This window comes from Pleurodeles waltl, chromosome 12 (assembly GCF_031143425.1).
Source record: "Pleurodeles waltl isolate 20211129_DDA chromosome 12, aPleWal1.hap1.20221129, whole genome shotgun sequence".
NCBI lineage: Eukaryota > Metazoa > Chordata > Amphibia > Caudata > Salamandridae > Pleurodeles > Pleurodeles waltl.
Window position 1 is genome coordinate 127,151,972 of NC_090451.1, and position 72,089 is coordinate 127,224,060.

Here is a 72,089-nt window from a genome sequence, read left to right on the forward strand (position 1 = left end):
ACAAAGTCCTGTTCTACAAATACTGAACTCTGAAGTATATTAATTAAATAAAAGTCATAACCTGCGCAAAAACCTAAATATAAAAATGCATTGTAAATATGTGGCAGTTACTTACCTGTAGTATCTGCTGTTCTCCCCCTACGTTCTGGGCTACGTCCTTCTGGGCCATGTTACGTGTCTTGGGGTAGGGTTCTGGAATAACTCTGCACTGGGTGCAACTCCAAATTTGTGGGGACTTAAAATTTTCCAAGGTGGGTCTGTATCCAGAGTTACTGGGGGGTTTGCTATACCTGTAACAACTGTTAATTATTCACATATAATGCTTTAGAGAGTGTCCGGTTAACCATACTATGGTAATAATGATGCCTGTCAGAGTGTCATATCAAAGGGTGTCTTGTGACACAAACCTCACAATCTCTGGTCATAAATTCCAACCTTCCTTGATATTTTGAAAGCTCTGGGACACTCCAGATTCATTTGTGTAGGTTTGATGCTTTGACAAATACTCTGATTTAAATCATTCTCAGGCATTGTGTTTGTTGCAACTGTTTACGTAAGACTTTCAAGGATCCATTCAATGTTTTCAGTTCGACAGCCGCAGAGTGTCTCCGACATGTTGGGACTGATTTACTGCTACCTTCCAACAGTCTGTTTGTTGTAGCTGTTTGCACTAGGCCTTTAAGGGACCAATCAAAGTTTTCAGCTGGACAACCAGTAGAATGTCTTTGACATGTTGGGACTGATATACAGCTGCCTACGACAGTCTGTTTGTTGTAGCTGTTTGCATGTTTATTTGACACTATTGTTTGACTCTGCCTTTTCCTAACTCTGTGTTACTCATTCTGTGACACTTGATGGGAAGTTTTGACAGGTTTGTGCATTTTGTTTATGGGTTCCTTTTTAAACCAACCCACTTCTTCTTTTTTATTTTTTTTAACTCTCGCTGCCAGTCCCCACCTCCGTGTTAGTCAGTCCTGAGGCACCCTGCCCATTCACACATTTCCTTTGCTCTGCTAAGACAGTCAGTACAGCTCCTAACATGTTCCAACAACCCCCTGTTAGGGTCACACACTGCGCAAAATGCTAGAGTTTTAATTTTGCACCTACCTTACCACAGCCAAGCTTACCTTGATAGATCCACACACTACGCAAACTGTTAGGGCTTCAATTCTTCACAACCCTTTACAGCGTGAACTTGTACGGGCACACAACCATACGAAGGCTCTTAGGGCTGTCAATCACACAGACATATGACAGGCACAGTGATTTATTGACAACCTAGGGGCAGGTCATACACGCCACCTCTTACATCACTGCTTACGTCATCACGGGGCGTGGCACCTGTCAAAAATTGTTTCATGAAAGGTATCCCATTATTCTACTATCCCAAAACAAATTAAAACATAGAGCAAAACAAAATGACAAAAATCCAATAAGAGAAACAGAGATATGAATTTATTAAATGTTAATTTAACTATAGCACCAATATACACAACATGCCAATAATAGTCAAAACGTGTGGTAGAACAAGACCTAGGTGCACTTTGACATTGGCAATGATGGAGCACGGATTATGTACACTAACCAGGTTCATCCTGGTCACACATTTTGGCCCTCATTACAACCCTGGCAGTCGGTGTTAAAGCAGCGGTAATACCGCCTACAGGCCGGCGGGAAAATAAATGGAATCACGACCATGGCGGAAACCGCCAACATAGACAGCCACTACAACACTCCGACCGCCATTTCGGTAGAAACAAACTCTGCGGCAGTAACCGCCAATAGACAGGCGGAAAACAAGGTTCCGCCCACTGTATTACAACATGTCCCTCCGCCACCTTTTCCGGGGAAGTACCAACGCCATCAAAAGCACGGCGGAAACAGGACTTGGAACGGAAACCACTCACCTTTTGACACTTTACGAACAACCAGGACACCATTGAGCCCGAACTACAAGTCCTGCCCATGCTGGTCTACCTCCTCTTGTATCAGGAGCAGCAAAGACACTGGTGACGACCAAGGTGAGTACTGCACCTAGCACACAGGGGAGGGAGGAGGGAAAAGAGAGTGACACACACACACATGCAACACGCAACACACAACACACCCACCCCCACCCTCACCCACAACACCAGACACACAAATACATGCAGCAACATTACATATACAGCCCGTCACTCCCTGGAAGAACGCAAGGACAAAAGGAAATTATTGTAATGAGTGTAATCAATTAAATATCAGATAGGCCAAATTCAAAATTCAGTATATACAAATATGTAGACCAACTACACAAGTCCGGATATTAATGAAATCATTGTCCGTGGATCAGTGTCCCAAAATGCATGGGGGCGAAGCCCACACAAGATACCTGACTCGAAACAGAGAGAACACTGCAGGTGCATCAGATGGAAAACAAACAGGCACCTCAGGGGGCACCTCAGCCGGATGAATGGACGACGCAACTACTCCACGAGGGGGCTCCATGCCCACTGATTGGTCCTGGGGAGTGCAAAGCCACAGTCTCACAAGTCTCTCCAGTGGGTGGTTTGCCCACTGCTTTATCATGGGGAGTGCAAAGCCACAGTCTCTCAAGTCTCTCCAGTGGGCGGGTTGCCCACTGCTTTACCCTGGGGAGTGCGAAACCACAGTTTCTCAAGTATCTCCAGTGGATGGGCTGCCCACTGCTTTATCCTGGGGAGTGCGAAGCCACAGTCTCTCAAGTATCTCCAGTGGATGGGTTGCCCACTGCTTTATCCTGGGGAGTGCAAAGCCATAGTCTCTCAAGTGGATAACAGTCTCCACTGGTTCTGAAGGGGCCATTGTGCCCAGAGTGCTTCATCCTGCCAAGGACTGAGATAGTGGATGGGAATCTCCACTGGTTCTGGAGGGGGCTTTGTGCCCAGAGTGCTTCATTCTGCCAAGGACTGAGGTACTGGATGTGAATCTCCACTGGTTCTGGAGGGGGCTTTGTGCCCAGAGTGCTTCACATGCAGTGTGGCAGGTCCCATTCCCTCACCTGGGTGTGTGTGCCACGGGATTGCCTGGGAACAGGTAGCATGATACTCCATGGAGGCAGAGACACACTCCACCCTGCTGCGACTTCGCCTGGCACCTGCTGGTACAAACAGTGCTGGGAATCATGCCTCATGTACGCTGGGCAGGGTCCAGGATGTCTCCTGCAGCCTAGGACGGCTTCCCACTGGGGATGATTGCCATGTCAGCCTTGGTGGCACTGTCTGAGCATGTCGGGGGGCTGTTGGCGGTGGTTGTGGCGGTGTCTGTGGTGGAGGTGCTGGCGGTGGTGCATGTGTCTGCACCTGTTGAGGGACACAGCAGGACGTCTCCTGCAGCCTCGGATGGCTGCCCACTGGGGATGATGCTGGGACTGTTGGTGAGGCAGCAGATGTGCAGGTGGTGGTGCAGGTGGCGGTGTCCACCGCTGTACAGGTTGGTGTTGTAGTTGACAGCAGGGGTGACTCTGGTCCCTCAGCCGGACCATCCGTGCCCTGTCCTGCCCTGCTCTTCAGCTTGTGTCCCTTCCCCAACTTTGATGTTGCTGCTGGTGCCTTGCCACTGTCCCCTATTGGCTTGGAGGAGCCCTTGCTTGCTGGTAGGTGCAGCTTCTCCCTACGGCATGTGGGCACCTTCTTCACCTTGGCAGATGCCGGAATGGCCTGCTCCTTGGCCTCGCTAGGTGGCAAACTGGCAACCCTGATGGGTGGCGCCCGCGATGTGACCGGACTTGCTGAGACCACTGTGCTGGAGGATTTGGTGGCTGAGGTGCTGGGCTGGGACCTGGACAGCCTGGCCCTAGGAGAAGGACGGGGGGAGGTGTAGGGAAGAGGTCAATGTTAGCCAGGAAAAGTTTCTTAGACACACTGGGATGGGAAGTTGGAGGGGGTTTGGGAGCGGAGGAAGAGGTAGTGGTTGTAGGAGGTGTACGTTTGCTGAATTTGTGTGAAGGTGCATGGGCCGGAGGCTGTTGTGAGGTGGATGGCTGTTGGGTCGGTGTGTGCCTGAGTTTGTGTAGTTTGGGAGGAGGGCTCACAGACACATTGGGAGAGGACACAGGGGATGTGTGAATGGTAGTGGGGGTGGTGAGTCCACGTGAGTGGTGTGTGGTGATTGGTGTGCTGGTGATGGAGGTAGTGGATGAAGATGTAGTGCATGCAGGTGTGAGTGGAGACGAGACATGGAGGGAGGAGGAGGACGTGGAAGAGGGGGACACCGTGGAGGCAGTAGATGTTGGTGTGTCTGCATGGGGATGGTGCTTGTGTGAGTGCCTGTGGGATGTGTGGTGATTATGTTTGCCATATGCACTCTTGTGTGTTGATGAGTGTGCATGCTGGTCAGATGGTGTGCTTGGGATAGGTAGGCGTAGGTACAGGGGATTTGGTCTGGGTGGAGGAAATTGGAGGGGGGAGGCTGGACACAGGGACAATTGCTGCTATCAGTCCTGCGGTCAGATCCTGAAATGCTCTCTTTTGGGCCACCTGGCAAGAATGACTGCCCTCCAGTTATGCATTTGTTTGCTGCAAATGCCTCTCAACACCCTGGATGGCATTCAAAATGGTAGATTGCCCAACAGTGAGGGATCCCAGGAGGTCAGTAGCCTCCTCACTGAGGGGCAGCAGGGCTGACTGGGGCAGGGGCTGAGGTGCCTGGGGCAAAGGAGATGCCCACCCTCCTCGGTGAGCGGGCACAGGAAACTCAATGAGGGGCTGCTGGGAGGGTGGTGCTGGAGGGGGGGTGGCGGCTGTACCTGTTGATGCGGTGGGCACAGAGGTGCCCGCCACCGCATGGGAGCTCCCATCAGAGGAGGAGTCGCTGTTGCTGGTGTCTGCTCCTGTCCCCGTCGTGGAGCTCCCCTCACCCTCCGTCACACTGGTGCCTTCTGACTCTGTGACTGCAACCTCCAGGGCCATGTGGGATGCAGTTCCCTCCTGCTCTGGTGCCACTGCTCCTCCGCCAGATGATGCTAATGCACGCAAGGACAGGGTGACAAAACAAAAGGGGGGACAGAGGAGACACATGGTCAGTGCATGCAACAACACTACCGTTGGCGGACACAGCACACAGGGAGCAGCCCTATGCACTAAGCCATGCACTGACAGGGCAGGGGAAAAGCACATGCCCATAGGGGACTCTGTTGAGAACCATATTATGCACAGCTGGGAGCCATAGGAGCCTGACTAGGTGTAGAGGGCACATTCTACCTTTGGGAAAGAGGCTGCAAATCAATGGATCTACCTTTGCGCGTCTGCCGTGGCCTAGGGGAACCCACAGCCATCCTCCCCCACCCAGACACCTCATAATGCGCGCAGAGTCAGCTGAATGAGAGTGTACTCATCCTTGTGGCTGCTGTGATACCCTCAATCGCCTATCCAACTCCGGATATGCCACCGCCAGGATCCGGTACATCAGGGGGTCATGGTGCAACGGGCACCCCTTACGCGTTGGGAGGCCATCCCCAGCTGGGCCTCCGCGTCTTCTTGCTCCAGCAGCGCAGGTCCTCCCATCTTTTCCAGCAGTGGATGCTTCGTCTATGAAAGACCCCCAGGTCCGCACTTCCTTGGCGATGGCACGCCAAATCCCCTTCTTCTGGTGGGCGCTGACCTAGAGGAAAAGTGAAATTATAATGGATGTTTCTCTCCCGTACAGTTCTTCTCACACATTGCCCACAAACCTCTTACCCTGGCCCAGACATACATACACACACCATCCTCACATGCTGGCCTGTCCCCCCACCTGTCTCTTCCATCCACGACACTCCTTACAATCATGTGCCATCCACCATGCACACAGTTGACTCACCTGTTTGTCTGGAGGACCGTACAGTTGCGTTACTGGGGGAGGACCCCATCCACCAGTTTTTCCAACTCCTCCACAGTGAAGGCAGGGGCCCTTTCCCCAGACACTGTAGCTATTGTCGCTTCCAGACATAGGTCACAGCAGCACTTGCAGTGTAGGTCCTCTTGTGTTGAAGGTCAGGTATCAAGTGAGGGAACTGATAGAAAATGGTGGTCACGTCTGCGGCAGTGTGTACCGTCACCGCCGGCATACATCGTCATTGGCTCCTGGAACCTATAGGGCCCAATGATAACCATGCTGAATTGTGCTGCGGTCTTCGACTTCCTACTGCAACGGCGTACAATGCCAGCGCAGTTACCTCATTTCCCCTTGTCCCACCTTACAGGTCAGGCAGCCACCATTTCAGGGGGCCAGATGGCAGGCCAAATAACTGCGTCACACCTATTTAGGGCAGGAATACGGACAAACAAAGGCACATAGAGAAATTTTAATGTTTGTGCTTAACGTCCTTGTGACACCTAAGTGTTGTATGACCCTCTGCTCACCGTTCTCCTCCATAGGGCACGTCCGCTGGGGCAGGTGATGAGATGGTGGCATCCTCCGGTGTACAGACTCCTGGTGGATCTGTCGACAATGGAGGACAGACACATAATTATCACTTACAGACTTGATCGTGCAACAATCCAGGAACTGTGTGCCCAGTTGGAGCCTGACCTGATGTCAGCCATCCGCCATCCCACAGGAATACCCCCTCTAGTGCAGGTCCTGTCTGTACTACATTTCCTGGCCAGTGGGTCTTTTAAAACAACAGTAGCCATGGCATCAGGGATGTCCCAGCCAATGTTTTCTAATGTGTTGTCCAGAGTGTTATCTGTCCTGCTGAAATACAGGTGCAGCTACATCGTTTTTCCTCAGGTGGAGGATTTGCCCATAGTGAAAGGTGACTTCTATGCCCTGGGACATATCCCCAAGATCATTGGTGCCATTGATGGTATACATGTGGCATTTGTCTCCCTCCCCCCCCTTTGCAGGAATGAACAAGTGTACAGAAACCGGAAAAACTACAATTCTATGAATGTGCAGGTGGTGTGTTTGGCAGACCAGTACATCTCCCATGTGAATGCCAAGCATCCTGGCTCAGTGCATTACATTTGAGGAATAGCAGCATCCCTTATGTGATGGGGCAACTCCAGAGGCACCGTGTGTGGCTAATAGGTGAGCCTAAAGTCCCCACACAGTTTCATTTGCTGTCTGGTTAAAGGAGATTCACTAATGTTTGGAGGATGTCTAACTGTTGTCCCTTGATATTTGCAGGTGACTCTGGTTACCTCAACCTGTCATGGCTACTGACCCCAGTGAGGAATCCCAGGACAAGGGCAGAGGAACGCTACAATGAGGCACATGGGCGAACGAGGAGGATAATAGAGCGCATCTTTGGCCTCCTGATGGCCAGATTCCGGTGCCTACATCTGACAGGTGGCTCCCTATACTACTCACCAAAGAAGGTGTGCCAGATCATCGTGGCCTGCTGTATGTTGCACAACCTGGCTTTGCGATGCCAGGTGCCTTTTCTGCAGGAGGATTGGCCTGATGGTGGTCTTCTGGCAGCTGTGGAGCCTCTGGACAGTGAAGAAGAGGAGGCAGAAGAAGAAGATGAAGACAACCGAAACAACATCATCATGCAATACTTCCACTGAGACACAGTTTAGAGGTTGGAACTGCTTCCCACATCTCATACTATTGTAGGACCTAGCATAAGTCTGCCTTTTTAACTCCTGTCCTCTGCTATGTTTACTCCTGGCCTACACCTGTGTAACATTGATATGTGAACAAGTACATTGACATTGCTATATTTCAGAGATGTTGCAATTACACATTTGTGAAAGCACAGACTGACTCCAGATTGTTTGGTGATTCAAGGGTGTTTATTTCTGTGTTAATAAGTGGTGGGGATGTGAAATGGGCTGGGTGATGGTGGAGGAATGTCCATGGCAGAGTACAGTCTCTTGGTCTCACAGGTGCATTGTCCAATGGGGCATAGGAAGGGGAGCAATGGCAGTTTAAGGTGGACAGGGTAACAAAGAGGGACAGAAGGGTGACATTCAGGAGAGTCTTATTTCCTGGCGGGGTCTTGGCAATGTTCTCTGTCTTGTTCCTGGATATCAGGGACCGTTTGTGGGGTGGTTCTCCTTCTGCAGGGGGTGGGGAGTTGGTGGCCTGTTGGTCCTGTGGCGGTGCCTCCTGTCCACTAGTGCCGGCGGAGGTGGAGGGCTGTTCATCACCCAGGCTAGTGTCAGGGGCCCGGTTCTGTCCCACTGATTCCCTCATGGTGTTGACAAGGTCTGCCAGCACCCCTGCAATGGTGACCAGGGTGGTGTTAATGGACTTCAAGTCCCCCCTGATCCCCAGGTACTGTTCCTCCTGCAGCCGCTGGGTCTCCTGAAACTTGGCCAGTACCGTGCCTATGGTCTCCTCGGAATGGTGGTTTTCTCCCATGATGTTGGAGAGTGCCTACTGGAGTGTCGATTCCATGGGCCTGTCCTATCCCTGTCACACAGCAGTCCTCCCAGCTTCCCTGTTATCCGGTGCCTCTGTCCCCTAAACCGTGTGCCCACTGCCACTGTCCCCAGGTCCCTGATTTTCTAGGGCTGGTGTGTTTGCCTGGGTTCCCTGTAGTGGTGGACTCACTTCTGATTGACGTGCCCTGGGGACAGAGGGATGGGCCTGCTGGGTGAGTGCTGTGCTGGTGTTTCCTGAAGGGATAGGGCCTGTGGTGGCTAGTGACAGTGGCAGGGGAACCAACTGTCCAGAGGTCCCTGATGGGCCGGGCTGGTAATCTTGATCCAGGCGTGCAGAGCTGCTGTCATCTCTGTGGGCCTCTTCTGTGGGGGGACTGAATATGTCTGGCACCTCCTATATGGTAACGTTGGGTTTGGGTCCTGTTGGGATGTAAATGCATAGTTTTAGTATCTCTGTGTGCCATCTTGTGCATTGGGTGAGGTACTCTCTACACCTGTGCTTTCATCATTGTGTTTGCCCTTTTGTGGTAGTTGGTTTGGGGTCTGTGTGGGTGTTTGTACTGGACATGTTTTGGTGACTGTGGTCCATGCACAGGTGTTGCATGCAGGGCATTGGTATTGAGATGTGTGGGTTGTGATAGTGGGGCATATATGAGTTGATGGAGTGATGGGAGTGAGGGTAAGGGTGGGGGTATGTGATGGCATGCAGGTGGGGTGTGGGGGATATGGTAATAAAGATATGACTTACCAGAGTCCAGTCCTCCTGCTACTCCTGTGAGGCCCTCAGGATGCAGTATTGCCAAAACTTGCTCCTCCCATGTTGTTAGTTGTGGGGGAGGAGGTGGGGGTTCACCGCTAGTTCTCTGTACAGCAATCTGGTGTCTTGAAACCACAGAACACACCTTCCCCAATAGGTCGTTCCATCTCATCCTGATGTCATCACGTGTTCTTGGATGCTGTCCCACTGCGTTGACCCTGTCGACGATTCTCTGCCATAGCTGCATCTTCCTAGCAATGGAGGTGTGCTGCACCTGTGATCCGAAAAGCTGTGGCTCTACCGGATGATTTCCTCCACCATGACCCTGAGCTCCTCCTCTGAAAACCTGGGGTGTCTTTGAGGTACCATGATGTGGTGTGGGTGATGTGTGAGGTGCTGTCTGTTGTGGTGTGTGGGGGGATGTGTTGGTGTGTATTGTTTGAGGTGCGTGGATGTTATATGGGTAATGGTGTTGTGTGTCTGTGGATGCTGGTGTTGTGTTTGCTGATCTCTCTGTGCTTCTTTCAAAACATTTGTGGTAAGGGTTTGTGGGTAGTGTGGGTGTGTGTTTTATAGTGTTGTGGGAGTGTCGGAGTGGTGTGTGTATGTGTATCAGGTGTGTGTATTTTGAATTGTCCAATGTAGTTGTGTTTTGTAAGTGTGTGTGTATTTTGAGCGTGGTGGTGTGTACCGCCAGTGGAATACCGCGGTTGAAAGACTGCTGCATTGATTTGTGGGTCGTGATAGTGTAGGCATATTCTTGTTGGCATGACAATGTGGGTTTTGGTATCGGCAGTTTATCACTGACCTTTGGTGTGGTGGACTTGTGTGGTTGTCTGTCTTGTTGCGGATTCCGAGATGTGGGTCGTAATACCTGTAGCGGATTTCCGCCGTGGCCACAGTATGTTGGCAGCCTTCAGCGCGGCGGTAAGCAGGATTTAATGTGGGCCTAAGTCTCTCAAGGGCTGTATCTCTGCGTTATTATGATGAAATAATTTCTCTTGGTAAAAGCTGTCATTTGCCAAAGCATTTTGCCAAGCTAAATTGAGATTCACAGTGTGGGGAGGGAGTGTTAGGGGTGTGTATTGTAACCCTGGTGTCCTCCCACTGCTAATATTAAAATCAGGTTTTAATCAGTCCCTGTACTTCCAACAAACTCAGAAGCAGATGTCTGGTAAACCCAAAGATGAGCTTCCAGCAACCAGACAATAGGTACCTACCTTCTTTGCTCACACTGCAGCCGGGGCATCCCCGACGACGACGCTCCTGCTGACACCGATGCCGCTGCCTGCTTCGTGGCCTGTGGACCCTGCGCGTGAGGTACACAAAGCAGTTTTCCATCCCGCACCACAGCCCCGGTCCACCGATGCCAGCATCATCAACTCTACTGTCATCATCAGGCATCCTGCCTGCACCATGGCTTGTGGACACCGCTTGTGATGGTCATGAAACACCGTCCCATCCCTCACCGCTGGCTTGGGCCTGCCAACGACAGTGCTTAAGCAATAGCGACGCCGCTGCCAGTACCGTGACCTGGTGACACCGCACTTTGCACCGCCCCACTTCGCACCACAGCTCCAATGCCATCCACGCCAGCACTCCTGACTTATTCAGCCCGGAGTTTGAGCCGCAACAAGTGTGATTTCAAGGGCCCGACAACTCCAGTACCGACTCCGAAACCGGCACTGTGACCCCAGTGACACTGCCCTCCAGACCTCATTGCGAGGATCACGACGCCCTGCAATTCCAAAGGTACTGTTTGCGGGTCTTCCCGACACCGTAGTTGGCCCAGCGATGCTGTGGCTGGCCTGAACTGTTGGTTGTGTTGATCACAACACCGTGATAGCCCCTGGTGTAGCTATCGACTTAAAGGAACTGTATTTTTGAGTAAATCTTGCAGAATTCATATATTTATTACTGTATGGTAGGATCTTATCGTATTTGGTCTTGGTTTATATAGATAAATATTGTCTTTTTTTCTAAAACTGGTCTGGTGTCCTTTTGTAATGTTTTCATTTATTACTGTGTGTTATGTACAAGTACTCTACACATTGCTTCTGAGATAAGCCTGACTGCTCATGCCAAACTACCAAGGGCGTGACCAGGGGTTATCTGAATGGGTTTTTTCCCTTATCCTGACTAGAGTGAGGGTCCCTACTTGGACAGGGTGCGAACGGTCTGCCAATTAGAGACTCCATTCCAAAATATATATATATATATATATATATATATACATATATATATATATATATACATATACATATACATATACATATATATATATATATATATATATATATATACTCAGCAGACCTGACAAGCACATTGTAACATTAAAGTAGGACATGACACTTTAACGTCAAAGAGGATGCTCACAGCCCCACCTTGTGGTCACTCTAAACCAGTTCTGGGGAAGCTGTCCCTCCAACTGGTATTGGTGCCTGCCCTGCTTGACCGGAAAGACAAAAGCGTAGGCTGGTTCAGGTGTGAGCTACATCTGCCTGTGACAGGGGAGATCCTTTGAAGTGAACCACGAGGCTGGACACAGCCCCCAGACCGTCCTGCTAAGGCGAGGACAAATCCAACCTAGGACAACTCCTCCCCACACCCAAAGCCAGTTGTCACAGTCTTGGGAGCTGTCCACACCTCAAAACAGGGGAACTATCAATCTGCCAGGTGACAGCTGAATACTTGAACAAAGGCTTCCATATGCTTTAAGTAGGAAAAGGGTAACTTTTCTAACGTGCCTTTGCTGTAATAGACAACATTTGACTTTTCCATTAAATTGGATTATGTTTATCTATTAAAACCAGCCCTTGAAATATTTCTCTATTTATTCCCTAGGTGGAGATAACATTTATTAAAGTTAATACTGTATCAGAAAAGATTTTCTATGGAACAGCCAACTCTGCTACAGTGAAAATAGCTTTGAGGTGCTAGTCAATGCAGGGACATGCTAAACATTAACCTTTGCACATCCTTCTTTTGAATACCACACACTTTATCTAGAGCAGTAGGGATTACTTGGGGGTGACTCATAAATATTTAAAAGGAGGGTATTACTTTAAGACCTGTGACAATTGGTTATTTTGACACTTGGAATTTGCAGTATTGAACCCTCACAGCCAGATGTCTGGTGGCAAGACTGCAGCCATGATTGTATTGTCACTGTAGGGGGTGGCACAATATGCACTGTAGCCCAATGGTGATATTTCACTTACAGACCCTCGGTACCATGCGAGTGCCATATATTAGGGACGTACAGGTCAGTTAAATAAGCCAACCAGGGGTATGCCAATTTTAGCATGTTGAAAGGAGGAGGACAAGTGCTTCCTCGCTGATTAGCAAGAATAAATTGCACATAGTTCTATAGCCAGCAAATATCGTGTTCGGCAACAAGGCAAACAAACTCTGGTGGACTCCCTGTTCAAACCACAACATTTCCAATAGGATACCAATATTGAATCAAAAATAATGTGATGTCACTAGTATTGTAGAACAGAACATAGAATATTTCAGTTAAGAATATCTTTTTAAAGTGTTTAGATATTATTTAAGAATAAAGTTGCATATGATATAGTTGTTGAAAATCTTTTGTTATGGTTGATTACCTTTTGTGATAAAGGTTAGTATTATTTTATGTTAGTTATGTATAATTATTTTAAGTATAGTATGTATGCTTTTTGCTCTTGGAAATACCGTTTAAATATGTTTCCTAATTTTATTTGAATTTTGTTTTTATAGCTATATTTTGCATGTTTTTACATATTATTTATTTTATCTATTTTATTTTTTTATTTTAATGTTTGCATTTGTAATTTTTTAACAGGTAGTTTGAAACATAGTAATTAACTGTCTAAAATGTTGATTGAGTAATTAGATTACTGATTATGCAGGTTAATTTATTGGTTTGAATTATTTTATATTCATTAAATGTGTTATGTGTGTACCCAAAGTAGTAAATAATTAAAAGGTCTTCATTAGGACAACAAAGTGATGGTAGCATATGTCTAATATTCCATGCAGTCAATACTGCATATATGTTCTTTGCCAGTGCTTGTTATGCATACTCACATGGTGAAGGAATCTCTCTATATATGTTAGACAAATGTATTTAAGCCTGGTGTTGACTCCAACAAATACTCTTCTATGTGCTCAGCCCTCTGTGCAGAGTGGTCATGTCTACTTCCCAAAAGTAAATTAAGGTTTCCTCCTATTATAATATCTCTGTTTTAGGATTATATGATGTTGATCTCTGATTTCAAGATGTTTTCCTCCCTTTCATTGGGCCCATACATGCAGGCCACTGTGAGTGGATAATTTCCCCTTCCGATTCTAATGGCGGGAAATCTGTTTATTTCAGCAACACTCTCTTTGACATTGCCTTTAAATGCATTTGTCCGCAGGATGGCTACACCTCCCTTTTTCAGATGGTCAGATGATATGTATGGTAAGGGAACCATTTTGAATGCATATGAGGTCAGACTTTCTTCAGGAGAAGGATCGAATGCTGCAGAGAGATGTCACTTCTACAGCCATTTAGGGAGGAAGGCATTGCGAGTTATTTAATTTGGGCACTGGGGCCCTATATGGTTGTGGTGATTATGCATCATTCATTATTTTAAATGTGCCCCTCTGCTCAAGACCTAGGAGTCGGGCACCCCGGTAAAGTGTCCTGTGTGCTTAGTGCTGTTCATTGCCTATGTTTTTTTTGTCAAGGAAAACCAAGATGTTCTTCTGTTCACAAGTGTGTCTAGTGGACTACTCTCCACTTCCCCTACCCTATTACTCCTAAAACAATAAAAACAATATCAACAGCCAAAATTCTCACTCGCCATGGCCCTAGTAGAACTAATTAGATAATGGAGACAATCCATGCCCACAGATACAAGTCTATCATAGCCTATCATACCTTCAGTTGTCACCATAGCTCCCTCTGCTCTTGGGCCTTTGTGCGTAATTCCAGCCTTATCCCCTGCTCTGAACCTGGCAGTGGTCAAAAACCCACTTGTCTGAGGTTGTTTACAATACTCAAGTCAATCAACCATCCTCAGTCTGTTTGGGATATTTGCCGGGAGCCTGCCTCTTGGAGCTGAGACAGGACTGCTCTCCTTTCCAATTCCAACATCTCCGTTGTTGGTTTCTCTCTACTCTTTTAATGCTCAACTGTCCTCCATGTATACCATGGGTAGTCACAAACATTTTACCAGGGGCCAAAAGGTTGTCTGTGATGTGACTGAGGGCCACACTGATGCCAGCACGGTGGCGGTCGGGGAGGGAGGGTGTTTAGGTGCCCGAAGATGGGTGTATTTAGGAGAAGCAAAACTTATACATCCTGTGAAATTATTCACCATGTTGCTCTGATGTCTAGAGCCCTTCCCAGGCCTCCTCACCTCTAGCTGAAGGTTGCTCTGCACCCCTGCTGTCACTAAAGGCAGGCTTCCCACAGGGCCAAATGTCATTCCATATGGTTCTACTGGGTGTCAAACAATATCACCTCTGCTCACATGGGCCCATATTTATACTTTTTTAGCGCTGCATTTGCATCATTTGTTTATGTAAAAGAGGCGCAAACTTACAAAATACAATTGTATTTTGTAAGTTTGCACCAAATTTGCATCAAAAACCGGCACAAATGTGGTGCTAAAAAAGTATAAATATGGGCCATGGATTCCCAGAGATGAGCTGATATCAAATGATGGAAGTTAAAATGAGCTGCAAACCCCCTTTGGGTTTGGAGGCTCTGCACAACTGATGCCCATGGGGGCAGGGTTCAACCTACTTAGGACATTAGCGGCATCCTTTGAATAATTTGTATTTTGGGTGGAAAGGGCAGGGCTAACAATCGGCAAAATGCCCCAAGCCTCTTCATGGACCTGGTTCCTCATGTCTCATGAGCAAAAATAATGGCCCAAACCCACTCCCCAGACCCCCACATTAGGCTCCACCTCTTCTCACATAGTGAGTTTGATCTCTGAATTGGCAAGTCTGCCTTTGCCTTTGCTGTCTGTCCTCCAAGTAGGTCATCTGTATGCCTTTGAACTCACGAGCAAGCTCCTCCACTACACTGACTGTGGTTTTTGGTGCATGCTGCAATCCAGACTTTTCAGTATCCGTGGCAGCTGTGCAAATGACCTGTTGGCACCTTCTGACCTGGCAGAAAGAGTTTAGGAAGGGTCTACCATGGGCGTCCGAGAGGGGTAAGTGGGGCGCTTGCCCACCCTGAATTTAGGTACAACCTGGTGTGCATGCTCACAGTAACACTTTGGCTGCCATTGTGTAATGCTGCCTGCATTGAAACCCGCAGAAATGCAGCTTCTAAGTTTTCGATATGTTTATGCGTGACACTTCCATTTATTAAGTGTGCCAGTGTGTGACATTTGGCTCCTTTGTGTGTGACACTACGAGTGACACTGTATCATGAATAGTTATGATGATATAATCAAGCAGAGTTCACAGAGTACCCACTTTTTGTAGTTTAATTGTTTGGAGCTGCTTTAAAACTGCTGTGGAGTTCATGATTGAAGTGCTCTCTGATCTATTTTAATTTATAAAGTGTGCAATTCTAGAATATTTTGTTATGAAAAGAAATTTAACTCGAAAGTAGATTGTGTTAGACAATGTTATGGTACAGTTATCTTGTAGAGGGAAAAGCCTCTCTTTTTCTGCAATTAAATACCGCCTGATATAGCGATAGAAGCTGATAATTGAAGATAAGCATTTTTTATAAAAACTAACCGTAGTCGGCAGGATTTGAACCTGCGCGGGGAAACCCCAATTGATTTCTAGTCCATCGCCTTAATCGCTCGGCCACGACTACTGTGCTAGTCGTATTCTATACGAAAGAGTGTGCAGTGGGATCTCTGTCATGGATATGAAGAGTTAGAAAATTTAGGGAGGGAAGACGCACAGAATTATAGTTAGGGGCAGGCCATCCAGTTTGGACAGTATGAACTGTGTACTAGATGTTCTGATTAAAAAAAGGTGCTGAAAGTATTTAAAGTATATGAAAGTGTATTGGGCGGGAAAAGAGTTGTTAAAGGAGTGCCGAGAAAAGGGTACAAGAAGTGAAGAAAAGCACAATTATAATAGCGCGTGCTACAAATTGAGCTCAACGAGGAACACTACCTGCAGAACAGAAAACCAATTAGCATAAGATTGCGCATGCGCAGTACTGCGATGCCTGAGCAGGCCCTATAGGGCAATTCTAGTTTTCAGTCCTTTTTCCCTGGAACTGGGCGCCTTGTGGTTCTTGATAGCCAGGCGTCTACAGTGCAATTACTGAGATAATGTTGGTGTTATTTAGTCATATCTTCCTTCTGTGTACAAGTTGTGGGTTTACTTAGCACTGGCCAAGCGCCTCAATGTCTTGGCTACAAACTATGATGGCAGAAGCATGACTCATCTCCACGCCTGTTGAAAGAATCCCTTATACGCGAAGAGCTGCCTCAGCTTTCTCAGTAGACAGTTTTCTACCAACGAACTATAATTTTTATATAAGAGGCAGGTTAGCTCAGTTGGTTAGAGCGTGGTGCTAATAACGCCAAGGTCGTTTCACGAACTAGAAAACACGCCCACCCTGCAGGACCTATTAAGTAGCAGTTACAGAGTGGAATTTTCTTTATTCTGATAAATAAAAGTGGGAGGTGTCGAACAATCTTTATGAGCGGTTGCAGGGCGCATGCTGTAAAGTTATAGCTGAAACACGCTGATGCGCCATCCTCAGTGTTTTCATGGTACACTCGACCCGCACTTCACACTCTTTATTTCTGGGGCTGCAGGACAAAAAAACACACCTTCTTTCCGACAGTGGTAGGTCCCACAGCTGTACCGGGAAAGTCAACTTAACACGTATCTAATAAAAAATGACGAGCAACACCCTGTCCTTTTCACCTTTGGAGACGGAGAGAATGTAGCGAATAGAACATCTAAACCACTTTCCTATCTCTGGGAGCTCTCTGGGGCTTTGCTTTACCCAGTGCGTGTCAGGGACCTCTGTGAAGCACTGGACAGGGCTGCTAGGGGTCACGTGAGGAGTAGGGCGGGCACGTGGGCTACGCACACATTCATTTACGTGTCTTGTACACATTGGTGATCTTTGTATCATTGCTCTTTCGGTTGCATTTTGAGCTTGCACGTATGTTAAACACTTCGTCTACTAGTGTATGGCGGTCATACTTTAAAACATTATAAAATAAATAAAAACATGTATGTGTGCCGATCTAATCTTTTCATGACCCATTTTGTACAACTCCATTCCTAGGTATAGTTTTACTCTCCATATTCTTGTTGGGATCAGATGAAAAAAAAGCGAGGACTTTAAAACATTGGAAAATGCACATTACCGGAAGTTTCTAATACTAAATAAGAAATAGCGAAGATTATGTTTCGCAGTTGGTGCTCTTGCTTAATTGGTAAAAGCGTTTGTCTAGTTATCAGAAGGTCCTGAGTTCAAATCTCAGCAATACTTTCTTTTTTTCAAGCATTTTCTAGACAGATTGAAGAAAACAAACTGTCAAAAAATATATAGTCTGCAAGTCCACGCTCTTGCTCTTATAATTATGCAGTATACCATGAGTCTTCTTCCGAGCTAATTAAATAACTCTTTGATGTTAAATTCTACTTGCAAGTATCCCCTATTGCCTATGGCAACAATTGCGTTTCAGTGGGCAACAGTGTAGTCTGGGTTCTGTGTACTGATAAACAGTGGTAGTATTGATTGGCTCTGATTGTCATTAATTGCATTTTATTTGTGCTGCTATCTAGATTCACTGTCAAGTCTTAAATAATGGGCCCTTGTACTGACGAATAAGTCCTAAGTTCGCAACATCATATGCACTTGAAGTGTTGGACGGCTATACATCATTTAAAAGACGGAGGTGGACTGAGAAGCGATTTTGACCTTTGGCCGAATTAACACTAATTGCGCCTTATCCGCGCTGCTACCTACACTAAAAGCGACCATTCTAGATGCATTGCTGAATTAATAAATATGTTGCAAGTATGAACTTTAACTGCTCGATGATTGCACATGATCTAATCGAAACACAAGCGAGTTTGGGTAGGGACAGCTGGGCAATTGGCTTATGGGAAATACTTGTGCTATATTTTGTTACTCTAGAGATGTAAGAATTATACATGTGACGGATGCATTTTATGTTGTATTTTATTGCCAGCAGAGTTCTTTTAGAGTGCTGTTTCAGTCACCAAATGATTTTAATTTTATTACAAGACCGGAGGTTCATATTATGCAGTCTTTTCTTGCTTTTAATTGTAATAGCAGCCAAGAAATAAACTACATTTCCCAAGAAAAAGTGAACTACAACATGACATCACAATAAGAACAGCAAATAGCGCATCGAGTATAGATACTAATACATTGACTGCAAGCAACAAGACCTCTTTTCAGGCGGCTCGCATTCAAGATAAGTACTCTAGTTTTTCATTCAAATATATTTCCTTCTATGTGCATTACTTCTGTTATTTATATATGTACATGCTTTATATTTCTATAGCTATCGCGCTCGCTTTCGCGTTTGTGCTCGCGCTCCGTTTTCTTTTTTCTCCCTTAGGACGTCTCACGCGTCTACCAACGGTTATTTTTAGCCGTTGTAGACGCGTGCAGGCACCGCTTCATCTGCTTCTTCTTCTTACCGATAGCCGGTTCGTTTTCCTGTTCGGGCTTCACGCGGAGCTCTTATTTAGACTTCGTTTCACCCGAGGCATTTCCTTTTCTCACAGAAACTCCCCTGGGAGGAGTTTCTCATTCTAGTTACCACCTCCTAAAGGTCGCAGTAGACTGTTTTATTTCGAATTCACGTCCATTCTCCTGAAAGCCACTCCCTGCCCTCTCAGACTGATTTTAACCCCTTATTTACAGGATTTAATTTAAACTTCGTATTTTCCACACTTTTTGTTGTTTTTTCTCAATTGCTTTTGTGAATTCCTTCATCAGTATGTCTGAGGAAGAGGATTCTCAACTTTTTTCTGAAACATTAAAGTCCTTTATTAAGGACTATGTTCAACAGGCAGTTTCTGTCTCAATGTGGGACATATCAACAAATTTGGAGGCCTCCTTTTCTAAAATTATTCCTGCTTCTGCTTCTGACATGCCTTCTGCGAAAGGCAAGAAACGTGCGGCCACCCCTCCGGGCCCTTCAAAAGGCGTTTCAGTCTCCTTAGGTCCTCCCATTGAGAGGTTTCTAAATCGGGAATCCCTTCCTCCCCTTTGCACATTACCCAATTAAGAGACACTGATGACGACAATGACTCTCTTTGTCATACAGATGATATAGACGGATCCTCAGATCCATATGTTTATGGGCCTTTGGCGAAAAGGAGCAAAATGTCTCCCATTGACGGTGGTGCCGTTCACCCTGTGTCTCAGGTCTTGGTAGACCACTCGGGCGAACCTATGTTCAACCCTTCTTTCATGATTCATCCAAACTCCAAAGAATGGTTTCCGACTGACCATGTGGCAAACTACGTGTCTTTCTACTTACGCCACTCTCTCGACAAGGTTACTAGGAAGAAATTAAAATCTGAGTGTCCTCGTCCCTCCTTATCCAATCACTGCTACCGCAGTCATTGACCCGAACATGCTCATGTTTTTCACAAAGTTCGAGAAAGACCCTAAAAAGGGAGTGGATAGAGCCTGGTCCGGTTGCTAGGACAAACATTTAGATTTGGTGGGACCTCTCACCAGGATTTTTGATATGGCTGAGGAAGCCAAGATGGACCATTCCCCAATAGATCCTGTTGTCCTTTCCAATTGGGCGCAACATGCTATTTGTATGCTTGGGAATGCTAATACCAGTTATCTATCGAAAGGAGGAAGAGTCTCCTTTTAAAGATTGATCCCAAGCTGGCATCTTTGGCCTCCAAAGAAGAGGGACCTTCAGCCAAAGGATTGTTGTTCGGAGATTCCTTCATAAAGGAGCTGAGCAAGTATGTCTCCACCTTTGCCACCCTGGACAAGGCTCATCTTTCTATCAAGAAGATTTTTTTCTTCACAGGTTTTTGCCAGGGGTGCAAAGGCAGGATTCGCTTTGCCAGCCACTCCCTCAGGGGTCATTATCCCAACTGAGACTCCTACAACCAGCAGAACCAGCTCAATACCTACTCAGGATTCAAGCCACGGTTCTATCCCCGTCGTTCAAGAGGGTATCGTAACAGAGGTTACGCCATCAAAGGAGAGCAATTGTCCAGTAAGTGCTTTCAGTTCTGGCCTTCCTCCAGTAGGAGGCAGACTGGCTTTATTTCTAGATTCATGGTTACTCCTCACGTCAGATCCCTGGATAATTCAATCTATCCAAGGTTATCTTTTAGAATTTTATCAAACTCCAAGTCAGTCCCTTTTTCCTCTTCCCCTGGTTTTTTCTCAAGAACAAAACCAACTCCCCCACAACGAGATCCAGTCCCTCCTCTCAAAACAAGCCATAGAATTGGTTCTGTTCGACTCCTCCGGTTTTCTCAGTACCATTATCTTGGTCCAAAAGAAACACCATAAGTTTTGACTAGTTCTCAATTTAAAGGAGTTCAACAACTTTGTATTTAATCAGCATTTCAAGATGGAAACTATTCTCCATCTCAGAGACATTTTGCTACAGAACGATTAGTTGGTCAGATTAGACCTCGAGGATGCTTATCTCACAGTAACAGTTCATTCCTCACACAGGAAGTTCTTTCAATTCCAATGGCAAAACTCATTCAGGGGTGTGGAATTTATTAAAATATCTACTTGTCCACGGGACAGGTTGCTTCTCAAATCTACTTGTCCTGTAAAAAGATCTACTTGTCCCTTTGGTGCCATGTAGTGTGGCGCCAAATTATGGCAGCAATCTCATTATGTAAGAGCTCTGATAATAGCCTCTCTGATTATGCCAGGGCTACTACCATAGTAGGGCTTGAATACTTGCAGTTTCAATCACTACTGTAGCAATTTCCTTATTTTTCAACCTTCCTGCAGATCTGCATACTGGGGCTGGAGGAAGCAGTAAGCAATAGTTCCAGGGCTGGAATGCCTTTGAGTCTGCAAACCTACTAACCTGCATGTTTTAAAGATTTGCACCAGCTTCTCTCTAATATCCCATAATAAGAAAGGTTGGACATTTACTCCTGACAATGGCAGAATTAGAACTTCTTCCAGGGTTGGGAAGAAAGTGGCTGGAGGGAAAATGAACTTGCAAATGCTCAATAGATTTTCACATGAGCAAATCTACACATGCGTATTTACCCATGCTAAAATACAGTTCACAAATATTTTATAGGGGTACGGCATATACCATGGGAGCACTTTTGTGACTTTCTTTAAGAATTTGGGGCCACATGTAGGTAGGTTCAGATTTGCTTCCCGCAATTTGCAAATCCGAATGTAGGATGGTGTCCCTGACACCATCTGTGATTCGCAAGGGCTTCGCAAATGCACACCTCATGAATAATTATGAGGTGAGTCGCAATTTGCGACCCCCTTGCGAATGGCGGCCTCACAGGGATGGTGGCCTGCTGGAGACAGCAGACCACCATGTCTGTGACTGCTTTTCAATAAAGCATTTTTTTTTTTTTGTAATGCAGCCCGTTTTCCTTAAAGGAAAACGAGATGCATTACAAAAACGAAAAATGAAACGTTTTCGTTTCATTTTTTCAGCCTGCTCTGATAAAATGTTTACAGTGACATTCACAATGGGGAAGGGGTCGCAGGGGGACCCCTTCCCTTTTGTGAGAGTGTTAGCACCCATTTGAAATGGGTGCAAACTGTGATTGGTTTGCGCCCGCGTTTGCAAACAATCCTACATTGCATTGCGAGTCGCAATTAGGAAGGGAACACCCCTTCCTAATTGCGAGTCGCAAACCTGTTTTGCGATTTGGTAACCAGGTTACCGAATCGCAAAACTGGGTTTGTGCATCGCAATGTGCTTTTTGCACGTCGCAAACAGCGAAAGTCGCTGTTTGCGACATGCAAAAAGCTACCTACATGTGGGTCTTGGTCCCTAATTAGGTCTGGTGTTAACAAAGACATTTTGTTTTTATTAAACTTCTATTTCTCTCTCTTTCGGCTGGCTTTACTGTGAGTGATCGCATTCTTCTCTTCCACCAAGGAGCATATTGGCACACAAAGTAGTTTTGTTCAGTGTCAGGAACTACAGTGGCAATCAGTGATGTAACGAAACTGGAGGGTGCCCCTTTGCAAAGAACATGGAGGAGCCCCTTCTCCAGACTCACTCAGGGCAGGTGCTGTGCTGAAGGGGCCCCCTGGAGGGCGGCTGCGGGGCCTTTGTTATGCCACTGGTGGCAACGTGTGCTTTTAGAGTTCAAAAACGTTTTGGGGGGGTTTTGCCAGTGTCTGTTACAATGTCGAGGGCCTGGTAGCTCCCACAACAATAAAGTTACAAAAGCCATATCAAAACAAGACACGCATTGATGAAACTAAAAGACTTATAAAAATGTCAGATCAGTTGGCTTTGTCAGTGTTTGTTTATTTTCATGCTTCCCATAATCGTGTTGAAAATGGTTACACTGATTTTCCATTAGAAATATTTTTGGGAAATACTAGCATGCATCAAAACATTTTACTAAATGACACTTAATTTGCATATAATCAGAGAGCATTCTGGGAGCATTATACTTAGCCTCATAGCCTAAACTTTTCAAACATGTGTATACACGTTTTTATTTTTTGTACTGGAACCAACGTCAGTAGTGAAGTGTGACCTTAAAACATTTATTTACAGCACTCACCCTAATAATGAAGGTTTTCAAATAATGAACCATAAATACAAGTTTGAACAGCATTATCTTTGGAAACACATTACCTCAACTGCAGAGAGTTCCACTCTCTGTAAACAGGCAGCCAAAGGGTTTGTGCTGCAGAGGGTTGGGCCTACTTGTCCCAAGGACAAAGTGAACATAAAAACTTGTTGCCCTTGACCCCAAACAAGATGTCCCGGGCGTCGGGTGATAGGAATTCCACATCCCTGTCATTTTACCAATTCAAGGTTCTTCCTTTGGGACTCTCTTCAGCCCCTTGGTGTTTCACCAAGATTCTCAAACCTGTAGCGGCTTTCCTTCGATCTGATGGGGTCCGCCTGATCCAATATTTAGACGACTTTCTCCTGATGGCACAGGACAAAAACCTTCTACTCGTTCAGTTACATTTTTGTCAGGATCGCCTACTCAAGTTAGGTTTCCTCATCAACCTTCAGAAATCAGCCCTCGTTCCAACTCAAAAACTAGAATTTCTCGGTTTTCTCATAGATACTACCCTTTCAATTCTTCAACTTCCCCAACACAAGGTTTCTTTAATCAAAAAAGAGATTTGTCACGCTTTATCCCTTCCTCACATATCTCTCAGAACTTTAGCTCATTTAGAACGGCATCTCGCTTACTCTATTCAAGCCATTTTCCCAGGTCCACTGCATTATCGCGCCCTCCAACTTTTGAAGATACGCCATCTGCACAAAGGCCTCGCCTATTCCGATTCACTGACTCTCGACTCCGAGTCCAGGGAAGAACTCCTGTGGTGGCTAACTCACTTAGACGCTTGGAACGGGAGAACCATCTTCTCTGCCGCCCCAGATCTTGTATTAGAATCCGATGCAAGTCAGACTGGTTGGGGCACAAGATGTGGCCAGTTCTCGACTGGAGGCGCATGGTCTCTGAAGGAGTTCTTCTTGCACATAAACAGTTTAGAGATGCTTGCAGGTTCCTTTGCCATCCGCTACTTTACAAAGGACAAAGTAAGTTGCACCATTCTTCTCAGGATGGACAACTTAACCGCCGTCAGATACATCAACCACTTAGGAGGCACCAGGTCCAAAATTCTCTCAACCCTAGCAAAGCATCTCTGGGAATATAGGGGGTCATTCTGACCTCGGAGGTAAAAGGCGCTTACCGCCGGTCAGAAGACCGCCATAACACCGCTGCGGTCGCGGTAAACTGCCACGGTCATTCTGACCCGCAACAGGCAAACCGCCAAAAACCCAACATCCACAGAAGTCCGCCACACCAACGGCCAGCGAAAAACTGGCGATGACCAAACCTCCACCGTCACGCCAACAGAAATACGCCCATGCCATTCCGACCCACGAATCCACGCAGCGGTCTTTCAACCGCGGTATTCCATTGGCGGTACACACCGCCGCGGTCAAAATACACACCAAGCTCCAAAACACAGCCACATTGGACAATTTGAAATACACACACCTGATACACATACAAACAACACTCCCACACACCCAATTAACTATAAAACACACACCCACATCACCCACAAACCCCTACAACCACAAATCAGAGACGAAGGACAGAGAGAGACAGCACAGAATAGAGAACACCATCACACAGAGGCACACTACACCATCATCTACACAACATCCACGCACAAAACACCGCACACCACCACACTCACCACACTCATCACCGCAAACACCACCCCACACCTCATCCACACCACCCCATGGCACCCCAAAGACACCCCAGGTTTTCAGACGCTGAACTCAGGGTCATGGTGGAGGAAATACTTCGGGTAGAGCCCCAGCTCTTCGGGACACAGGTGCAGCACACCACCATTGCCAGGAAGATGGAGCTATGGCAAAGAATAGTGGACAGGGTCAACGCTGTGGGACAGCATCCCCAAAATAGGGACGACATCAGGAAGCGGTGGAACGACCTACGGGGGAAGGTGCGTTCCATGGTATCCCGACACAACATCGCAGTGCAGAAGACTGGAGGCGGACCCCCACCTCAACCCCCAGAATTTACAACATGGGAGGAACAGGTCTTGGCCATCCTGCATCCTGAGGGCCTCGCAGGAGTAGGCGTAGGAATGGACTCTGGTAAGTCTAATCTCAACTACTTCATCCCCCCCACCCACCAGCATGCCAACTCATACCCCCACCCTCCCCCCCACCCCCATCACACATCCTCCTTGCTAATGTCTCACCAGCACAACCCACCCATCCCAACACCAAGCCCTGCATGCCACCACAAACCATGGACACCCATCACCTAAGCATGCCCACTGCACATACCCATCCCCCCCCCAAACCACAGTCACAACAGCCCCCACAAGGGAATGCCAGCACTGGGGTACACGGGCACCCACCCATTGCACGCTATGGCACACACAGAAGCAATAACCATACTCTTATACCCCTGCAGGACTCGAACACCACAACACCGCCCAGGAGGGTCCAGAAATGTCCATCCCACCCCCAGAATAGGCCCCCAGTGATGACAGCAGCTCTGTCTCCCTGGACCCAGATGACCAGCCCGGCCCATCAGGGATCTCAGGACAGTCGGTTCCCCTCAGACAGCCACAGGCCACAGCAGACCTACCCACCTCTGGGAACACCAGCACAGCACCCACCCAGCGAGCCCATGCCTCTGTCTCCAGGACACGTCAATCAGCGGTGTGTCCACCACTACAGGGCACCCAGGTTAACCCACCACCCCAACAACAACAGGGACCTGGGGGCAGTGGTAGTGGGCTCACGGTCCAGGGGAGAGAGGCCCAGGGAAACAGGGGAACTGGGAGGGCTGCTGTGCGACGGGGGGGGACAGGCCCAGGGAACCCACTCTCCACGAGGCCCTCTCCTCCATCATGGGAGCATACCACCACTCCCAGGAGACGATGGCGACGGTCCTGGCCAGGTTCCAGGAGATCCAGGTACAGCAGGAGGAACAGTTTATGGGGTTCAGGGAAGAACTCAGAAACATTAGTTCCGCATTGCGGGACCATGTGGCACCACAAAGGGGCCCTGTCACTAGCATGGACCAAGAACAGGCTACCACCTCCGCCGGCGCTAGTGGACAGGAGGCCCCGACACAAGAACAACAGGCCACCCGAACCCCACCCCATGCAGAAGGAGAACCACCCTGCAAGCGGGGCCTGAGATCTAGGAAGAAGACAGAGTAGGATGCCAAGACCCCCCCCCCCAGGAAAGGATACCCCCTGATGTCATCCCACTGTCCCACATTGTCACCCTGTCCAACCTTAAACTGCCCCTGCTCCACCTTCCACAGGCATATGGACAATGCACCTGTGAGACTGAGAATCTGGACTCTGCCATGGACATTCCTTCACCATCACCCATCACCGATTTTCTACCATTTCCCAAAATTGAGCACTTTAATAAACACACTTATTGCACAAAAATAATCTGGAGTCTGCCTGTATTTTTTAACAAATGTATTAGACATAACCGTGCCAAAATGTCCAGTTACATTGTGATGACAACATACCACTGTCAGACAGCTGTAGTCCATGGGAAAACAAAGCAGAGGTCACGCAGTGGGGCCCACATCTCTGAAATTGGAAGGGAAAGTCACAACTCAGTTAACATACACTGGGGGGAAACTCAGACAGTAGAGAGGCAGGAGACTGTAAGTAAATGTAAAATGCCGGTGTTGAATCTTACCTGTGTGTCATTCAAAATACTGCTGTATTACTGTGTTCCTGCTGTCTGTCGTCCTCTTCGTCTTCCTCCTCTTCACTCTCCGTAGGCTCCACAGGAGCTACAGCACCACCATCTGGACCATCCTCCTGCAGGAAAGGCACCTGGCGTCGCAAAGCCAGGTTGTGAAGCATGCAGCAGGCCACGATGATATGACACACCTTCTTTGGTGAGTACATTAGGGATCCACCTGTCATATGCAGGCACCTAAACCTGGCCTTCAGGAGGCCGAAGGTCCGCTCGATCACCCTCCTAGTACGCCCATGGGCCTCATTGTACCGTTCCTCTGCCCTTGTCCTGGGATTCCTCACTGGGGTCAGTAGCCACGGCAGGTTGGGGTAACCAGAGTCACCAATTAGCCACACACGGTGTCTCTGAAGTTGTTCCATCACGTAAGGGATGCTGCTATTTCGCATGATGTACGCGTCATGCACTGACCCAGGGAACTTGGCATTTACATGGGAGATGTACTGGTCAGCCAAACAGACCACCTGGACATTCATGGAATGATAACTTTTTCTGTTCTTGTACACCTGTTCACTCCTAATGGGGGGGACCAAAGCCACATGGGTCCCATCAATGGCACCAATGATGTTGGGAATATGTCCAAGGGCATAGAAATCACCCTTCACTGTAGGCAAATCCCCCACCTCAGGGAAAACGATGTAGCTCCGCATGTATTTCATCAGGGCAGACAACACTCTGGACAACACCTCAGAAAACATAGGCTGAGACATACCTGAAGAAATGGCCACTGTTGTTTGAAATGACCCACTTGCCAAAAAATGGAGTACTGACAGAACCTGCACTAGAGGGGGGATCCCTGTGGGTTGGCGGATGGGTGACATCAGGTTTGGCTCCAGCTGGGCACACAGTTCCTGTATAGTGGCTCGGTCAAGCCTGTATGTCAGTATGACATGTCTTTCTTCCATTGTCGATAGGTCCACCAGCGGTCTGTACACGGGAACATTCCTCCATCTCCTCGCAAGTCCCAACGGACGGTGCCTAGGAAGGACAACAGCGAGCACAGAGTCAATCAACCCACAGGTACGTTCCCACAGCTTGCACAGTACACGATTCTCAATGCATTGAATGGCTTGTATGAGTGTTGATGCAAGGCCTCGGTATGTGTGACGCAGTAGAAAATAAGCCATGGGGGCCTTTTGAAATGGCGGCTGTCTGACCTGTGAAGTGCGACAATGGGATGTGAGGTAAATGCGCTGGCCTAGCACACCGTGGCTGTAGGCGGTCGAAGACCGCGGCGCAAAGCCGCATTGGTTAACATTGAACCCTATGGGTTTCAGGAACCAATGACGAAGTGCGCCGGCGGTCGCGTACGCACCGCCGCGGTACGCACCGCCGCGGCCGTGACCGCCATTTTCTATCTGTTTAATCACTCGATACCTGGTCATCCACAGGAGAGGACCTATACTGCAAGTGATGCTGTGACCTCGGTCTGGAAGAGACAATGGCTGCTGCGACTGGGGAAAGGGCCCTTGCCTTCACTTCTGAAGAATTGGAGAAACTCGTGGATGGGGTCCTCCCCCAGTATGCGCTACTCCACGGTCCTCCAGACCAACAGGTAAGTCAACTGGGAGCATGCTTTGTGGGCAATGCCTGTGTTGAGTAGGGTGGATGAAAGATGGTGGGGAGGGGAGCGATTGAGGCATGCATCAAACGACAGATGAGAGCATGTGCCACATGGCAAGGGTGGGGATGGGGGGCCACTCACATCGAGCATGCAGAGAATGATGATATTTTATTTTCTCCCCCTGTACATGTCACATAGGTCAGCACCCATCAGAAAATCGACATTTGGCGTTCCATCGCCAAGGACGTCCGGACCCTGGGGGTCCTCAACAGACGGGGCACCCACTGCCGCAAGAGGTGGGAGGACATCCGCCGCGGGAGCAGGAAGACCGCGGCGGCTCTGCTGGGGATGGCCTCCCAACGTAGGAGGGGTGGCACTCGTCAATTGACCCCCCTGATGTCCCGGATCCTGGCGGTGGCCTACTCCGATTTGGATGGGCGCGTGAGGACATCACAGCAGACACAAGGAGGTGAGTACAAGCACATTCTGGTGATTTTGAGCACATTGGAGGTGTCTGGGTGGGGGAGGAGGGCTGTGGGTATCCTTAGGCCAGGTCGATTTCCGTACGCTAGGCACCTCCGTTAGGCATGGCCCTGTGCCCCCGCCCCCCACCTCTGTAGGTTGCCTAGTACAGCTAATCATGGCCCTGTGTCACCTATGTGTGGATTTGTCGTCCATAGGCTTGTAGGCCATGTCCCACGGATTGAGTAGTGTACCCCAAGTGCGCGGCGCAGTGCAGGGGGCTTCCGTGTCTGTCCTCTCCGCCAACTGTGTTGCCAATGCATGCACTTAACATGTCTTTATTCCCCCCCCCTTTTTTGTTGGTCTTCCTGTTCATGTGTGCATTAGCATCATCAGGCGGAGGAGAAGTGGCATTGGAGCACGAGGGAGCTGCATCTCACATGGCCCTGGAGGGCCATGCAACCGACTCGGAGTTCACCAGTGAGACGGAGGGCGAGGGGAGCTCCACAGCGGGGACACGTGGTGACACCAGCGACACAGACACGTCCTCGGAAGGGAGCTCCCTTTTGGTGGCGGCAACATCCATGCCCACCGCAACAACAGGTACAGCCGCCACCCAGCGCACCAGCTCCGCCCTCCCAGCAGCCCCTCAGCGTTCGCCCCGTGCCCGCTCAGCCAGGAAGGTGGGCATCTCCTTCGCCCCAGGCACCTCAGGCCCTGCCCCAGTTACCCCTGCTGCCCTCAGTGAGGAGGTCATTGACCTCCTCAGGACGCTCATTGTTGGGCAGTCTACCCTTTTGAATGCCATCCAGGGTGTAGAAAGGGAGGTGCACCGGAGTAATGCATACCTGGAGGGCATTCATTCGGGTCAGGCTGCCCATCAGCGATCGTTCAACGCTCTGGCCTCAGCACTGACGGCAGCCATTGTCCCTGTCTCCTGCCTCCCTCCTCCAACTTCCTCAACCCAGTCCCACTCCCCTGTACCTCTGCCTATCCCAGACACACCTACAGACCAGCCTGCACACACCTCAACACACAAGGGAAGCTCATCCAGACATAAGCACCACACATCACACAAGCATTCACACAAGCAACATCCACATGCAGACATACCAACAGCCACTGCCTCCTCTGTGTCCCCCTCCTCCTCGTCTCCCTCCTCCCTCCCTGTGACTTCTACACTCACACTTGCATGCACAACATCATCAGCCACTACGTCCATCACCAGCACACCCACCAGAACACTCCGCACACGTGCAGTCACCACCCCCACTACCATTTACACGTCCCCTGTGTCCTCTCCCAGTGTGTCTGTCACCCCCTCTTCCACACCACACAAACGCAGGCAGCCACCCACCCAACAGCCATCCACCTCACGACAGCCTCCAGCACAAGCACCTGCACCCAAAGACACCAGACTTGACTCACCTACAACCACATCCTCTTCCTCACTCCCATACCCACTGCAATCAGCACCTCAGCCACCACAAACCCTGGACCTACAAGGACAATAGTCCAAGGATTTTGGAGTCCACCACCTTCAAGGGCAGCTACTTCGGCTAGCAGTAAAGGGACAGCCAGCCCACCCCCTGGAAAAAAATCCAAGAAAGCCGAGGCCCGGCGCGATAGGCCAGAGACAGCAGGCTCCATAGGCTCCATAGGCACTACCCTGGCACCGTCAGGAAGTGGGGTGCCACCTGGCACACCGACAAAGGGAGGAAAGGGCCACAGAGGAGCAGGGAAGGGTGGCAAGGGCAGCACGCCCGACAAGTCTGGCAGCAGGCGAGCTGCCCAGGAGGGCCCCACCAGCCCCATTCCAGGTGTGAAGGAGGACACCCACGGCCCCGGGACGCCAGCACAGGAGAGCCCTGCAAGCGAGTAGACTGATGTGCACGAAGGGCCCGGCAGCCACATGTCGGGTGGCGAGTGAAATCCATATCATGGCCGGATCTGGTGCCCTGGAGACACATGTCAAGCACCGCTGAACAGGGCCCTTCAAGTCGAGCACCGCTGAACAGGGCACTGTCGTCTCAAGAACCGCTGAACAGGGCACCGCCGTCTCAATAACCGCTGAACAGGGCACCGCCGTCTCAAGAACCGCTGAACAGGGCCCTTCAAGTCAAGCACCGCTGAACAGGGCACCGCCGTCTCAAGAACCGCTGAACAGGGCACCGCCGTCTCAAGAACCACTGAACAGGGCACCGCCGTCTCAAGCACTGCTGAACAGGGCCCTTCAAGTCAAGCACCGCTGAACAGGGCACCGCCGCCTCAAGAACTGCTGAACAGGGCACCGCCGTCTCAAGAACCGCTGAACAGGGCACCGCCGTCTCAATCACCGCTGAACAGGGCCCTTCAAGTCAAGCACCGCTGAACAGGGCACCGCCATCTCAAGCACCGCTGAACAGGGCCATTCATCTCAAGCACCGCTCCGCTGGGCCCTTCATCTCATGCACCGCTCTGCTGGGCACTGCCGTCTCTGCACCGCTCTGCTGGGCACTGCCGTCTCTGCACCGCTCCGCTGGGCCCTTCAAGTCAAGCAAAGCTCCGCTGGGCCCTTCATCTCAAGCACCGCTCCGCTGGGCCCTTCATCTCAAGCACCGCTCCGCTGGGCCCTTCATCTCAAGCACCGCTCCGCTGGGCACCGCCGTCTCTGCACCGCTCCGCTGGGCCCTTCAAGTCAAGCACCGCTCCGCTGGGCCCTTCATCTCAAGCACCGCTCCGCTGGGCCCTTCATCTCAAGCACCGCTCCGCTGGGCCCTTCATCCCCAGCACCGCTCCGCTGGGCCCTTCATCTCAAGCACCGCTCCGCTGGGCCCTTCATCTCAAGCACCGCTCCGCTGGGCCCTTCATCTCAAGCACCGCTCCGCTGGGCCCTTCATCTCATGCACCGCTCCGCTGGGCCCTTCATCTCAAGCACCGCTCCGCTGGGCCCTTGATCTCAAGCACCGCTCCGCTGGGCCCTTCATCTCAAGCACCGCTCCGCTGGGCCCTTCATCTCATGCACCGCTCCGCTGGGCACCGCCGTCTCTGCACCGCTCCGCTGGGCACCGCCGTCTCTGCACCGCTCCGCTATGCCCTTCATCTCAAGCACCGCTCCGCTGGGCCCTTCATCTCAAGCACCGCTCCGCTGGGCCCTTCATCTCAAGCACCGCCCCGCTGGGCCCTTCATCTCAAGCACCGCTCCGCTGGGCCCTTCATCTCAAGCACCGCTCCGCTGGGCCCTTCATCTCAAGCACCGCTCCGCTGGGCCCTTCATCTCAAGCACCGCTCCGCTGGGCCCTTCATCTCAAGCACTGCTCCTCTGGGCCCTTCATCTCATGCACCGCTCCGCTGGGCACCGCCGTCTCTGCACCGCTCCGATGGGCACCGCCGTCTCTGCACCGCTCCGCTGGGCCCTTCATCTCAAGCACCGCTCCGCTGGGCCCTTCATCTCAAGCACCGCTCCGCTGGGCCCTTCATCTCAAGCACCGCTCCGCTGGGCCCTTCATCTCAAGCACCGCTCCGCTGAGCCCTTCATCTCAAGCACCGCTGTGCAGGGCCCTTCATATCATGCACCGCTCCGCTGGGCACCGCCGTCTCTGCACCGCTCCGCTGGGCCCTTCAAGTCAGGCACCGCTGAACAGGGCACCGCCGTCTCAAGCACCGCTGGCCCATTGGCAGAAGGGGCAGGCCCGGATCTGTGTCGGGCAGGGCTGCACGAAGCACTCTGGGCACCATGCCTCCTCCAGAACCAGTGGAGTCTGTAATCCACTTGATAGACTGTGGCTTTGCACTCCCCAGGATGGCACAGTGGGCAAACCACCCACTGTATAGACTTGAGAGACTGTGGCTTTGCACTCCCAGGATGGCACAGTGGGCAAACCACCCACTGTATAGACTTGAGAGACTGTGGCTTTGCACTCCCCAGGATGGCACAGTGGGCAAACCACCCACTGTATAGACTTGTGAGACTGTGGCTTTGCACTCCCCAGGATGGCACAGTGGGCAAACCACCCACTGTATAGACTTGTGAGACTGTGGCTTTGCACTCCCCAGGATTGAACAGTGGGCAATCCACCCACTGTAGAGACTTGTGAGACTGTGGCTTTGCACTCCCCAGGATTGAACAGTGGCCATGGAGGCCCCTCGTGGATCTGGCGTCGTGGACTCATCTGGCTGAGGTGCCCCCCCTTCCCTTCCCCCTGAGGTGCCTGTAGTTTTGCTATCTGATGCCCCTGCAGTGTTCTCTCCAATGGATTTGGGTCTCCTGTGTGGGCTTTGCCCATGTGTTTAGGCCCATTGGCCCACGAACAATGGCTGATACCCAATTTGGACAGGACAATTTACATATGTATATATAGTTAAAGATGTTTGATATATTTTTTTACTTAGCCGTACAATATACTTCAAATTTCATGATCATTTTATTTTGTCTTTGCATTCTTCCGGGGGGTTTGGGGGGTGTCACTCTGAGTTGTTGCTCTGCATTGATGTGTATGTAGTTGTGGGTGAGGGTGAGGGTGGGTGTGTCGCGTATGTGTGTCCCCGTAATTTTTTGCCTCCCCCCTCCCCTGTGTCGTAGGTGCAGTACTCACCGTTGTCTTCTGCGCCGGTGTTCGTGCTCCTGGTAGAGGAGCAGGAAGACAATAGCTGGTAGGATGTGTAGTTCCAGATTCCTCGTGGAGTGTGTAGAGGTGAGCATTTTCCGTTTGTAATGTCTGTTTCCGCCGTGTTTTTATCGGCGGGGCTACCACCCCGGAAAAGGTGGCGGATTGGTGGGTCGTGATAGGGTGGGCGGTACATTGTCTCCCGCCTGTCTGTTGGCGGTGACCACCACGCTGTTTGTTTGTCCCGCCGTGGCGGTCAGAGTGTTAAAGTGGCGGGCTCTGTTGGCGGTTCCCGCGAGGGTCAGAATTCCATTTTTTTGACCGCCTGCCAGTTGGCGGGTTGGCTGCCACTTTAACACCGACCGCCAGGGTTGGAATGACCCCCAAAGTCTTATGCATCAAATATCTGTCAAAGTGGTTTACCTCCCAGGCAATCTGAATACAGTGGCAGACTGGTACTACAGGAATCTTCACGATTCCAGCAATTGGCAGTTGTACCCTTCAGTGTTCAATCATCTTATTTCCATCTTTGGCGTCATGTCCATAGACCTTTTTGCTTCTCGTCTCAATTCCCACCTTCCTTTCTTTTTCAGTTGGAGGCCGGATCCGCAGGCTCTTGCCACAAATGCTTTCCTCCAGATTTGGCCACCATCTCTTCTTTACGCCTTTCCTCCTTTCCTTCTGATTCCCCGAGTTGTTGCACAAGCACGCAGACAACAATCCATTCTTGTGCTTAAAACCCCCTTTTGGCAAGCTCAGCCTTGGTATCCAACTCTTTTGGAATTAGCAGCCGATCGTCCGGTCTGGCTTCCTCATTTCCCCAACCTACTATTGGATCCCCAGGGTTGAGAACACCATATGGTCCTAGACAACTCCTTGTTCCACATTGCTTGGAGGATTTCGGGTCGTCCTGGAGAACCCCAGGAATTTCAGAGGATGCTCTTAAACTCATCCAGCAATCTAGAGCCCCTTTTAGCTGATGTAGTGCTAGTGGTGAATTTCCTTGCTTCCTTAGCCTCCCAAGGTAAGGCCTATCGCACTATCAACACTTACAGATCGGCCATTTCCGCCGAACATCACAGAGTCAATGGCAGCCCGATTGGTGATCATCCTGTCAACTTTTAGAGGGAGTAAGATGTGTTTTTCCTCCATCTCCTAAATATAATATAATGTGGGATGTTAGCCTGGTGTTGAATTCTTTACGGTATGGCCAGATAATGATCTGCTTTCTCTTAAACAACTCTCTGCAAAGTTGACTATGCTTTTATGTCTCATATCCCTAAAGCGTGTTTCAGATGTGAAAGCATTGGATGTTACATCCTTTTTCTTCTCTCCTTTTGGTGTTTCTTTTCAGGTTCATAGACGTACTAAGACTAACCTCGCATCTGTTCATTATCCATTTTTTCCCTCTCAACCCAAACTGTGCATTGGAAATTGTTTAAAGAGCTATGTGACTCGTACTGCAGATTTGAGATCATCCTCAGCCTCCCAACTTCTTATTTCATTTCAGAAACCCCATAATCCTGTTTCTTCACCTACCTCAGCTCGTTGGGTCAAATGGATCATGTCCTTAGCTGGGATCAATACAGACTCTTTTGGTGCCCATTCTGCCAGAGGGGCCATGGCCTCTCGGGCTTTCTGGGCCAGGGCCTCTTTACAGGATATTCTCAAGTCTGCAGACTGGTCAAATGAAAACACATTTAAAACCTTTTACTGTAAACCAATCTCTCATGTTTCAGACTCTGTTATTGCTATGCTTTAAACATGCATAATATGAGCCTCCGGTCTTGTAATAAAATTGAGATTTTCCTAGCCTTGGTGTCAGAAAGGTTAGATTTTATTAAAGACAGGGAGGCGAGTATTATCCCACCACTCGATTAACCCATCCCTGTTCATTCATTTCAGTTCCAACTTCCTCTTCAGCTGTTGGCACCTCCTAGTCGGCATGAGATTCTTCCATCAAGACAGGATTCTTCTTTTTTCAGCGATTCTCCTTCCTGCGTTCCAGTCTACGCTCCCCAGATTAAGGATTGTTTTATTGACTTTTTCACTATGATGACAATTTTCTATACAGTATTGTTCTTTACTTATTCTCCTTTTTAATTCTTGCATCAAGAAAAGAGGTCTTGTTGTTCACAGTCAATGTAATACTATCTATACTCGATGTCCTATTGGCTGTTCTTATTGTGATGTCATTTTGTAGTTCACTTTTTCTTGGGAAATGTAGTTTATTTCTTGGCTGCTGTCACAAGTAAAAGCAATAAAAGACGGCATAATACTCGCCTCCGTGTCTTTAATAAAATCTAGCCTTTCTGACACCAAGGCTAGGAAAATCTCAATTTTATGACAAGACCGGAGGCTCATATTATGCTTATCTTTTCTTGCTTTATTTAAATGGCAGCTGCAACCAGAAACACTAAACCAATCCCAAAAGGCAAGCAAACAAGCAGTCAATGAGAAAAAAAAAAGACCATATAGTGCACCAATCAGATATAGGCAGTAATGTAAGGTGTACCTATCTTGACTGCAAGCAGCCCTCTTTTCTTGCTGCTCGCAGTCAAGATAAGTATACTTTCCGTTACACACTAAAATGTTATCTTTAAATTGCTCTTAAACACTGTTTTCCATTTGTGTAATGTGCATTTAGTTGGTTCTTAATTTATTCCTTGTCGCGTTCACGACATTCTACTGGGCTTTCAGGCTACCCCCTCAGCACCAGGTACCTTTGCTGTCAGCCCTAATCGCTTCTAGTTACCACATGCGTCTGTTCAGCAACGCGGTGCCCCACCTTCTCCTATTGCCTCAGACGTGCGTCGGTTTCGTGCTCTTTTCACAGTCCTTCCTTGGATTTTTGTACAGCTCTCGGGGAGCCCAGGCTTTCAGAGTCTTTTTTTACCTTGTACCTCTCCTTGTTTGTTTGTTCCTGCACCGCGTTTCCTTCCTTTGAGGGTGTAGCTTTTTTTGGCCTTTCACACCCCTCTCCATCGACTGCATTAGTTTTCCCCCGCCTTTCCCCTAACTCAAATCTTCTCCCATTATATTCCCCTTACTTGTTAACTCTTTCCTTGCCAAAATTGTTTTTTCTTCATTTTGTAATGAAAATATTGACAGTGAAGAGGAGTTTAAAAGCAATTTGAATGAATTTATTCACTCGTCTGTCACTAAGGTGGTGTCAGCCTCAATGAACAAGGTTTCCAAACAATTTGAGAATACCATATCATCTTTAATGTCACAATCTTACCCGGCCCTATCTGCAGGGTGAAACACAAAGCGCAAAGCCATGTGGCTTCCCAAAATACCCAATCTAAATCTCATTCTACACTTTTGGACGGTGAGTTTTCCTCACAAATGATAGATGACAATGTTCCTCACAGGCCTTCTAATCAGGAGGAGAAAACTTCAGGCATCAAAAGTAAGTCAAAAACTAAACACTTAGGGCCTGAGTTATACTTTTTATCACCACATTTGCGTCATTTTTTGAAGCGAAAGCGGCACAAACGTACAAAATTCAATTATATTTGGAAGTTTGCACCGCTTTTGCGTGAAGAAATGACTCAAGTGCGGCTCTAAAAAAGTATAAATCAGGCCCTTACTATTTCCTGCCCAAAAGATTGTGATTTCTACTATATGACGATCTGGTTGATCCTGATTTAGATGATGATGCAGATGATACGCACAATTCCGATTTCTGGTCTGGACCTATTTCTAAAAAAACACAATTTTTCTCCCTCCGCTTATCCTTTAGTTCCTTTTGATCCTAAAACTATTCTAGACTCAGAGGGCAATACCATGTTTGACCCCAGATTGATCCACCACGCTAAACTTCCCTCAGACCAAGTGGGGGATTATATTACTGCAAAATTGTGCTTGCCGTTGGACAAGCAAGTCAGATCAAAGCTCCGTTCCAAATGCCCCAGACTTTCTTTACCTCTACATATAACCTCTACTCCTGTTATTGATCCTTCTATGATTACTTTCTTTACTAAATTTGGCAAAGACCCTCGTAAAGGGGTCGACAAAGCTTGGTCCGTCTGCCAAGATAAAATCTTGGATATTGTGCATTATCCTGCATTTTTGACATGGCAGAGATAGCCAGATTGGAAAATAATGCTATTGACCCAGAAGAACTATCATTATGGGTTCAACCAGCCTTCTGTCTTTTAGGAAATGAGAACTCAGCTATAAATTACAAGAGACGCAAAGGATTACTTCTCAAACTGGATTCAAAACTAGCTAAAGTAGCTGTTATGGATCCAGGTCCTAAAGCTGATGGTTTATTGTTTGTGGACTCCTTCATCAAGGAACTCAGCAAGTATGTCACAATGTTTGCATCCCTGGACAAGGCTCAAAGTCTCTTAAAAAAGTGTTCAACAACCATGTTTTTACCAGGGCCAGTAGAGGAAAGAATCGCTGAACCGGCTGCTTTGCCAGATCTCGAGGCTACAGAGGCTCCTCCATTACTTCTCAACAAGAATATCGCCCACAATGCTACCTGAAAGAACAAGAGGCTTCAGAGGTCGGAATCAGCAGAACTTCAGATCCCATCATCCCACAAGTAAGTGTCCCTTTTGGCCATCTTTCGGTAGGTGGTCGTTAAAATTGATTTTTTTACAGATGGAAAAGCATCACTTCAGATCCATGGGTTTTAAGTATGATTCAGGGCTATTCCACAGAACGCTACGAAAAACCTTTTCAAATGTCTCTTCCTCCTCCCTTAAGTATCGCCACAAACATGACCTCTCTAATTCCACAAGAAATTCAAACACTCCTTCACAAACATGCATCTCAAATCACCCATTGACATCCAATAGGGTTTTGAAGTTTCATCTTTCTGGTTCAGAAGAAAAACAAAAAAATGAGACCAGTCATAAACTTAAAACAATTCAACCGGTTTTTGGTCTATCAACACTTCAAATTGGAGACTATTTTGCATCTCAGGGATGCTTTACTTCAGAACGATTGGATAGTACATCTCGATCTTCAACATGCTTACCTGACTATTCCTGTTCACCTCCAACACAGCAAATTCTTACAATTTCTGTGGCAAGATCAAACTTATCAATTCTCCTGCCTTCCATCTGGTCTTTCCTCAGTCCCATGGTGCTTTACAAAATTAATTAAACCTGTGGTGGCTCATCTCAGAGCCCAGAGCACCAGACTAATAATCTATCTAGACGATATCCTTTTAATGAGTCAAAATCTTCAGACCCTTCACAAACAAATCGACTATACTTCTTCTCTTTTCTCGAACCTAGGCTTCATAATAAACAAAGAAAAATCTATTCTGACTCCATCTCAATCACGGATTTCTCGGTTTTCTGTTAAATTCCACAAAATCTACTCTTCATCTGCCCGAGTCGAAAGTATATGCTATAAAATCATAAATAACCCAATATTTACACCTTCCTTCTCTCTCCTTCAGGTCTCTTGCAAGGATTGTAAATCTGCTTTCTTCTTCAATTCAAGCAATTGTTCCTTGTCCTCTCCACTATCGGGCCCTTCAAAGATTGAACATTCATCACCTCTGCAAGGGTCTTGCTTATTCAGATTTCATTACCCTGGATCAAGAATCCCGTATAGAACTCAAATGGTGGCTAGATGACCTGGGCGCCTGGAACGGCAAAGCTATGTTTGCGTCAGCCCCAGATCTTGTGTTAGAAACCGATGCAAGTGCTAGCATGCCTGGTCCTCAGTAAGTAAACTTACAAGGGGACGCGTAAAGGCTGATGAACCTTTTGGATCACATGGAGTATCCTGATCACGTAGTGACCAGTAGCATCAATAATCAATATAATTAATCAGTAACCACTACGAGAATCATTAATAAATCAACAATTATAACCAACAATCTCATGAATAACCACGACTCAATAAAGCGTTAATAATTTTTATTTCCCTATTAATTACAATTATAATGCATTTGGTTAACTCAAAATGTATTTAGTCAGTTCAAAGTTAGTTTATTAACAACCACCAATAACACGATCTAATCAAACCCTGAGAAAACATATGATCGAATGCCTTGACATAAGCCAATAAAGATGAATATAGCAACATTAATAGCAGAGTTCAGCAAACCAGTCCGTCAATCATTTGTCACTGTTGAGTCACCCAAAGGACCCTTAACTAATCCAGATTGGCATTAGCATGTGGGACTTCATTCAAAACAATTAGGAAAACGTGAATTTGAAAAAACATCTAGCTAAGAGGACAAACAATAAAAAAGCACAGTTGGTACCTAGAAGAAAATGCACAAAGTCAATCAGTCACATTGTCATAGCTACCTATCCATGGAATGGATCAGCAACAGAGTCAGTCTTTGTCTTCAGGTCATCAATAGATCAGCAACGCATCAGGCTCTCAAGAGTATGAGCCCAATGACAGAATCTCGAACCACGCCCCCTGACGTCATCAATTCTGCCCTCGCATCTGCCGCATCTGAAGATTTAGCCCCTTGTCATGAATTTGTATTAGAGTTTTCCAGTCCATCCCCCTAATTCCTAATTGGTCAGTCAATCAGCAGATATGACTCTGACCTATAATATTAATTTTTCAAATCTTTGAGTTCTAATATTTCTTCTTTCACAGTACACGGATTGGTCCACTGTACGATGTCTTCATCATCCGGCTCTTCAGGTATCAAAAATGTTGCATGTTACTCTTCAGTCAGTGCTCCCATTGTTCAAGTCCTGGGAAAGTACATTTAGCCTACTCTACACATAATTGTATCAAATTGACTTCATCCTCTCCTGTCTGTCGGCACATTGCAGAAAATTCTAGCTAAGCAACTTTAACATGGGGTGGCTCAAAGTCGGGTCCTGCACCAGCTTCTCTGTAGTGAACTAGAAATTCAGCTCTTGTGTGAGGCCTGGAGGAAGACTAGGCCATATCTTCTGCTAAGTTAATTCTACAAATTAATGCAAACATAGGTTATACGTTTCAATATGACATATTATTACATTATTCTTACACATTTTCATTATTTCACACAATTTTAGTTATTTTAGTACAATTATCATATAAGTGGCTGACATGCCCGGTGGGCACATTTTCAAACATGCACATTATTTTCTCTATGATTAATTTTCTCTACAAACTTTTCATTAATCAAAACATATAAATATTTATTAATAATTTCTAATTAGCATATCTGCATCAACACAAGCCTAACAGGTTGGGGCGCAAAGTGTGGTCAAGTATCGACAGGAGGTACATGGTCTCCACAGGAGTCTTCATTGCACATCAATTGTTTAGAGATGCTTGCAGGATCCTTTGTGATCAAAAGCTTTGCAAAGAACAAGGTTCAGTGTTCTATCCTTCAACGGATGGACAATCTATCTTCCATCAGTACATCAATCAGCTTGGCAGTACCAAATCGAAACCGTTAGCAGAGCTAGAAAAAGGTTTCTGGGAGTTCTGCCTCCGGAACAATATATCAGTTCAAGCGGAATACTTACCAGGAGAACTCAATTCAGTATCAGATTGGTATTCCCGCCATCTGTGCGACGTCAGCAATTGGAAACTTCAACCATTGTCTTCCATTCCATTTCACAGAAATGGGGTCCCCTACACATGGATCTCTTTGTGTCTCCCCTAAATTCCTAACTTCCTCACTTCTTCAGTTGGAGACCAGATCTTTTGGCCTCAGCAATGGATGCCTTCATTCAGGATTTGTCCCTGTCAACAAACTATGCTTTTCCTCCCTTTCTGATGATCAACAGAGTACTCACCCAGGTGCTACGACAAAAAGGCACCTTGGTCTTGGTGGTTCCCTTCTGGCAATCACAGGTTTGGTATCCTCCCCTCCTAGAACTAGCAATGGAGTTCCCAATTCTTCTCCCTTCATTTCCTGAGCTCCTCCTCAACCCTCAGGGCCTTCCTCACGACCTCGTCCTCAACAACACACTTCATCTTTCAGCTTGGGATGTAACGGGTCTTCCCTCTCTTACCCAGGAATTTCGTCTGAAGCTTCAAACTATAGCAGCAAGTCATGGGCACCAGTCACAACAAAGGCATGTAAATCAGCCTGGTCCATTTGGTCTACCTATTTTTTGGGAAAATGTTACAATCCCTTTTCAGCAGATATCTCTCTAATTGCCAACTTCCTGGCTTCTCAAGCCAGTTCAGGCAAATCTTATAGAACAATCAACCTCTATCGTTCGGCTAGTTCTATAAATCCTCCTTTAATTAACGGCAAGCTTGTCGGTGAACACCATCTTATATACCACCTTTTAAAGGGAGTAACATTTTCTAATCCCTCTATTTCCAAATGGAGCAAATTATTGGATGTTAATCTTGTTTTACAGTTGTTTTTGTCCTGGCTGGACAACGATTTGTTATCTCTCAAAATGCTTTCTGCTAAATGAACAATGTTATTATGTTTAATTTCTATGAAACGACTTTCAGATGTAAAGGCTTTAGATATTTTGGCCCGTCATTTCACTCCTAATGGTATTCTTTTCAATGTTACAAGACGCACCAAAACCAACATTTCTACTGTCTTTTATCCTTTCTTCTCCAATCATCCTAAACTATGTGTTAGAAATTGCCTAAAATCTTATGAATGTAGAACTTTCCATCTCAGAATGTCCTCTGTTACCCAACTACTCAACTCCTTTAAAAAAAAAACACAAACCTGTTTCGTCTCCCACTGTGGCTCAATGGGTTAAATGGGTTATGACCCTAGTGGGTATCAATACCTCTAAATTTGGAGCTCACTCTTCCCGGGAGGCCATGGCTTCCAAAGCCTTTTGGGCAGATTCACGCTTAGAGGACATTCTGAGATTGGCTGATTGGTCTAATGATTCTATATTTTGCACCTTTTATTGCAAACCTATTAATACAGCATTGTCTGTGGTTATTGATATGCTTTAAACAAGCATAACCTGAGCTCCGGTCTTGAATTTAATTATGAAGGAATATCATAATTTTATTAAAGACACGGAGACGAGTATTATCCCGCCTCATGATTGCATTAACTGTGTTGATTTCTCTCTTTCCCTCCCTTAGCTTCAGAAAATACAACATCACCTTCCACCTAACAAACTTCATTGCAACACTTCTCTGGGCTGGGGTTTCCTCGTGGCAACTGTTTCTTCCAGTCACCCTTGTCTTCAAATTCTGGACAGTACTGTTAAAGATTTCCACTTGGACTGGATTCAAGACTTTTTCTCATTAGTTTTAGCTGTTGGCATTATTGCATGTATTTTACCAATGTTCAATACTTTCTCATGACTATTCTCACTCAAGAAAAGAGGGCTGGTTGCAGTGAAGATAGGCATACCATACAATACTGCCTATATCTGATTGGTGCACTATATGGTCTGTTTTGTTTCCTATTAGCTGCTTGTTTGCTTGCCTTTTGGGATTGGTTTAGTGTTTCTTGACTACAGCTGCTATTTAAATAAAGCAAGAAAAGATAAGCATAATACTCGCCTGTGCTTTAATAAAATTAAGACTTTCCTTCACAATTTACTTGGAAATTCTACGTTAACCATGCATGGAAAATAAACAATATGATTTTATTTCACGTTAAAATGAGAATGTATTGTACCATCGACTGGAGCATTTTTGACTTTCAAAGACCCATCAATAAAGCCAATCAGTTTGACATTGTTCAGTGCGAATATTTTCCCAACATTCACTCACATCAAGGTACAGTAAGGGTGGCAGTGATGCAAGCTTCAAACAACAGGCACAACACAGGCAGCAGCAGGGGTCAGCAGGTGACAATGTTACAGAACAGGCAGAAGAGGTTCAAGTTACTCATGTCAATAACAAGCATAGCAGAGACAGCACCAGGGCAACCTTTAGTAACTGACACTGTTACAAAACAGGTAGAAGAGGTTCAGGGTTCAATGCCCCAAGAACAGGAACAGCACAGGCAGCACCAGAGTAACCTTCCATCTTGCATGCTTCGAGTGCATGTGCCCAATCTCTAATTAAAAATATCCTGTTTGGTGAAATGATCCATAGTGAACTTGTTAATTTTAAGATAATTTTAAAATGAGCATTAATGATGCAAAGAACCATTTCCTGGACAGATGCTATGATCCTAAAACACTTAGGGCTCATATACATGCTCCTTGTGCTAGAGTAGCATTATTTTTTTGACGCTATGACAGGGCAGAACAGTCCCTCATCCTTGCCATATTTACAAACTGGTGCAATGGAACCAGTGTAAACCCTTGCGCTACATTATACCTGTGCCAGGTATACTGAATACAGGGGAGGTGTTCCCCCTCTAGGAGGCCCGCAGGAATGGCACAGTGAATTCACTTCATCATTCTAGTGTCATTTTTTTATGCCTGCTCAAGGGCTAACGTTGAAGTGCCGCTAGGCTGTTTTAAATAGGCCTCCCTGAGCTTTGCTGGACTAGCGTCAAAATGCTTGATGCTAGTTCAGCAAAGTGCCACAACTGGGTCAGAAATTCTGAAGCAGCTGTGCTAACGAGCTCCGTGGTGCACTGAATTGTAAATACATGGCTACCATGGTGTAATTAGAAGAGCGCAGGGCTGCGCAAGCAAACTAGCAAATCATGATCGAAGCACCAGTTTGTTATAAATGAGGGCCTTGGTATAACAGAAAGGAGAGCACAGAATGTGCCCAGAGAGAGAGGGGACACTTATGGCTAAGGACAGGGAGGCTAGATGGAAACAAGCTAAACTAGCATTTGTCACAAAATACACCTTATGTAGTGATGGGATTTTTAAGGGATTAAAGAAACATTGGCATCTCCTGCAGGAGATTCCCGGTGTGCTGGATAAAATAAGCAAAAATCCAATGGTGGTGTATTAAAGAGGACATACGCTTAGGGGTTTTTATGTCCCAGTTATCTAACATCATTAGAACATAAAGATACAGGGCTACAAGATAAATCACTGGACTTTTATACGTGCAGCAATTGCACACATGGGTAGAATAGGATTAAAGAGTTTAAATACAATACCTCTTGTGTGGATAAAGTTAAACAGTTTATCCATTGCAACACTCAATTTGTGATCTATATAATAGACTGTTGCTGTAATATGGTTTATGTTGGCAGCACGTACTGCAGTCTTAAGTTTTGGATTCAGGAGTATTGGAGAGCACTGGATTCAATTTAGCCTGGCTGATGAAGAGTGATACCCCGAAACAGGTACTAGGATGCTTGTTTCCGGTCCAGGGAGGATCTGGCTTGGCAGTTCCAAGGAAATTATCATATTACACCAAATATTTGGGGATAGAGAACTGACCTTCAGACAAATAGAGGCAAACCAGTAGTAATCACATCATGGAACGTGGCAGTCCAGAACACAATCTTGACAAGCAAATCAGCGGTTGCACTGCTGAACAGAAGTGACATAATCTGCCTGCAAGAAACATGCCACTTACTCCTTCAGTCCTACAAGGCTATTATAAGCTCTTCAAACCAGTGAAAAGCGCAAACCTGTTTGGTTAGCCACTGGGAGGTTTTTCAATTTTTTTCCAAGCAAATAGTTATTGTCACCATATTGTCTTTGAAGCAAGCCTTCCAGCCTTACAAATGGCACTGGGCTAACACTGCAAAAGGACACTTTTACTCCTAATAAACTGCTACCATAATGCACAAAAAAGCTCAGAAAAATTTAGCACAACTATCGACCTCTGCAACTGTCTTGAAACTATACTGCTCAAATACGCCATACAATAGGTCATGCCGACAGGGGATTGTAACATCAGAGGTCTTGGAAATCCCCATGTCATCACAAGAACTGTTAAAGAACAAGGAATAATGGACAACCTCCCAAATACTTTCAAACTAACCTCAAGGTAACAAGCTCTCAAAGTCAAAACTTCCCACCATCAGATCCTCCCACCTTTAAAGGAATCTCAACTATTAACTACATTTTACTATTGGAATCCTAGCAAACCATCTTATAAGGTTTGAGATCCCCCACATGTGCAAGAGCGATCACAGTCCTTTGATACTAACTTTAAACCTAGGAGCCCAACCGGCTGCTAGGTACCACACCGTGGGTTCCTCAACACAGGCCGAAGAAGCAAACTTATTTAGGAGGATGAAATGAAGGCCTATGGTCACCTAAGTAGTGAGGATTTGAATCTGCAAGAAGATCTAAGACACTAACACCACTCAGGGGGACCTCTGCATCAGGTAGAGCAGACTGATCATGGAACTAACCCATTGTCACAGGGTAGAGGCAAGATGGCGGCCGGCTGAGATAGCTGAACGGAGCTCCCTCTGACTAGACTTAACAGAGCTAGATGTGTAGCATGCTGTCTGCCTAGGGCGCTAGTACGAGAAGCTCACAGGAGGCTGGGATGGTGTGTGAGCTGAAGAAGCCTCTGTTTGCATTGAAACTGCTTACAAGCATTATTGTTGAATATTTACTCGTGGCCCGGCTCCTGGCGGCATTATAGATGGAGCCCAAAGTTGTTGGTGCAAGCGGTTAGGGCAGTGTTAGTGGTGGCAGAAACAAGTCCCTGCCTTGCATCCCGGCCCCCTCGACAGCAGACGGGTGTCCTTATTGGCTGGAGTCTGCAGCGATAAACGAGGGAAGGAATAATGGTTCCACAAGACAAGCAGGGAAGCGGGGGCCGGCAGGTTCGAAAGCAGATTCTGCGTGGAAGAGGTCACAAGGTAAGGAGCTAGAAACAGCACCACCTACAATTCAGTATCCCTCGTGTCCATCAGTTATGGAACTAGTGCAGCGGACATCAGATGGAGGAAGCCAAGTTAAAGAAGAGGCAGGAGCTGCAGCTAAGGCTAGGTCCATGGCCATGGTCTCTGAACAATTACAGGCCCGGGAAGTAGTTGACCTGAGTAAGGAGTGCAAGCAAGAAAGCTGAGAGGATAAAGATGGCAGTACCGCCCACCACCTTTTGTTTGTGCAGCAGATCAAGTTGACTCAGGATTCAAGGTAATGCACTCTTCTTCTGATGTAATTTGTCAGACTGTAGATGATGATAATAGTAACCCCAGCAATGTAGGGGTTTCATCACCAGATCATGGGGTTGTAAGGGTGTTGGCAAGCCGATGAACTTGATACCAATGAGCTGTTGGGTGGACATGGTAGATAAAGCAGAGGCAGAGGGAGCTGAGCTTGCAGATCCAGCAATGACTGGCCTGGCTATGATGCTTGAGGACGACATAGAAACCATTCTAGACAGAGGGGGCCTGGTCCAAGGCAAAATCAATGATCTTGTGGCAAAAGCAAAAGGGGTGAAAGTGGAGGCCGAGGAGCATTTCTTCTTACTCTCAGACAGGTCTGATGAATCAGAGGAGGTGGAATCAGAGTGTGGCAGAGACTTCAGGGTAAAGGATCCAGGGGAAGGTGTTAGTAGCAGGATTAGTGAAAACACTGTGCTCAGCCATGTCGCTATTAGAGGTCAGTCAGTATCTCACAGTGCTCTCAAGATTTAAAATGGGACTACGCTCTTGGTACACCACTGCTCACATGTGAGGCAATAGGGGATTCCAGGGGTGCTCAGGGTACAGAGATACCCACTTTGGAAATGATTCATGATACTCTTATATGCACAGGGAGGAATTGCATGTTGAGAGTCAGAAAGCCAGGTTAGCAAATATGCAAATTAGAGAACACAGTTCGCAAAATGTCTAGTTTGTTGTACAATTGCGAACAAACTAAGCAACGTGGAATTGAGGACCGTGTCTCTGGAGTCCGATGTTGGTACTGCTAAAGGCCTTGCAGAGGAGCACGAGACTCAGCTGATGTACATACTGTGGAAGCTGGAGGATCAGGAAAATCAGATAGGGAGAAACAACTTATGGGTTCTTGGGATGCCAAAGGGAAAAGAAGGGGAGGATGTAATAGGTTTTTTGATTGACCTATTTCAGAAGTCTTTTCCAGACCTTCAGGAATGGGATTGGACACATGAGATACAGATAACTCATAGCTTTCCTATGCTAGCCAAGCAATCTAATAAACCCTTAGCAATTTTGGTCTTCTTTTGCAATTTTTTTATAATTATTACACCAGGCAATCCATGAGAAAGCACACCCAAAAGCTGCTCTTTTTCTGTACGGCCCAACTTTTGTCACACAACTGTGGACCAGAGATGGCACCTCAGACAGCTTTTTAAACCCTTTCAGGATAAAGGGGAACAAGCTTTTTTGATTAGTCCTGCATGATTGAAAGTCATTTGGAACAGTAGAACCCTTGTGTTTACTTCAGCAGTTAAGGCTAAGGTGTTCCTGGAGCATAACATTTCCAGGACTATTATAACTGTTGTGGGTAGCTGGCATGATGGGATCATGAAATTGGAGGGAGGAGGGGGAAGACTTAAACTGTTGTACTGCTTGTTTTTCTTGTTTTTTGACACTGTGATAGGGAGGGTGTTGGATGTAGGGGTTACACTATTTGATGCACATGCAATTCTGGCTTACATTTGGTATGTGCAATGAAATGGAAGTGGTAAATATTTTGTGATTGGATAGACACAGTTTGGTGGGAGGCACTCGGGGGATCGCAAGGGGGAACTCAACAATCTAAGGCCGACCATGCAAGGTTTGATTGCCTCACATAGGGTCTAAGAGCAGGGAAGGGGAGTGGGCATTGGGGGGATAGCTGGGGAAGGGGGATGGGATTGATTGTGGGGGTAGGGCTGGATAGAGGAAGAGGGGGGCAAGAGGGAGGGAGGGAAATGGAGCCTAATCATGCAGAGAATTAGGGTGATTCAGTGGCGGAGTGCAGGTTTTATGGGTTGGTTTGCCATGAGGAAGGGTGCATGATTCATCTTTGATTTATAAGGATAAGTTATATATTTGTACAGTTAATGTATGCAGCCTCAATGATAGGAATCAGAGGGTAAAGGTGTCTGAGTTGCTCCAGTGCTTAGGGGCTGGATATAATATGTGAGCAGGAGACTCACATTCCCTGGGTAAAAAGGGATCTGTTGCAAAGTAGGGGGTATTCCCTGGCTGCCAGTATGTCACAAGGCATTACTGCAGAAGGGGGGGGGGAGTAATATTACTGAAGAAAGCCCGGCTTATGTCTAATCGAAGGCTAGTGGATATGTATGGGCAATGGGTGATTCTCAAGTGTCTGGTAGCAGAGACAAGATTTTCTGTATCCTTGATCTATGGCTCCAATTTTGATGAGATCAAGGTATGGGAGGAATTGACTGTGGAGCTAGGGAGTGGCCAGCACCTTTGATAGTATGTGTTGACTTTAATATTAATCTGGAGGTAGGCATGCTTGGTGGGGTTACAAATAGGTACCTAGAGACAAAGGCCCAGTTGTTTAGAGCCCTTACTCAACTGATGAAAACCCATGGGTTTATTTATATTTGGGAGTGAATCCATCTGATCCTGGCTGTACATATTTTTCATATCCCCACTTGAAGTATGCCTGTCTGGATTATTTTCTGGTTTTGGCAGAGTTAGCTACCAATGCAGACATTAGAAAACTGCCAAGAGTATTCTCTAATCACAATTTGCTATTATTGGAGATTGCTGGGATGGGCTCCAGGTAATCTAGGTGTAATGGACATTTGGTAGAAAATTGCTTCTGGATATGCAGTATGTGGAAAATATGAAAAAGTGGATAGCAGAATTTATGAATATTAACACAGTTAACTCACACCAATAAACACATCCTTCTAATAATAAGTGACAACACATAAGGCAGCCTAGAAATCATCCAATGCACAAACTCAATCCATGACCCAGGAGATGAAAATTCCCCATCAGTGGTCCAAAAAATGTTCAGAGAACAGCTACTGATGAATTGCTATTGAGCTGCATAGCACAGTGTATTCATTTCATGGTGGCTGTTGTGGTGACACACTTCTATAGCGAGCAGATGACTCCACATCACTTTAGACTCATTGCTCATGTTCAGTGTGTTTCTTTTACAATTATTTGTATTCAGGTGTGTTAGATCGATTGAAACAACTGAAGTGAGTGAACCAGGACTGCAGCTCACAAAATGCATTTTAGCAAATTACATTCCAGGGATGGAAACTGCATCATTGATTGTTGGGTGTAAATCTGTAATCAGTGCTCAATTTGAGCAGGTGATGGCAGGTGGCCCGACGGCAGTCATGTTTGGTGATCTGCACTTATTTTCAGTGGCAACTTCAGTGAAAAAAAGTAGTGGGTCAGCGTAGGGGGAAGAGGGGAGAAGTACGGGGGAGAATAACAATAATAAAAATAAATAAATAAAAACCACTTACCTGCCGGCCACCACCTCTGTGCTTTTCAGCACCTCGTTTCTCAACTCCTGGTAGTCCACAACAAGGCTCCCAGTGCCCAACTCCAATCCACATGCTGCTCTGATGCTGGTATACTATTTACCAGCATGGGAGCAGTGCTGTGCTTTACCTGAGAGGTCTGGTTTGATGCTCAGTCAGGCCCTAAGAGCCGGTGCTTGGTCTCCATCCAGCTGTGCACCAAAGCTCGGGTGGAGAGATCTAAGTGCGCATGTCGGTTTGGCCATCATAAGATGGCAGACCAAACCAGCATGAGCACGTGCAGCGGTGCCCACCACTCCTCCCACTGCTGCAGCTGTTGTCATCAGGCTCACCTGGCCCCGCCCTTGATTTGAGTCAGGAAGGAAAAATAAAATGATACTAACCTGTGTTGTTAACATTTTGCTTTTCATGTTTTCACTGATGAGGGAGCAGTGTGGCAACGCTTCTCTACATTATGGAGGAACCGCTGCTGCTTATTTTCTTCATCAGACTTTGAGCTAGAGGATGGGAGAGAAAACTACAAAAGGGAGAAAGAAGGAGGAAGAGAAAGACACAACAACAGTGACAAAGGGAGAAATCAAAAATTGAAAAAGAATCTGTAAGAATGAAATAAACATGCATGCAGTGGCTGTGGATTGGAAAGGTGAAATCAAGACAGGGCCAGAATGAAATTTTAAAAAAAGTAGTCATGAACGTGATTTTGGAAATTTCATGTTACTCATTTTATGTAAAATTCCGGATATTACGCCATTTTCAAAGTCACACATTTATGCTCCATTCGAGGTAAAAATTTCCCAAGAATGTGAGATTCACAGTAAAAAGTAAACATTTTCTACAAATGCACGTGAAGTGGCTGTTGTTCCCTCTGCTTTTGCACTGCATTTTCGTGCAAAATGTGTTCTTGCAAAAAAACTATTTGGGAAGATTCTTTTTGTACTCAAATATAGCACTAAATAATGATTTCACATTTCACATAATTATGCATAATTTTGAGACATTTTGCAGAAAATGTGCATAACTATGCAAAGCAAATTATGCACATTTCGCACATCCCTAATCAAGACTATGCACCCCTAGCATTTGGCATCACGGCATTCAATAGCACTGCCCACAGGTTTCTGGTCAAAACATTTACCACTGCACTTATTCTGCTACAAATTATGCTCTGATTGTAACCGTATGTATGTCACAGAGAATATATAGGTGTTGGCTGTGAAATCACAGCAAAATCTGGGCTGTACAAGAAAAGAAAACATAGCATACTAGTTATTGTTTCTTTAGGCACGAGATGTGTAGTTACTGTGGATTTTCTCTGAAGAAGGGCCCATGGGTGATTTCAGAGCCCAAACGCATGGATGCTTTTACTCTGTTTAAACTCGGGAAGGAAGGGGTGGGATACCATTGCGCTGGATAATGCATTGTTTTTGATAAATGGAATGATTTTATTTCAGGATTTTCTTGCAAATGCATCAAATAACAAATAAAATCACAAAATGTTACTATTTTTTTGGTTTAACTTTTTAAATGTTTACATAGTTTCTTTTTTTTGTTTACATTTAAAATAGATATTGCTTCCAGTTTTACCATAAAAATCAAAATATTAAAACAAATGTAAAACAATGTAAGGCCTTAATATTGTAAGAAACTGGGTTATTAATTGAGGGAGGTAAGTACTCTCCATGAGTAATGATCACTAACTTTCTCAGGGTGAACCACTAAAATCATTAAATAACTTGACCTCAACACCCTGGTTGCGATGGTACAGAGCAGACAGGCTTAGCTTAACGGCTAAACACTTTGGGCATTTTCAAGATGGTCAAAGCCTTCTTTCAAGCTAAATCACGATAGTCAGGGTAGGGAAGGGGTGTTAGGAGTCTCTTATTGTAACCCTGGCGTCCTCCCACTTCTAACATTAAAATCAGGGTTTAGTCAGTTCCTTTACTCCAAACAAACTCAGAGACAGATGTCTGGTAAAATCAAAGCCGAGCTTCCAGCAACCATACAACGATAGATACCTTCTTTGAAGTGTGCCCAAAATTGTATGTATGTATGTATATATATATATATATATATATATATATATATATATTTTTTTTTTTTCTCAGCAGACCTGCCAAGCACAATGTGACATTAAAGTAGGAAATGACAAATTATTGTCAAAGAGGATGCTCACAGCCCCACCTCGTGGTCATTCTAAACCAGTTCTGGGGAAGCTGTCCTTACTACTGGTGTTGGTGACTGCCCTGTCTGACCAGAAAGACAAAAGCAGAGGCTGGTGCAGGTGTGAGCTACATCTGCCTGTGACAGGGGAGACCCCTTGAAGGGCACCACGAGTCTGGACACAGCCCCCACACCATCCTGTCAAGGGGAGGGCAACTCCTACCTACGACAACTCCTCCCCACACCTAGAGTTCTAGAGCCAGCAAATATACTGCTCAGCAAGAAGGTAAACAAATCTGGTGGAATCCAACTGAAACCACAAACATTTCCAATAGGATACAAATACTTAATCAAAAAGATTTTGATGTCACTAATATTGTAGAACAGAATATAGAATATTGCAGTTAAGAATATCTTTTTAAAGTGTTTAGATAATTTTTCTAAATAATGTTGCATATAACATAGTTGTTCAATTATTTTGTTAAGTGTTATTACCTTTTGAGGTAAAGGGTATTATCTTTTTATGTGAGTTGTGTATACTTATTTTAAATATTGTATGTATGTTTTTTTTGCTCTTGGAAATACAGTTTAAAAACTGTTCCTGATTTTATTTGAGTTTATTTATTTATGTGTTGGCACATTGCTGGGTTTATTAGATAGTAAGATATGAAGTTTTTATAACTATATTTTGCAGATTTGTACATATTATTTATTTTATCAATTTAAAGTGGCTATTTTAATGTTTGCATTTATAAATTATTTAACAGATAATTTGAAAGATAGTAATTAACTGTTTAAAGTATTGATTGGATAATTAGATGACTGATTATGTAGATATATTAATTGGTTTGAATTATTTTATATTCATTACATGTGGTATGTCTGGACCCAAACTAGTAAAAAATTAAATAGGTCTTCGTTTGGACAACGAAGTGATGGTAGCATATGTCTAATATTTCATGCAGTCAATACTGTATATATTTTCTTTGTCTGTGTCTGTTATGCTTTCTCACAATGCGAAGGAATCTCTCTATATATGTTAGACAAATGCAATTAAGCCTGGTGTTGACCCCAACAAGAACTCTGTTGTGTGCTCAACCCTCTGTGCAGAGTGATCATGTCTACTGGCCAAAACTAAATTAAGGTTTCCTTCTATGGTGATATCTCTTTCTGAGGACTAAATGATGTGTAAATCTCTGGTTTCAAGATGTTTTCCTGTCTTTCATTGGGGCCATACATGAAGGCGACTGAGAGTGTATAATTTTCCCTTCCTAACCTAATGGCGGGAAATCTCCTGCTTATTTCAGCAACAATCTCTTTGACATTGCCTTTAAATGCATTTGTCGGCAGGATGGCTACACCTCCATTTTCAGATGGTCAGATGATATGTATGGTTAAGGGAACCATTTTCAATGCATGTGAGGCCAGACTTTCTTCATGAGATGAATCAATTGCAGCAGACATATGTCACTTCTGCAGTCATTTAGGGAGGAGAACATTGCAAGTTATTTCATCCACCTCTAAGGCTCTATGGGGGTCATTACAACATAGGCGGTAAAAGGGGCTTACCGCCGTGCAGAAGACCGCCAATACACCGCAGCGGCGGTATTCTGCCACAGCTATTATGACACACATCTCGGAATCCGCCGAAATTCAGACACCCACACAACACCACCACACCAAAGGTCTGTGATAAACTGGCGGAAACAAATCCTCCACCTCCACGCCAACAGAAACACGCCCATGCTATTACGACCCACAAATCCACGCGGCGGTCATTCAACCGCGGTATTCCATTGGCGGTACAAAATACACACACATCTCCAAAACACCGCCACATTGGACAATTCAAAATACACACACCTGATACACATACAAACACCACTCCCACACACCCAATTCAATATAAAACACACACCCACATCAACCACAAACCCCTACGACCAAAAATTATTGACGAAGGCCAGAGAGAGAGCACAGAATAGACAACCCCATCACACAGAGGCACACAACACCATCACCCACACAACATCCATGCACAAAACACCACACACCACTACACTCACCACACTCATCACCACATACACCACACCTCACCCACACCACCCCATGGCACACCAAAGACACCCCCGCTTCTCTGAGGAGGAGCTCAGGGTCATGGTGGAGGAAATCGTCCGGGTAGAGCCACAGCTATTTGGCTCACAGGTACAGCACACATCAATAGCCAGGAAGATGGAGTTATGGCGCAGAATAGTGGACAGGGTGAACGCCGGGGGACAGCACCCAAGAAATAGGGAGGACATCAGGAAGAGGTGGAATGACCTATGGGGGAAGGTGCGTTCAACGGTCTCCAGGCACAACATCGTGGTACAGCGGACTGGCGGCAGACCCCCACCTCCTCCCCCACAACTAACAACATGGGAGGAGCAAGTCTTGACCATCTTGCATCCTGAGGGCCTCGGAGGAGTCGGTGGAGGATGGGACACTAGTAAGTCAAATCTTAACTATCATATCCCCCTCCCTACCTGCATGCTATCACACACCCACTCACTCACCCCCTCCCCTATCACTACAACTCCTCACTAATGTACCCATGACACTAACCACCCATCCCAACACCAAGCCCTGCATGACACAACTAAGCATGGACACCCCTCACTAAAGCATGCCCACTGCACATACCCAGAACACCCCCCCAACCATCATCACACAAACCCACACACAGGAAGGCTTGCACTGGGGTACACAAATACCCACCCATTGCACACCATTACACACACACATGCAATAATCATGCTCTTATGCCCCTGCAGGAACCCGAAGGACCGTCACCACACCAGAGGGTCCAGACAACACCACTCCACCCCCAGAAGAGGCCCACAGTGACGACAGCAGCTCTGCCCTACTGGATCCTGATGACCAGCCCGGACCATCGTGGGCCTCGGGACAGTCAGTTCCCCTTGCACAGGCACAGCCCAACACCGACCTTCCACCTTCTGGTAACACCAGCACAGCACCCACCCAGCGGGCCCAAACCTCCCTACCCAGGACAGGTCAATCAGCGGTGTGTCCACCACTACCGGGCACCCAGGCTAACCCACCACCCCAACAACAACAGGGACCTGGGGGCAGTGGTAGTGGGCACACGGTCCAGGGGACGGAGGCACAGGAACACAGGGGAACTGGGAGGGCTGCTGTGTGACAGGGGGCGGACAGACCAAGGGCACCCACTCTCCACGAGGCCCTCACCTCCATCATGGGAGCATACCACCACTCCCAGGAGACGATGGCGACGGTCCTGGACAAGTTGCAGGAGACCCTGCGCCTGCAGGACGAACTGTATTTGGGGTTCAGGGAGGAGCTCGGACCATCAGCTCCACCCTGGGCACCATCGTAGGGGTGCTGAAGGATATACAGCAGACCTTGAGGGACACCGTGGCACTCCAAGGAGCCCCTGACACTAGCCAGGACGATGAACTGCCCACCACCTCCGCCGGCGCTAGTGGACAGGACGCCCCACCACAGGACCACCACACCAGCACCCCACCCCCTGCAGACGGTGAACCACCCCGCAAGCGGTCCCTGAGATCCAGGAACAGGACAGAGCAAGATGGCAAGACCCCCGCCAGGAAATGAGACCACCCTGATTGTCCTCCCACTTTCCCACTTTGCTACCCTGTCCATATTCGAACTGCCCCAGCTCCACTTCCTATGCCCAGATGGGCAGTGCCCCTGTGAGACTAATAGACTGGACTCTGCCCGGGACATTCCTCCACCATCCCCCCATCACAATTTTACAACCCCCCTCCATTTTGGAGCACTTAAATAAACACCCTTGAAACACAAAACAATCTGGAGTCAGTCTATGATTTAGTAAATATGTATTATCAATGACAGTGTCATAATGGGTTTACCATTGTCAGGCTAACATACCCATGTCACACATCACAAGCCCTTGAAGGATGCAAGCAGTTGACACGTAGGTAACCACACCTGTGAAACCGTAATGGAAGGGTACAACTCAGTTACCAAATAGTGAATTAAATCGAGAAACAGGATAGAGGTAGACGTGTGAAAGTTAATGTAATGTTAAACCTGAAAATGTTCTCAGCTGTGTGTCACTGGAAATATTGCTGTATGACTGACTCCCTGTTGTCGTTGTCTTCTTCCTCAGCTTCATCCTCATCACTGTCCAGAGGCTCCACAGACTCCGCAGCTGCTACAACACCGTCATCTGGATCATCCTCCTGCAGAAAAGGCACCTGGCGTCGCAAGGCCAAATTATGGAGCATGGAGCAGGCGATGATGATCTCGCACACCTTCTTCGGTGAGTAGAATAGAGATCCACCTGTCATATGGAGGCACCTGAACCTGGCCTTCAGGAGGCCGAAGGTGCGTTCGATCACACTCCGAGTCCGCCCATGGGTCTCATTGTGCCGTTCCTCTGCCCTGGTCCTGAAATTCCTCACTGGGGTCAATAGCCAGGAAAGGTTGGGGTAACCAGAGTCCCCCAATAGCCATACACGGTGCCTCTGGAGTTGACCCATTATATCAGGGATGCTGCTATTCCGCAGGATGTAGGCGTCATGCACTGATCCAGGGAACATAGCATTTACCTGCGAGATGTACTGGTCTGCCAAACAGATCATCTGGACATTCATGGAATGATAACTCTTCCTGTTCCTGTACACCTGTTCACTCCTGTGGGGGGGGGACCAGAGCTACATGGGTCCCATCAATGGCACCAATGACGTTGGGGATATGTCCAAGGGCATAGAAGTCACCTTTCACTGTAGGCAAATCCTCCACCTGAGGGAAAATGATGTATCTCCTTATGTGTTTCAGCAGGGCAGCCAACACTCTGGACAACACGTTGGAAAACATAGGATGGGACATCCCTGATGCCATGGCCACAGTAGTCCGAAAAGACCCACTTGCAAAGAAATGGAGCACTGACAGCACCTGCACGTCAGGGGGGATTCCAGTCGGATGGCGGATTGGTGACATCGGGTCTGGCTCTAACTGGGTACATAGTTCCTGGATAGTGGCACGGTCAAACAGGTAGGTGACGATGACATGTCTCTTTTCCATTGTCAACAGGTCCACCAGCGGTCGGTACACCGGAGGATTCCGCCATCTTCTCATATGTCCCAGCTGACGGTGCCTACGAAGGACAACAGCGAATAACCAGTCATTATTCCTCCAGGTATGTACCCACAGTTACACACAAGAATACACCACTCACAAAACCCTTCCTGTATGTGTGTTGAGTGTAGGCCTAGCTATGTGTGACGCAGTAGTAAATGAAGCCATGTGGGCCCCTGAAATGGCAGCAGCCTGACCTCTAAACTGGGACAATGGGATTGTGGGGTAACTGCGCTGCGTTGCACACCGTCGCGGTAGGCGGTCGTAGACCGCTGCGCAATGCTGCATTGGTTAACATTGGACCCTATGGGTCCCAGGAGCCAATGAACAGGTGCGCCGGCGGTGATGATTCGCACTGCCGCGGACGTCACCGCCGCGGACGCCACCGCCATTTTCTATCTGTTCAGTCACTAGCTACCTGACCTTCGACAGGAGAGGACCTACACTGCAAGTGCTGCTGTGACCTCGGTCTGGAAGCGACGATGGCTGCTGCGTCTGGGGAAAGGGCCCCTGCCTTCACTGCACAGGAGTTGGAGAAACTTGTGGATGGGGTCCTCCCCCAGTACACGCTACTCTATGGTCCTCCAGACCAACAAGTTAGTACACAGGGAGCACGTTGTATGGGCTAGGCCTGGGTGGAGAGGGCTGGTTGGAAGAGGGAAGGGGGCAGAGTTCATAGAACATTAATGCATGGGAATGAATGGGCCACATGGCCAGAGTAGGGAGGGGGCCACTCACAACGACGGTGCAGTTGGTAATGACTGTTCCTCTTCCCTTTTGCATGTCATGTAGGTCAGCGCCCACCAGAAGAGGGATATCTGGCGTGCCATCGCCAAGGAGGTCCGGACCCTGGGGACCCACCAGAGACGGGGCACCCACGGCCGGAAGAGATGGGAGGACATTCGCCGCTGCAGCAAGAAGACGGCGGAGGCTCAGCTGGGGATGGCCTCCCAACGTGGGAGGGGTGCCCGTCGCACCATGACCCCCCTGATGTTCTGGATCCTGGCGGTGGCCTACCCGGAGTTGGATGGGCGCTTGAGGGCATCACAGCAGACACAAGGGGGTGAGTACAACCTCATTCTGCGGACTTTGCGTGCAGTGGAGGTGTCTGGGTGGGGAGGTGGGCTGTGGGTGTCCCTAGGCCAAGGCGAGTTAGGTAGGCAAGGCCCCTCCGTAATGTAGGCCATGTGGCACTCTAACCCACCTCAGCAGAGTGCCAAGTCAAGGTATAGTTGCCCCTGTGGCATCCATGTGCGCAGATGTCCACCATTGCCATGTAGGCCATATCCCAGAAATTGCGTGTGCAGAGGGCAGGAGCACGGCGTAATGCAGGGGGCTGCTGCGTCTGTCTTGTCCGACAGCGGTAGCGGTATGCCATGCACTAAAACTTTCTTTCTTCTGTCTCCCCCCCCCTTTTCCTGCTCTCCCTGTCCTTTTGTACATCAGCATCAACAGGCGGAGGTACAGTGGCATCGGAGCACGAGGGAGCTGCATCCCACATGGCCATGGAGGGCCACACCACGGACTCTGAATGCACCAGTGGGACGGAGGGCGAGGGGAGCTTCACGTCGGCCACCGGATCACCAAGCAGCGACACGGACTCGTTCGCCGATGGGGGCTCCCTTGTGGTGGCGGCACCATCTGTGCCCCCCACCTCTACAGGTACAGCCGCCACCTCCCCTACCAGCCCCACCCTCCCAGCAGCCCGTCAGCGTTCGCCCCGTGCCCGCTCACCCAGGAGGGTGGGCATCAACTTCGCCCCAGGAACCTCAGGCCCTGCCCCAGTCACCCCTGCTGCCCTCAGTGAGGAGGCCATTGACCTCCTCAGGTCACTCACTGTTGGGCAGTCTACCATTGTGAATGCCATCCAGGGTGTAGAACGAGAGTTGCAATACAGTAATGCATTCCTGGAGGGCATTCATTCTGGTCAGGCTGCCCTTCAGCGAACCCTGCAATCTCTGGCCTCAGCACTGATGGCAGCCATTGTCCCTGTGTCTAGCCTCCCCCCTCCAACTTCCTCCACCCAGACCCAATCCCCTGTACCCCAGCCCATCCCAAGCACACCTACAGACCAGCATGCACACAAGTCACCACACACAAGTAGCTCAAGCAAACATAGGCACCACACACACCACAGGCACTCACGCAAGCCTCACCCACATACAGACACAGCAACATCCACTCACTCCACTGTGTCCCCCTCCTCCTCTTCTCCCTCCTCCCTCCCAGATTTGTCTACACACACACCTGCATGCACCACATCTACAGGCACCATGAATCGCACCAGGACACCCAGCACCACAAGCCGCTCACCTGCACTCACCACCTCCACTGCCATTTACACGTCCTGTGTGTCCTCTCCCAGTGTGTCTGTGACGCCCCGTCCCAAATTACACAAACGCCGGCAATCACTCACCCAACATCCATCCACCTCACGACAGCCTCCACTACCTGCACCTGCACCCAAAACAGCTAAAGTGACACCTCCAACAACCACCTCCTCTTCCTCCACTCCCATACCCCCTCCAGCTACCCATCCCAGTGTTCGTCAAAAACTGTCCCTCTGTAAAATTGACCTTTTTGCCCCCCCCTCCAATTCATCAGTCCCGTCATAGCGCCTCATCCAAAAAGCCTCCAATAACAGTGGTGCGTGTTAAAGGCTTGTGGAGTGCATCGTCCACGAGGGCAGGCAGTAGGACCCGGAGCCAAGGCACTGGCAGCCCACACCCTGTAAAGGCTCTAAAATTGGAGAGTGGACGACGGGACCGTGTTAAGACTCCTGGTGGGAAAACAACTGACATGGGTTCCAAGGGGATTGGAGAGTCAGCTGTGACTCCACCAAAGGTGGGGAAGGGCCAGAGGAAGTCTGCCCAGCCTGTTGTGAGTGTCACGCTGAACAGGGCAAAGACCGCCATGGCAAAGCACCGCTGAACAGGGCAAAGACTGCCATGGCAAAGCACTGCTTAACAGTACTGACCTGCCAAGTCAAAGCACCGCTGAACAGGGCAAAGACCGACATGGCAAAGCACCGCTGAACAGTCCTGAACTGACATCTCAAAGCACCGCTGAACATGGCAAAGACCGCCAAGTCAAAGCACTGCTGAACAGGGCAAAGACCGCCATGTCAAAGCACCGCTGAACAGGGCAAAGACCGCCAAGTCAAAGCACCGCTGAACAGGGCAAAGACCGCCATGGCAAAGCACCGCTGAACAGTCCTGACCCGCCTTGTCAAAGCACCGCTGAACAGGGCAAAGACCGCCATGGCAAAGCACCGCTGAACAGGGCAAAGACCGGGTAGGAATGAATGGACCGGCACATCAGGCATCCTTATCCCATGTGCAGCTGGGACAGTGACAGGACAGGAACTTTCACGGGGAGACTCATCCAGTCTGGGCACCAGTCCCCCCCAGTACCAGTAGAGACCTGCATCTACTTGAGAGACTGTGGCTTTGCACTCCCCAGGATGGCACAGTGGGCAAACCACCCACTGGAAATACTTGAGAGACTGTGGCTTTGCACTCCCCAGGATGGCACAGTGGGCAAACCACCCACTGTAGAGACTTGAGAGACTGTGGCTTTGCACTCCCCAGAATGGCACAGTGGGCAAACCACCCACTGTAGAGACTTGAGAGACTGTGGCTTTGCACTCCCCAGGATGGCACAGTGGGCAAGCCACCCACTGTAGAGACTTGAGAGACTGTGGCTTTGCACTCCCCAGGATACATCAATGGGCATGGAGCCCCGTCGTGGATCTGGCTTTGCAGTCATCCAGCTGAGGTGCCCCCCTTCCCTTCCCCCTGAGGTGCCTGTAGTATTTCTATCTGATGCCCCGGCAGTGTTCTCTCCGATTGTCGTCAGGTATCGTTTGTGGGCCTCGCCTATGCATTTTTGGACTGTTGGTGCACGGACATTGTTGTGTACATATCTGCACTACTTCTTGTATTGTATATAATTATGACTGATTTTCAATTATATATCTGTATATTTTTGTATGACATGTATATTGGCACATTACAATGTTTGACCGAATTTCGCATTGTCTATTCATTCTTCCGGGGGGATTATGGGTTGTTACTGTGATTTTTGTGAATGCATTGGTGTGTATGTTGTAATATGCGAGGGTGGGGGTGGAGGTGTTTGGTGGGTGTCCCCTTAACTTTTGCCCCCCCCTCCCCCGTGTCGTAGGTGCAGTACTCACCATTGTCTTTGGCGCCTGCGTAGCTGTTGGTTGTAGAGGAGCAGAAAGACAAGGGCAGGGAGTATTTGGAGTTCCGGCTCCATGGAGTCCTCGTTCCTCGTGGGATGTGTTCAGGTGAGCGTTTTCCCATAGCAAAAGCTGTTTCTGCCGTGTTTTTATCCACGGTGAATTCGCCCCGGAAAAGGTGGCAGATTGGCGGGTTGTAATACTGTGGGCGGTACATTGTCTCCCGCCTGTCTGTTGGCGGTGACCGCCGCGCTGCTTGTCTGTACCGCCGTGGCGGGCGGTGTGTTAAAGTGGCTGTGTTAGTTGGCGGTTTCCGCCAGGGTCATAATTCCCTTTTTTTGTCCGCCGGCCTGTTTGCGATATTTCCGCAGCTTTAACACCGTCCGCCAGGCTTGTAATGACCACCTATATGTGTAGACTGATTATTTCATTATTCATTATTTTAAGTGTGCCCCTCTGCACATGACCTAGCAGTAGGGAACCCCAGTAAAGTGTCCTGTGTGCTTAGTGCTGTTCATTGGCTAAGTTTTTCGACTAGGAAACCCAAGATATTCTTCTGCTCACAAGTGTGTCTAGTGGACAAGTCTCCCCTTCCTCCACCCTATTACTCCTACAACTATAATTCAATATAAACAGCCAAAATTCTCAGTCGCCATGGCCCTAGTAGAACTAATTAGATAATGGAGACAATCCCCATTCACAGATACAAGTCTACAATAGCCTATCATACCTTCAGTTGTCACTGTAGCTCCCTCTGCTCTTGGGCCTTTGTGCATCATTCCAGCCTTATCACCTGCACTGAACCTGGCAGTGGTCAAAAACCCACTCATCTGAACATATTTACAATACTCAAGTCAATCAGCCATCCTCACTCTGCTTGAGATATTTACAGGGAGCCTGCCTCTTGGAGTTGAGACAGGACTGCTCTCCTTTCCAATTCTAACATCTCCATTGTTGGTTTCCCAATACTCTTTTTATGCTGGACTTTCCTCCATATATACCATGGGAAGTCACAAAGATTTTTCCAGGGACCAAAAACTTGTCTGTGATATGATTGATGGCCACACTGATACCAGCACAGTGGTGATCGGGGAGGGAGGGTGTGTAGGTTCCCAAAAGTGGGCATATGTAGGAGAAGAATAGCATATACATCCTATGGCTGAATTGAATAATATGAAACTAGAAATCCTGGTATTAATCCAAGCTTCCCCACTTTACCAAATTTTGGGAATCCTAGGCAATTGTTTAATTTCACTTCCCATTAATTTCTTTATTTTCATTTATAAAAGGATGTCTAACTATATGACTGTTGGGTGTGCACTGTATAAAACCTTCTTTTGATTTTGAATTAATAAACTATAATGTTTTTCATTTATAGCAGGAACACACCCAAAGAGTGTACTTAACAACTGACTTGCATCTTAGTTCACTATAGAAATTATTGTCAGGATGGGGGAAAGAATGAATGTTTGTAATTTTTTTTTTTTATCTATTGCTTTTAAAAAACAAAATCTCTGCTGTGATATAATGTGATGTACTAAGGTGAAATGGTTCAGCATGCTGATGAGATACATTTTTTGAATATTTAAGAAATCTTATCATATTTCACTCTTTGGCTGCACATTTCTTAAAAAATAAAGATGCTTCTAAAGTTGAACGTTGCAGGATTATCTAGTCACTTCCTTTCTTTAACTTCAATTAACCTTTGAATATAGGCTTGTGTGCTTATTTAACTTCTTTCTGAATGTTAGTTCTGAGTTGAGAAATCAGAAGCCCAGTACTTCTGTTGACTGGAGGGCCACATGGAAAGGTCAGAAGGACTGCATACGGACCCTGGGCCATACTTTGAGTTTCACTGATCCGTATGGTCGAGACTCTCTGTAATTGTTGTGTGGTGGTGTTGGTGCCATTCACTGAAGTTCATCTGGTGGGTCATCCAAACCCAAGATATGCCAGCTTTCTCTGGGGGATCTCACTTGATAATGCACACCTTGACAAGTAAATAGGATTCTGAAAGGATCTCCCTTCCAGTACTTGATTACATTGTTCTGGAAGAAAATTATCAATGCTCAAACTCTTTCTGCTTCTAAAATGTGATAGAGGATACTTCTTGATAAATGCTGGTTGTGGGGCCCTCAAAAATAAAAAAAGACTTGCTGCTATACGTGTCTTTAGAATGGACTCCTTTTACCGGAAGTAGTGGACACAGCTCAGAATATCTGGAGAGGTATTTCTGCTGCGTGCCTATGGTCCTACTTTGTGTGTTGTGTCTAGAATTATGTTGTGTTTTTTTAGCTCTGTCTTTATATGCATGAACAGTTTTGTGGTGTACACCTTTATGCCTCCTCCCTTCTCATCTTTTGGCACACTGTTAATTATAATATTCTGCCACATCAAGTGATTCTTCAGATCTTCTAAGTGTGTTTGTAGGTCCTGAGTTTGATCTCTTAATGTGATAACCTCATCCTCCATTGTAATGCTATGTCCTAAGGTAGCAATGTCTTCATTAATATCCCAGAGGTATTTCAAGATGTTGATTCTCAATCGAAATATACCTTTGCTTGATTCCTCAGAATAGTTCTTCTATGAAGGAGCATGTTATAGAAGGTTGTGCTTCCAACATTGTTTCCTTTCGCTTACAGTTATCCAGTTGGGATGAAGGACTGTAACTAGTATAGGAGTCTGCTTTTTGTGCTCCAGCACTGGTAAGCATCTTCCTAAGGGGAGCTTATTTCTTGTGTATACTTGTGGCCATGACTGTTGACAATAACTCTGATCTTCTGGGCGCCCCTTGTGTGTAGATGTCTTCATTCCCTTAACCTCAGACCCTCATTTTCACTGGTGTTTCCACTTCTTAGATACTACTGAGCGTGAGTGTAGTGGTGGAGTTGGCTGGGATCCCCTGTCTGGTTTGTTGCAGGCTTTGCACTTTCAGATATATACAAACAATCCCACTAGTAGTGGAACTTATGTCTTTGTTTAGGCACTGCTGGTGAGCATTTCACAAAGAAGTACGTTGTTGCCAATGTTTTGCTCAGAAGCCTGCGGCCTGAGTTCAGGATGCCGAATACCAAGGCTGCCTAGTCTTGCTCCCACCTCATACCTGTTTCATCCTCCACCAAACATTCCTTGCCCCTTTCTCTCACCCCTTTAGGTTATTTTCCAACTTTCTTTCTTTGTCACTGTTTTCCATCTCTTGTTCTTTCTATTCCTTTGTTCCTTCTGTGTTTTTCTCTTCCTTGTTCAAGGTGAAAGTCTTATGAGGACCCACCATCTTCAGGTTATTCACCACATTGCTCTGATGTCTAGAGCCCTTCCTGGGCCTCCACTCATTTAGCTGCAGGCTGCTCTGCATCCCTTCTGTCACTGATGACAGGCTTCCCATAGGGCCCAATGTCACCCCATATGGTGCTACTGTGTGTCGCACAATATCAGCTCTGCTCACATGGTTTCCCAGAAAAGAGCTGGTATCAAATGATGGAAGATAAAATGAGCTGCAAAACCCTGTGGGTTCATAGGGTCTGCACAACTAATGTCCATGGGGGCAGAGTTCAAACTCTCTAGAACATTAGCGGCATTCTCTGAATAATGTGTTAATATTTTTGGAGTGGAAAGGATAGCGCCAATGCTCGGCACAAAGCTCCAAGCCTCTTCATGAACCTGGTTCCTCATGTCTCATGAGCAAATGTTAATGGCCCCACCCACTCCCCACACCCCCACATTTGGCTGCACCTCTTTTCACATAGTGAATTTAATCTCTAAATTGGCAAGTCTGCCCTTGTACCACTGTACTTTACTGTCTGTCCTCCAGGTAGGACACCTGTATACCTTTGGAGCTCACCGGTGAACTTGTCCACTACTCTGACTGTGGTTTTTTGTGCACGCCCCAATCCAGACTTTTCAGAATTTGTGGCAGTTGTATCTTCAAATGACCTGTTGACAGCTGCTGACCTGTCAGAAAGAGTTTTGGAAGGTACTGCAATGGGTGTCAGTGAGGGTAAGGGGGGGGCGCTTGTCCCCCAAACCCGCCACCAGATTTAGGTAACGCCTGGTGTGCATGCTCACAGTGCAGCGAAGCACTTTGGCCGTCATAGTGCTACACTGCCTGCACTAGTATGGCAGTGGCCACCACCAAAAACAGTTTGGGACACCCCCCACCTAAAGAAAAAAAAAATCTGCGCACACCCATGGGTACTGCTCTCCAGTCCTGTGTTGCTAATGGACTTTGGCTGGCTGGCAAAGGTATCATATGCAGCAGCCCAAGGCGGAGGAGAGATACATTTGTCTCACCACGCCACCATCATAGCTCCACCCCTCCTCTGCATTAAAACCAGCAGAAATACAGATACGAAGTATTCAATATGTATATGCGTGACACTTCAATTTATTAAATGTGCCAGTGTGTGACATTTGGCTCCTTTGTGTGTGACACTACCAGTGGCACTGTATCATGAATATTTATAATGATATAATCAGGCAGCGTTCACAGAATACCCACTTTTTTGTAGTTTAATGGTTTGCAGTTGCATTAAAACTGCTGCAGAGTTCATGATTGAATTGCTCACTGATCTATTTCATTATTTTAAGTGTGTAATTCTAGAATATTTTGTGGTAAAAATAAATAAATTTAACTCGAACACTAAATTGTGCTAGACAATGTCATGGTACGGCTATCTTGTAGAGGGCAAAGCCTCTCTCTTTCTGCAATTGAATACCGCATGATATGGTGATAGAAGCTAGAGCTTTGTGGTAATTCAAAACAAGTATGTTGTGGCATTCTATGCTTAGAATGCGCTTGCTGGGAACTTTGTGGTGGTAACCAAGGTTTTTTTTTTTTTTTGAAAGGCAGAGGTACTGTGTCTTTATTCTAAAAGTTAATACAGTGAAACAGTCAGACACAGCAATGCAATTATGTCTGATACTTATACAAATGTATGTATATATTATACACGCCTACAGACAACTTGGTATCTAAATGTGTATGTGTAAACATACACATATGTATATTAACCATGTAGAACTGAAATGAATTACTAAACGCCTAACTATCATGTATTTATTGCTCAACAATGATGGCACAAACCACAATAGCTGCCCTGCGGGTCAGAGGGCACATATACGGCCTGTCTGCAAAATGAACAACAAAGCTGAAAGAGTGGGACTCGAGAAGACGTGCACAGGTCCCGCAGAACTGCAAAAGGCAATTAACGAAATGTTCCTACGCAAACAGGTTCAGCTTGTGGGTCTGAAGGGAAAGAGCTTGTGGGTGGAAACATCTTAATCCAAGAAGGTGCCCCGACTCATGCAGTCCGGGTTACACATACAGCAGGCAGTGAAAACTGGAGCCGCAGTGAGAGGGACGGAAGGTACCACAAGAACCTCAAACTCTACACCTTCAAGATAACACAGGTTTGAATCGGAACTGAAACCCTGATATCTGACGATTCGGGATACACATACAGTGACACTCATGAATGGTGTAAAAGGTCATTTATTTAGGACAGGATTTACATAAACATCAATAACTTAATAACTGCATAACTCCCTTTTGCCCAAACCTTAACTTAAAATGCTTCCCTATGCCCTTCACTCTCTCTTCCAATGACTTCTCCTCAAATCTCCTCCCCTAGACACTTCCCTATTCCTTTCATGCCCTCCTTGTTTGTAAGATCCCACCCCCCCATTCTGATCGTACTCCTGGTTTTTCCCTTGGAAGGGGGGACAAGCCTGCATCTGGCTCTCCCCCCTCCCCCATTTCCTGCCAACCAGCAAAACCCACTTGGCGTTTTGCTGCCCCACACGTAAACCCTTTGTTTACGCTCCTTATCTCTTCTTATTCCCTGATCCAGAGATTCTCTCCCCACAAATTTTCCAATAGCAGCCTTAAATCCATCAGGTAATACGCATTGCCCAGTTGTGATAAATGCACCCCATCATCCCTGAACAATGCCCCTTCTTGTTCCTTTATGTCCTCGTGCCTCAGCACCTTAATTCCTTGGGCCGAGCAAAAAACCCTCATGGCTCTATTCAGCTTTTTCTGAGCCCGCTCAATGGCTCCATGATTGATTGCCCCTCTCCATACCCGTCTGGGTACAAATTCCGTCCACACTAGGCATGTCCCGCATAACTTTTGCTTCAATAGTTCTAAATCTTTTTGCATAAATAGCATCAGTGTGAGCCCCAATAGCTTCACCAAATCATTTTCACCGAAATGAATCAATAACAAGTCCGGACATCCCCACTTCGGCAAGTTGTCTGTGATGAATGGGAGTAAACTCCCCCACCTCATGCCGCTCTTTTCCCACTAACGCACTTCGTGGTGTCTGCTGGGCAGTCCCATTGATCTGCCGTAAATGTGTCTTTCTGCGAATTTTGCCGCCCAGTGAACGAATGAGTGACCGACCAGCCATGTCACCATCTTATCTTTCTGTGGTCCGGCCACGCATCCTGCAAAGAAAAAACACTATAACAACTGCAGTGAACATCCAACTCCCCCCCCACACTACCCTTCCTCAAGGCCTAACGTAACGCTCACAGCATTTACACTTCCATCTACCTATCGCTTTGATCTTGGCCCAGTCCCAACCTAGATGAGCTGCAGCTGTAGCTGCCCCAATCCTAAAAGAATGCGTCCCAAAGTCACCTGCACGCCGTCCCGTCCATCCCAGCGCCGTCCTCAACACTTGCAGCAAATGGTAACTAGTAAGCTTCCTGCCTGACATATGAACAAACACTCCTGCATCCCCTGCTCCTCTCAACTTTTGTTTGAAGACCATCCACTCCCTCACCGGACACGCTAACTCATCTCCACCTTTTTCCAACCATACCCATTTTCCTTTACCTAGTTGATCCGTTTTGGACCGCCTGAGCCATATCCCCAACCTTTCCCTATTTATGCAAGACTCTTTTACTTTCAAGCCACAATCCTTCCCTACACCCAGCAGTTAAGATACCCTGAAAGCACCGAAAAACATCCACACCATGCACAACCTAAAAAGTCCTACCTCATATTCATCCACACAACATACCGGCAAAACGTGCAGCAGCTCCCGCAGTACCTCAAAAGTGATAGGTTCTCTTGCCATACCTGCTGAAACGGCCCTGACCCTGCCCCAACCTTTCAACATCTTGCCTAATAAATCATTGCGCGCCGGGTCCGTGCCAAAGAAAAGTTTCCCATAGAAAGAGACCCCTGCTAACTTCCCTCCTATTGTGGCCGGGGATAGCACCTCATTGATCAGATGCAGCACAAAACGCAGAACCCGTGCCTCCAAAGCCTGTAACCCTTGAGCCCAAAAACTGCCTTCAACTGCCTCAAAAGTTTGAAACTCCAACCATGCAAGCCTGTAACTTCGCCGCGTGGATACCGCTAAAGACATCTCCACCAGCCCTGAGATCATCATGCCCCCCACTCCCAAATGTCTGCCGGGACCGCAGCCTTGTTCCTCTCCGGTCCTGGCGCCAGCTCGTGAAAACGTCGCCACTGTGAACGAGATAGGGAGTCTGCAATCTCGTTGTAGACCCCCGGTATGTGTGCAGCTTTGAAAATAACATTGAGAGATAAACATTGTAACATAAATTGTCGTAGTAAACGCAACACTCTGATGTCTTTTGCCCCTTGTCTGTTTACCAATTCCACAACTGTCATATTGTCTACCTGAAAAATCACTGTTCTGTTGGCCAATTCCCTTCCCCAGACTACCAGAGCCACCAATAAAGGAAAAAAACTCAAGAAAAGCAATGCTCCTTCCTTGTTGCAACCATTGCCGGGGCCACTTCTCGGCACACCACCTCCCGTCCCAGTAAATACCGAAACCCGACGCCCCTGCCGCATCCGAAAATATTTGAACCTGCCAAACGGTATTTGTGTCTCCAAATGACATTGGTACCCCATTGAATTTTCTCAAGAAGGTCTCCCATACTCTGATATCCTCCCTCAGCGCCAAGGAAACTCGTATCCTATGATGAGGTAAAACTGCACCCGACATGGACAGCCCTAACCGTCTACAGAAAGTGCGTCCTCCCCTCACTACCCTACAAGCAAAATTGAGATATCCTAGCAGTTTTTGTGCCGTCCGTAAATCCATTTTGTGCAAAGTGTATACCCGTGCTAGGCATTCTAGTATTTCTACCACTTTGGCCGCCGGCAACCTGGCCACCATTGTTTCTGCATCAAAATTGATAGTGGTCCCTCTGTCTTTTCCGGGGCCAATGGGACTTCTGTCTGTGCTGCTAGGATCTGAAAGGCCGCCAAAGCCTGGCCGCATGTTCCTGATGCGGCTGCCCCTACGAATAGGAAATCGTCCAGATAATGTGTCACTGCCTTGTGCCCACTTGTCTTAACGAAGACCCACTGCAAGAAGGTGCTGAAAGATTCGAACAACGCGCATGATATCGCACATCCCATGGGTAATACCCTGCCTACATATATAGCTCCATCCAACTGCATACCTAAAAGGTCAAAGTCTGCTGGATGAATAGGTAGCAAACGGAACGCTGATTGTATATCACATTTGTCCATTTCCGAATTTTTCCTGCACCTCAACACTAACTTTATCGCGTCATCTACTGATGCATAAATGACCTTGGTGTCTTCTTGCGCGATAAAATCATTAACCGACGCCCCTTCCGGCCACGACAGATGATGTAGCAGACGGAACTCACCCGGTGCTTTCTTGGGTACCACATCTAAGGGAGATATCATCAGCTTATCCATTGGCCAATCAAAAAATGGCCCAGCTATTCTCCCGAGAGCTACCTCCTTCCTCAATTTTTCCCGCACCTCTTGGGGCTGTTCCTTGGCCGACCGTAAGTTGTCTGCCCACCTTCTTTGCCTGGGACCCTGGTAACCTACTCTAAAACCTTCCCGAAAACCCCATTCCAATTGTCTAGCCCTGACTGCGTCTGGATACCTGTGCAACCAAGGCAGCAACATTTCCAACCTAACTGGTGTAGGACCCTTTTGGAGCAGGAGCTCCTTTCGGGCCTCTTCCTCTCGCCGCCCTCCATTGTTCTTCAGGGCTGTTGAGTGAGAAGCACTGGATGACTGGATGACGACCCCCGCACTTGGAGCAATCATGTTTGAACCTACACTGCGCCCGTGAGCAGAAACACTTGTTGAAATTCCAACGAGCCCCTGTGTTAGACACTGGGGTTTTGGTAGCGTTGCCGCCCCTCCCGAGGCGGGACGAGCCTGAAAAGGCTTATACGTTACTGGCAGACCACTCGCCGTATGAGTGGACGCCGATGTCTGTGCTGATGCCATCCACTGCATCCATAACTAGGGGTCTACGTCTCCCCATGGTTTTTCAGGGTTCACGCTTGCCCGGGCTCTAAACTCTTCGTCGTAGCTCAACCATGCAAAGCCCCCAAAGTGCATCTGAGCCTTCCTAATGATGTCCATATATTTAAATAATGCAATGACCCTGTCTGGGTACTTTTCGCAATATATGCTGGCAACTATTAGAAATGTGGACGTCCAATTGTCCATCGTAATCGGAACCCTGGGTCTACGCGCTAGCTCCCATTCCTCCTCCTTAGATCCTTCTTTAGCCTGTATGTCCCTGTGTAATAATTTAAAAACATTTACGTATTCGTGCTTCCATATCCTTGTCTTAGTTTTCTCTTCCACGTGCGACCCTAGCGGCATGGCCAAACCCATGTACGGAAGACGTTTCTTATGTGCTCCACTCTCCTTATCCTCCGTGTTAGGGCCCTCCCCTGCCGCCTGACTGCCTGCCGTTGAGACCGTAGTGGGTACTGCTCCCTTATCCCCCGTCCCAGCTCCTTTCTGAACCGCAACCACGGTTTGTGTCTCTAAAACTGATCCATCACCTACACCTATGGATTTGCTAGGACATGCAGCCTTTGCAACTTCCCCTCCGTCACCCCAAGCTGACCACCATCTCCCCTTACCTTCAACCTGTTCTCCTAAGTTACGCGGCGTTCTCCTCATCCCTCTACCACGTGGTTTTGCTTGCCGCAAACTTGTTGGCCCTTTGGCCGCGACCGAGTCCTGAAAAACAAATGCAGAAGCCGGGGTTGCGCCGCACTTGCGCCCTCTTCCACCCCCTTTCTTGCCACCGCTCCCTTCCTCCTCTCATATTTCTCCATCTTCCCAATCCTCCCCATCTTCGTCATAGTCCAATTCCAATTCTTCCTCGCCTACCCATTCCCCTTTGTTTTCCGCGTGTCTCAGTGGCTTTGTTGCCGGAGTATCCGTTGGCTCTTGTCCCGCATTGCGCACACCATCGTGGAGATCCCCACATTCCCACGGAGTAGAGAAGGCTGTCGAGGACCCCCCTATTGCTTTGGACCAACACGATTGGGCCGCACTGCGCCCAGTTGGCAACTACCTTCTTCTGCCAACCTCTGCCGTTGGCGTCGTATAACCTCTTCCCTTGTGGCCGTATGCGCCACAGGGACTTCCTAAGCCGACCAGCCCTCCGGCCGCACGAGCCTCCTGACCCTTAACTGTCTCTGTCTGCGGTACCCAGACGCAACTACCTGTTCCTGTGCCCTCAGGCTGATTCCCTCTCGTGTCTGTGGCATCCCTGCCCCTTTTGTTATCTACTCGTCCTGTACCCCCTTCCTCCCTGTCCCTGCACAACTGGGCCCACCTGGCTTCCGTCCCTGCGCTGCTCGCGGATCCTGGCTTCCAGGTCCCATGCCTCTGCCTGGTCCCATGTGGGGCGTGGCCCGGGGGCTCCCTATCTCCTCACTTGTCTTATTCTTATGTTCACTTTGTCCTTGGGACAAGTAGGCCCAACCCTCTGCAGCACAAACCCTTTGGCTGCCTGTTTACAGAGAGTGGAACTCTCTGCAGTTGAGGTAATGTGTTTCCAAAGATAATGCTGTTCAAACTTGTATTTATGGTTCATTATTTGAAAACCTTCATTATTAGGGTGAGTGCTGTAAATAAATGTTTTAAGGTCACACTTCACTACTGACGTTGGTTCCAGTACAAAAAATAAAAACGTGTATACACATGTTTGAAAAGTTTAGGCTATGAGGCTAAGTATAATGCTCCCAGAATGCTCTCTGATTATATGCAAATTAAGTGTCATTTAGTAAAATGTTTTGATGCATGCTAGTATTTCCCAAAAATATTTCTAATGGAAAATCAGTGTAACCATTTTCAACACGATTATGGGAAGCATGAAAATAAACAAACACTGACAAAGCCAACTGATCTGACATTTTTATAA

General features: G+C 47.4%; 2 long non-coding RNA genes and 1 other non-coding gene across 3 annotated transcripts in view; all 3 read right to left on the reverse strand.

Moving 5' to 3' along the window:
* Positions 1–15,825: 15,825 nt before the first annotated feature.
* On the reverse strand, positions 15,826–15,907 carry TRNAS-AGA (transfer RNA serine (anticodon AGA)). Its single transcript has one exon. It is a non-coding gene; the product is annotated as a tRNA-Ser (tRNA).
* A 23,143-nt stretch (positions 15,908–39,050) lies between these two features.
* LOC138268108 (uncharacterized) lies at positions 39,051–50,021 on the reverse strand. Its single transcript, XR_011199925.1, has 2 exons — positions 49,757–50,021; positions 39,051–40,086 (listed from the first exon to the last, which is right to left on the reverse strand). It is a non-coding gene; the product is annotated as an uncharacterized lncRNA (long non-coding RNA).
* Positions 50,022–66,355: 16,334 nt separating this feature from the next.
* Positions 66,356–72,089, reverse strand: part of LOC138268044 (uncharacterized) — an 8,757-nt gene continuing 3,023 nt past the window's right edge. The window contains exon 2 of the long non-coding RNA XR_011199908.1: positions 66,356–67,329. This is a non-coding gene — a long non-coding RNA (uncharacterized lncRNA). The remainder of the gene's footprint in view (positions 67,330–72,089) is intronic.